We start from the raw sequence: 72,089 nt of genomic DNA, 5'->3' as shown, positions 1-72,089 counted from the left end.
ATTGATTAATGCATTTGAGTTTGGTTTTTCATGATAATGCTAATGGGTGTTGTAGGAATATGGATTTGGTGAATTGTTTTCCTTATATAGGGAATTGATACAAGGAGCTTGGAAGCAAAGATATCAAAGAACCTATCTAGCTAGGAACACCATACACCTACATCTTGATAGAAGGTGCACTATAATTCTTCTCCTCACTTATTCTTTCTTTACATGTGCATGAAAGTGGGATAAATAGATTGGGAAACCTATTGTCTATGATATGCCATAGACATGAATATGGGTGTAGAGTATCTTATTAATATAGGAGAAATCTTTGTTAACAGGAACTAGATGGTTTCTTGGAGAATTCTACTTGGGTTTTTGTAACATTCTCAAGGACGATTTACTCAAACTCATCAATGAATCAAGGGAAAAAAGGAAATTCTTGGGATCTATAAATTCCATTTTCATTTGTCTAATTCCAAAGGCTGGACGTGATACTTCCTTTGTGTACTATGATTCAATATCTTATTGTAACGTCATTTACAAGCCTCATTTCTAAATTTATTTCCAAAATACTTAAGCATTTATTAGGATCCCTTATATTAGAGGACAAATTTAAGTTTCTCCAAAATGGAAACATCCATGATGCAGTCATTGTCACTCAAGAGGTTATGGATCAAATAAAAACGACAAATTCAAGCACACTCATTCTCAAGTTGGACCTCTCTAAATATTTTAACCACCCAGGCTAGAATTTTATCAGACTCATCTTGATCCAAATGTGTATGGCTCTTCCAGAAACTGGATCATGGGATACCTCCAATATGTATCCTTTCTAGCCCTCATCGACAATGCTCCTTCAATAATTTTCAGTATTTCTAGATGGCTCTAACAAGGCTATCCACTTTCTCCTTTACTCTTCGTCATTATCATTGAAGCAATTTGCAAGATTATCAAAGTGCATAAATCTTCGGGAACATTTAAAGACATTTCAAACGTAATGTGTCTTTACCATCTCCCTTTCATGGATGATGTAATGTGTTGTATTCAGGGCTCTAGTAGAAATATAAATTATTTGAAAAGTTTCATAGATTCCTTTTGCAAGGCCACGAGAATGGTAATGAATTCTCAAAAATCATGTTTAATAAGTTATGAAAATTCAAATTCTGTGTGTAATTTTGCATGGGACATATTTATTTTCCCTTCGAAACTATTGGAGGATGGGCTTAAGTATTTTGGATTTTATTTAAAACTAAATAAGTGTCAATCAACGAACTCGCTATGACTAGTAAAAAGGTGGAAGTAAGAATATTTGTATGGAATCTTTGATTCTTATCTAGAGGTGCTCACCTTATATTATTGAAGTCAATTCTTGAAAGCATTCCTTTACACTTGAATCCAATCACCCTAGTTCCTAAAGGAAATTTTATCTACATTAGCACAATTAGCTATCATTTTCTATGGACATGAGTCAAAAACTAGCCTAGGATTGCCTTAGTAAAATGGTCAAATTTAGCATCCCAGTGGGAGTTTGGTGGTTGAGGACTAAAAGATATAGACATATTTACAAAGGTGTTAGCTGGTAGGAACTTATGGATATTGCTACAAGGTGGCTCCCTTTGGAGTAAAGCCATTTACGTAAAATATTTTCTAGAACTCTATTTTTTCAATGGATTTGGCTACCCCAAAAATAGACAAAAGATTCAAATTTGTGGAAGGCCTTGGCGGAATGTTTCCCACTAATAGGTAAATGGTTTTCATGGAAGGTTGGGGATGATACCCAAATTCATATAGGAAAAGATCCATGGCATGGTGCATGCAATAAATATCTTCTTCCCCCCACCCCCACACCCCACTTCTTTAGAAACTTGAACAGGATAATTTGAGATTTTTGGATAATGCAAAGGCACAATTGCCTCAAGCCAAGGGCATGTCAGGATGGAAATTAGCCTCTACACTAGATCTGTTGGACGGTTTAGCTGAAGAATGGGAACAATATGTTAGCCTTATTATTCAAACTTTTATTCTCCTTAAATATGACTCCACGGACACTCTTTGCTGGTAAAGAAATCCCAGGAATGGAAAATTCACTGCCAAAATGGGACACAAAGGTTGATCTGAAGACAATTATGAGGGCCCCAAATTTTGGTGGTGGAAGGCCCTTTGGAAGGTTAGGCTCCCCTCAAAGCAAAAATTACTTCTTGGTTGGCTCTCAGTAACAAATTATTGACTTGGGAAGTTCTCTATAAGGGAGGATGGTTTACGCTTAGTATATGTCCCCTATGGAAAACAAGGGAAGAAGAAACCTACCATTTATTTGTCTATTATAGCTTTATGTCTTAGGTTACTTCACTTATTTGGTTCAGTCGCATCCAAAAGCTTCATGGGTATCATCAAATCTTGCAAGAAGTTTGAGTGAAGCTTCATCGATATGAATTTAGCAAAGGATAACCAAGGGAATACAAAGAGGCATAATGGATTTTATCTTATATGTACATCTCTAACTTACAACTATTGGGTTAGTCATAAAGTAGATGAACGATTATGATGGTTGGTGTTCTTCTACATGTGATTGTTCACCTTCCTAGTTGTGCATGAAATTGAGTATGTTCCTACACACGTTTATGGATCACATAGATATTTTCTTAGCGCAAATTCTATACATGTCTTCATAGAGCTATTCAGTAGTCCAAATAATCACATAGATTCCACCATTATGCACAAAAGGCATTAAGGTTGAACTGTCTAAAAATCCATCACTTAGTCAAACTTTGGATGAAATCTTGATCAAACATTTGCATTACATATTTGTTGATTCCCAACAACTATCCTACCAATTAAGGAAACTTGACATGAATATACTTTAATGTGTATTACTTATCCTTGAATCTACTAAATTTCAAAACTTTCTTTTCTAGTGACCCATATCTTCACTCAAGGATTGCATCATTCCAAAGCTTTGTGATAAATTCTATAAATAATTATTTAGGGGGAACCATAATGAAATTTTCATCATCATTATTATTGGTTTAGGTGTTTCTTAGAGTTTCAGGGGGTCTACATTGAAGAGTAAATGAATACTCATGTAGGTAGGTAATTCTCACTAAGGAAGTCACTCCCATCTACTCAATAATAGTGTATGCCTTGTATCTAATTGGATTGATCTTTATGTAGTTACTTTTAAATTATCCCTATAAAGGTAAAACCACACTTATTATTTCATGTAACACAATGGTTTGTGTGGTTTTGATCATGCCAAGCCCTATGCTTATGCTAACTCCTACACAATTTGTCTTGAAAAATTTCATGGATCTTTGTAATGTGCTCTAAAAAAATTATAGTATACCCATGTGAAATGGCCTTCTTCACCATATTTTACTCTGATATAGTACACATAATATCTAATTAATTATTTAGAAAACAATGTAAGACACTTCAAAAAGTTAAGTGCCAATGACATTGTGTAGTGCACAATAACAACTATGCTAATTATATTTGATATTGGAATCCAAAGGCTTCCAATGTTTGTCATGGAAAATTTGCTATAACTGAATTATTGCAACATCTACTACCTTTGCTTGACCATATGTTATGAATCCAACACTCAAAAATAGGATATAGAAACCAAATTATACACAATGAACACCAAGTATTAGTGTGGAGAAAAACTCTCAGGAAGATAATAATGATGAGTTACAAAAATTAAGGGTGGAATGTAGTACTCTTATTTAACTTAGTATCCATCATTTCGTATAGCTCTTAGAAATAGTATGTCAAAAATATATTTTCATGGTAAAACAAAATCATAGGTGATACCCAAAATGCACCCATAATTTCCTAAAGAATGATTTCCATTGTTATTACATGATAACTCTATTCTTGTATGATGTAGTAATGGAGATCTCACTGAAGTGACCAAAATCATTCCAAAAGTACCATAATATATCAATTGTCCTTATTGATTGTTAGGAACTTGAATAACAAAGTAGTTGAATTATTGGATGTAGGTCTCTATCATTTTATTAGACTTCTATCATAGGTATTTCCATTGTCATTGTTGTTCCTACTAGTGGTTAGTGGGATAAATTGTCTTTCATTGAGACCTTGAATTCATCCCAAGTTAAACTTTGTTAGGTCCCTATACTACTAGTGTAACCCCTTATTGTTATTAGTGAAACCCCCTTATTATATTGTTGTGCCCATGTAGTCCCCATATTGTTATTATTGTGCCCCATAGAAGCCCACTATTGTTATTGTTGTGCCCTTACATTATTATTGTTATGTCGGCTTTGATTACATTATGACCCCTTAGACTCCTATATATAGAAATGAGGTCTTGTCATTTGTATCATCCAATAATTGTTCATTTGTGTAATGTAAAGGAGGTTTCCCCCTAGAAGAGGCTTAATTCTAAGGTGTTGAACTATATTTTATATCTTTTTGTGAGCTAGTTTCATAATATATGGTAATAGAGCTTTGGATTCTAGGGTTTCGTTTCTCCAAACAGGACTTCGTGGAATTTTTGCTATAATTTTTTTTCTATGACGTTTCAGAAGATAAAAAAAAAACCATTTGAGTCGAAATATTTCTGCACCTCGGGTCCAAATTTAAGATCTTGTCTTGCTATCTTTTCAAAGATATGATCTGAGGATGTTAGGGTTTCTGCAAGCTCCAAAATTCCATCTCAAAAAAGTCATCATGGAATTTTCGCTATAATTTATTTTCTATGAAGTTTTAGATTCTGAAATTAAAAACCATTTGAGCCAAAGTCTTAGTGAAGCTCAGGCCCAAATTTCAGAGTTTTCTTTGCTATACTTTCGGAGATATGGTCCAAGACATTTAGGGTTTCTGTAGGCCCCCGAATTACATCCCAAATAGGTGACCTTGGGAAAATCGTCATAAATCTCTCTAGGAGCATCTGATTCAAATTTTGTAAAAAGTGACAGAAAGAAGACGAGTGTAGTTTGTTGATTATCAGTTTTAGAACCTAAGGCCGAAACAGTGACACGTGGTATGTCATACAAGTTTGCTCTACCGAACCAGTCTATAATTAGATCATTGCGGGAGATTGGGCATGACTCTTTCTTCGGGAATCCAGTTGCGATCACACTTGTAGGGTTGGAAAGAGGACTCAGAGGGATATCACAGGCCAATATTTCAAAACATAAACATCCAAAATTATAGAGTTACAATCGTTTCAAGATCAAGCTCCTAAAATCAAGAAAAAAGTGATATGAGGAAGTTTGATGGCAAAGATCCAATAAATTGGATACTACAGATGGAGCAATATTTTGATCTACATGAGGTGCAACTGTTACAAAAGGTATGTATTGCATCTTTACATTTAGAACAGAATCATTTTTTATGGTATAAAGGGCTTTGTTCTCGTAAACCACTTGTCACATCATCAATTTTCACGGAGGAAATAAAAGCACATTATGAGGATACAAATAAAAACACCTTCTTTAGCGAATTGATAAATCTCAAACAAAAGCGTTCAATGGCAGAGCACATTAAGGACTTTCAAAAATTGAATATAAGGGTAAATGATATTCCAGAGAAGCAAAGGATTGATGTCTTCATACGGACTTTAAAAGATAACATCCAACATGAGGTTAGCCTTTGGGAACCTGATTCATTGGATAAGGCATACAGGTTGGCAAGAAAAGAGGAAAGAAAAATTATGGCAACAAGGAAGTCTACCCCTCACAATTATAAATATGGAAGTGTTGTTTCTCCTAGCCTTTGACAACCTACAAGGTTGACACCACAAAAATTGGAAGAAAAAAGAGAAAAAGGGCTTTGTTAAAATTGTGATAGAAAATACATTAAAGGTCATAAGTGTGCTGAGAAGAAATGATTTTACATAGATTGTGAAGAGGAGGAAGAAAAGGATCAAGAAATTCAAAAGAAGAGGATATACACCGGGAACCAACCCTAGAGAAAGAACAAATGAATCCTACCATATCTTGTACTGCATTGGCAGGAATTACCACTCCTCAAAATCTTAAGATAGAAGGATATATCAAGCAGAAGAAGGTTCAAGCAGTGAAATATTAGGAAGAAAAGGATCAAGAAATGTCAAAAGAAAAGGATACTTACCAGGAACCAACTCCAGAGAAAGAAGAAATGAATCCGACCATATCTTGTAATGCAATGGCCGGAATTACACTCGTCAAACTATAAAGATAAAAGGACATATCAAGAAGAAAAAGGTAATAGTGTTGATTGATTCAGGTAGTACTCATAATTTTATTCATTGTAAGATAGCCAAGGAATTGAATTTCTTCCTATATCCAACACCAGAGTTTCAAGTGACGGTTGAAAGTGGAGGAACCATAAATTGATCTAGAAAGTGCCATAATATTAAGATATCCATGGCAGAATATGTTTTGAATAGTTCAATGCTTTCCATTCCAATGGGTGGTGCTGATGTTGTAATAGGTGTCTAATGGCTACAATCTTTGGGGAAATCGGGAAATATAATCAATTCTAACGACATGAAAAAGCTTCTAAAGGAAGAACAATGTGGCCTAATTGCACAATTATGTTCGCTAGAGGTTCCCATGTCTAAAACATCTATTTCTCCATTTCTCCAAAAATTCTTGGACAATCATTCCAAGGTATTTGAGACTCCCAAAGGCCTCCCACCTATTTATGATCATGATCATGCTATTCATTTTCCAGGAAGTGTTCCTCCAAACATCAAACCTTACAGATATCCCTTTGCACAAAAGAGTGAAGTTGAACATATGGTTACATAAATGCTAGAGGTTGGTATAATTCAACCTAGTCAAAGTTCTTTCTCTGCTCTAGTAGTATGGGTGCACAAGAAGAATGGATCATGGTGCATGTGTTTGGATTATAGAGAGCTCAACAAGCTCACTATTAAAGATAAATTTCCCATTCCTCTCATTGATGAATTATTGAATGAATTGCATGGAGAAATTTACTTCAACAAGTTGGACCTTCATGTAAGATATCATCAAATTAGAATGAAGAACGAAGACATTTTGAAAACAACATTTAGAACTCATGAGGGTCATTTTGAATTTTTGGTCATGCATTTTGGCCTTACCAATGCACCTTCTACATTCAAAGGTTTGATGAATTCCATTTTCAAACCCTTAGAAAATTTGTGTTAGTATTTTTTGATGATATACTAATCTACAACAAGTCTTGGAAGGATCATGTTCAACATGTTGATAGAGTTCTCAACCTATTGAATGAGAAACAATTATATGCCAAAACCTACAAATGTTTCTTTGGAGTACAAGAGGTGGAATACGTGGGTCATATTGTATCTCATGAAGGTGTTAAGGTAGACCCTCAACAACAACAAGTTCTCCAACTCTTAAAGGATAACCTCACTTTGGCATAGAATCAACTGAAACAACATGCAGATCAACATCACAGCGAAATAAGTTTTGATATAGATGACTGGGCATTTTTACTACTACAACCATACAAACAAATGTCCCTCAAGCAAGATAAGAAGGATAATAAATTATCACCAAAGTACTATGGTCCTTACAAGGCGATGTAAAATATTGGTACTATGGCATACAAATTGGAGCTTCTTGCATCTTCCCGGGTGCCCCCAGCTTTCCATGTTTCATGCTTAAAGAAGTTTATAAGTGACAAGCTCCCAATTCAAACAATATTTTAGGAACTTGACGGGGAAGGGAAAATCATATTGGAACCTGAAGCAATCACGGAAACAAGAAACTTACAGCTACGAAATCAATCAATTTCAGATTATCTCATCAAGTGGAAGAACTTACCCGCTGAAGATTCGACATGGGAGGATGAGAATTTTATACTGAAGCATCCAAAACTATTCAAGTGTTGAGGACAACACTTTTTGAAGGAGAGGGGCATGTTAGGTCCCTATACTACTAGTGTAACCCTTTATTGTTATTAGTGAAACCCCCTTATTATATTGTTGTGCCCATGTAGTCCCCATATTGTTATTATTGTGCCCCATAGAAGCCCACTATTGTTATTGTTGTACCCTTACATTATTATTGTTATGTCAACTCTGATTACATTATGACCTCTTAGACTCCTATATATAGAAAGGAGGTCTTGTCATTTGTATCATCCAGGAATTGTTCATTTGTGTAATGTAAAGGAGGTTGCCCCCTCGAAGAGGCTTATTTCTAAGGCATTGAACTATCTTTTCTATCTTTTTGTGAGCTGGTTTCATAACAAGCTTAGTGTGGTACCGTGATTCAATGTGAACTCACATACATTATTCCACTAAAGAAAAGCTTCTTCATGCATCCATAACTATGTGAAGGTAACATGGTCTTCATCTATGAAAAATTGTACTTCATACAAAGAGTCTAACCAGAAAGCATCCATTTTCCCATTATAGAATGAAATTTCAACTTTGGTTTCTACCTTCAAGGAAGAACACAAATTACACAACAACCTCCTTTTAAAATACTCAATCCCTAAATTAAACCACTTTATATTAGTTGAGTCTAAATAGAACTTATAAAAATCATCAAGTTCAATGATAGAGAGGTGATGCTTATTAAGTGACAATTGATAAAATCAACCCTTAAGCTCAAATTAGCAACTTCAACTTCAAGAAAACCTATTTGACTTTGCATGTCATCCTCCATCTCTCAGTGTGCTTGAAAGCAAGTCCTAACCATAAATTTTGCAACGAATCAACAAGTTATGAATGGATGTCCTAATATCATTTTGATCATAATTAAGGTAAGACTACATGTACAATTAAAATAGGTGCAACCATACCAACAAACCACAAAATAATTTGGATCATATATAGCAAATAAATTATGATAAGGCAAAAAAAATATATAAAAATGTAGAAATGTATCATATATAACACACCTTGTGATGGGCACAATGTTTAGACATAAATTTTAAACTTTAAAATTTCATTGGCAAAATTGCATGGACAACAAAGATATAAACAACTTGATATGAAAAATATGAAAACATGATCAACTAATGTGATGAAAACAAGAATCCATTCCATTTTCATATAAAGAAACATATTAATTATATTATAATGTAAAGCAACACAAAAAAGTCACACAATCAATCAATCATATATAGTGTACATATCTCTAACTAATTTATGAGAATTGAATACATAAACCACAAAGTTGATATACCCTTGTAACAATTGATATTCTTCTCTACATCACTATTCACCTTTTAATTATGCATCAAATTAGATTCACCCATCCGTATATCATGCATATAACTTTAAAACCTACATAAATATTTTCTTTACATCCTCACACATCCACTTACTACCCCTACCATTACATAAATATCAACATTATATGCCATTATAAGGGCTTAACTACTTACTATTCCTACCATCACATAAATACCAGCATTATACCATCATTATACATAAATGCCAACATTATAAGCCATTATAAGGGCTTGAACTACTTACTATTCCTACCATCACATAATACCGACATTATAAGTATTTTAATTCTAAAGCAAGTCTAAAAGTAAAAGACATTTTGGCACAAACCTAAATCACTTAGTACATTCTTAGTACATTTATGACTTCATTGCAGATTAAAACAATAATGAGATGGTCAATTTCTCCTCATTTCCATTCAAATAAATCAAGTATATAGCTTAAAACAGTAATGAGATTGCCCATTTTTCCTTGGTTCCATTCAAATATTTTTTAAATTATAAAAAAAATAAAAAAATATTACAATAAAAGAATAATAGAATAATATGTAATAAAATTAATTTTTTTAACTAAACAATAAGTTTATGGTCTAAAACTCAGAGGTAATTTTAAGAAATGAAAGTTTACCCATCATCTTAGAAGTGTGGTTTTCTTTAAATAATAAAAATAAATCAATACTGATAACAACCAAAAACAATGGAGTACTGTATAAAAAAATACCATTATATGAACTTTGATCTTCATACTCTAAACTCTTTATGGAATAAACCTAGTACCCTTCCTGCAGTGCAAATCTGTTACATATCTTCTAATAGTGTGACAACTAATGTGACAACTCAACTCAATTATGATAGATTTTGTAAATCTGTTACATATTATCTTGTAATAATGTGACAACTCAACTCAACTATGATAGATTTTCACACTATGTAAAAAAAAATACGAACTTTGAACTTTGATCCTCAGGTGTGACAACTAATGTGACAACTCAACTCAATTATGATAGATTTTCATGCTATGTAAAAAAATACTATTATATGAATTTTGATCTTCCTATTATAAACCCCTTATGGAATTAGCCGGGTACCCTTCGTACTGTGTGAATCTGTCACATATCTTGGCATTTCAGTGAAGCCTGAGAACAGGTCAGATATCGGATTTCCTCGTGAGTTCTCAGATTTGTTAAAGCAACAACTTATTGAGCAAAGTTAGCAAACTACAATGGAAGTCTCGGTTCATTCTGGGTGCTATCCAAGGCTGCGTGGAGAACCTGTGCAAAGAAATAGTTGAAGACCGCAGTGCTGGTGCGTCTGACATGGTGAGTGCAATCGATTCAGCAGCCTGAGAACATCCAACAGGCAGAAAACCGTGATGGCGAGGAAGGTAGCTACCAGACGCTGGTGGTAACGCGCCGCCCATACATCAGATCAGTGATTAGATAGATTTGGAATTCATGGCTGCAAGCAAAAACCCCTGGAATTCAAACTATAAACTGTTCTTGTGTTAAATGAATCATAACTGGTCGTTTTATTAACAGGTACAGAAAGGAACTTACATATATAAAAACAAAAATATTTCCAAGATTCATCCAAAGTTTGATATTCATTGGCAACTACCGGTTGGACGAATCACAAGATTGTATTTAAAAGTTGGAATTTTTTGAAAAAAATCATGGGAAACGTTGAAAGTGAGGATATTTCGAATCTGATGAAGCTCGAGATATAACATGAAAACCAATCAAATGTTTCATCATGTTCCAATAATTCGTGCATAAAGACAAATCAATTTAGAATTAGTTGTAACCTGACAGGACAATATAATAATTGTACACCATTGTTTCAGCAGTTGGTTAAAAAGACCAATCAAACCAAACTATGTAATTTCAATTATAACCTTAGATCTTATTTGTTGACAGCTTATTGATGATGTGGGAGGGAAGAAAAACATATTTCCTGATGATTCGGGAGACCAGAAATAGATACTTGGACACTTTATAAAAATAATTATATACTTTCTTTTCTTGTATTAAGACTTATTTATTTATTACACTTTTAATTTAAAAATATATATTATTTTTATGTAAAATGAGTTAAATAATTAAATTTACTAAAGATAATTATTTTTGTTTCAAATAAAATTAAATATTTTGAAATTATATGGTTGAAAATGTCTATATTTATATTCTTTTGGGTATAAATATTTAGAAATCTTATATTTTTAAGTATATGATAAATAAATATTTTATTTTTTATATCAAAATTATATCACCATTATAGGTTTTTATAAAAATTAATAACTAAAAATTTAAATAAATTGAATATATGAACCTAACATGAACAAAATGCATCTTTGCAAGATGCATTTAGCATTCAATATTATAGATTCTTATATAAATCAGTAAGGAAAATCTTAATTAAATTGAATATATTAATTAAATTAATTATATATATAATTTTTTAAAATTAAATTTTTTTTAATCTTTTAAAATTATATATATTATGATGATGATGGTGGTTAATGTCAACTGAAACTAAACTTTGGTCTATCGGACCTAAAGAAACGAATTATTTAGTTTGATTTAAGATTTTATTCCTATGCTCAAAAAGCTTGGAGAGAAGCCTCCCCAGCTCACTATAATTTTGACAACGTAAAAGGCTAGGAAGGTAAGTATTGCAACAAAGATTTTGAAACTGAGATTTAATGTGGTTGTACACGAGGCACTCTAAGAGGAAGTGATTTTCATCCTCGATGTTCGTATTCTCACAAATATGGCAAAACCTTTCCATCCATGATGTTTTAGGAACTGCCAAACGATCCGTTTCACTATGGATCTCATGAGAATTCGTTCTAATCTTGGCTATATTATTTTTCTTCTTTGAGCTAGTTAAAACAGAGAGATACTTTTGATCTTCTAGGGTGGGGTTGATGGCCTCCTTATAATATCTTAATTTTCTTTTAGGCGCTAAATCTTTCTCACACCACATTTTTTCTTTGAACTTAGAAGTAACAATATTTTTAATGTTATTAATGTTTTGCAATGCAACATTCTCATCGATCTCCCAATGGTTTAACGAGGCCCTGGTGTCTTTATACCAACCTCGTTTGCGCCTTCGGTGGTTTTGGCTGGAATTTAAAGCTAGCTTAGGAAGTCTATGGTCTCCTATGTTATTGAGTTTGTGCTTGTACAACAGAAGCCTAGTCATAGCTAGGCTCTTGATAGGGGAAAGACCCACTTCTATAAGGAGAATAGGATAGGGTGTGTTGCTTTTAAGTTTTAGGTTATACGTTACAAAACGCTTCTGGATTTGTTCAATCTTTCTCTAGGATTCTCTAGAGATGCTACAACCCCAAACCTCACATCCATATAAGATAACTGGAGTGACCAATGTTTCAAAGAGGAACTTATTTCTATCCCACATTACGAGGTTTTTCGTTTTACAATTATTTTCAAGACCAAAATAAGCTTTCCATCCCCCATTGATCCTTTTCTCAATGCTATAGTTCCAGTTGAGCTTGTGATGAATATCAATTCCTAGGTACTTGTAAGAAGAAACTTCCTCCAAGTTACTATTGTCATACATAAAATTAGTGTAAGTGTCCTTCTTGGATTTGATAATCATAACGTTTTTTTTGTCAATGTTAACAATCATACCCATGGTAGAGAAGAAATCCTTAAGAAGTATAAGTTGCTTATCAAGATTAGATGAGCACCTTGCAAGAAGAACAATATCATCAGCGTAGAGAAGAAGGATGATGACTATCCTAGCTAAGATCGTGTCAGCACATCCTGCTTCCTCTAAACAACCTTCTAGCTTGTCGATGTAAATGCCAAATAGGGTAGGGGAGAGGGGACAACCTTCTTTAACTCCGATATTACACTTAATATCTTTCAACCACCCCTCATTGCTCTTTAGCATGGTAATTACATTCTCGTATAACCTTATAGCGGTAGCTCTCAACTCAAAAGGAACCTTTAGCTCTTCTAATCTATTCCAAAGGTTGTTTCTAGGAACCGTATCGAAAGCCTTTCTAAAGTCCACAAAGCAACAAAAGAGATTGGATTTATCATTGCGGAATTCCTCCACAATGATCCTAAGCATAACGAGGTGGTTTGTTGTTGAGTGCTACTTTCTAAAACCCACTTGGCCTTTAGCCCATTTACCTTCACTTTCAAGCCATATGCTCAACTTCCTTTCCAAAATAATACCATATAACTTGGCTAGGAGAGGGTTGATCATAATTGTCTGATAATTAGAGGGGATATTTGTATCCCAACTTTTAAAAATAGGGATAATGAGGATTTGAGTCCATGGTTTAGGGAACCCTTGCATGACCGCTTGATTGAAAAGCCTGTGAATATGGGGGATGAGGACAGGACCTCCAATTTTTAAGATTTCTGCCTGGTAACCTTCAATGTCTTTAGCTTTCCCATTAGCCAAGCGATTAACCCCAAAATCAATGTCTTCTAATGAGAAAACTTCTATCGTTGTGAGCAGGGTTTCAAAGTTATCCATGACATTTGGAGATTCATAAAGCTTTTTAAGATAGGAATTCCAGTCGTGTAAAGCAATTTTATTATGATCTTTAGTTTTCCTAGTTAGAATCTACCTCCAAAATTTCTTAGGAGCTACCTTAGAGAGGTGTAAGAGATTCTCTTGTCTTTTACGAGTATATTGCCTTCTTTTCGTTTTAGTTAGGGCTTTGTATATTTTTATCTTGCCAATTTTAAGAGATTCATCAGCAACTTCCTTAATTTCTCTCCTCACACTTTTACAATCTTTATCATACCATGGGTTGGTTTTGCTATTTCTTTTATTACTTGAAACTTCAATTGAGAACTTGTTAATAAAATATGAGAGGGTTGTAGTAAAATCATGATAAAGATCTTCTATGTTGTCTATACTAGATAAAGGAAGCAAATTAATATATAATTCATTTAGAAAGAGATCTTTTTTATTTCTATCAAAGATTAACTTCTTTTGGCTATAAGGATTATCTTCTATGAGATCTCTATGCATGGAAAAATTGAGAGTTATAAGTAAAGGCCTATGATCAGAGTCAGGCTTGTGGTCGTTTAAGATGTCAAATTTTTTTATTTTGTTGTATAGAGGGAGATCAGAGATAACATAGTCTACCACACTGCTACCAAGCCCATGGGTGCAGGTCATCTGGCTAGAATTGGGCCACTTCTTCAGACCATTGCAAATTATGAGATCCTAAGCACTACAGAGCTTGACTAGCTCCGACCCAAACAAATTCTCCCCAAGGTCTTCAGAGCTCCTATTGTACCGGCTAGCCATAGGAAGGTCTTTGTCTAACCAAAGAGGATTAGGGTTGGAATGATTGCTTAGAAGAATAGCTTGGTTTCTTGAAGTTCGAGCATTAAAGTCACCCATTAAAAGGATATTTCCTTCATTCCTTAGGCTAGAAATATCATTCTCTAAACCATTGCAAGGATTAGTTTTATCTAGATTCTTTTTCTTATAGAAGTTAGAATTGATGGGGGGGGGGAATAACAGATTGCTATGTAGGTCTTTTTATCATAAATGTCAGTAATTTCTATCCAACTTTATTGGTTGTAAGGGTCATTTTTATAAATCCTAGCATGGAGAGAGATGCTTTTCTTAATGTAACAAGCTATACCCCCAATGCCTCTAAGGGAGGATCACTTATTCCAGGTAGACCATAATGTAAAGCCATCTGTGTTAGGGACCTTAGATTCTTTGTGCTCCCAAGTTTAAACAAGCAAAATAATATCAACATCATTCAAGATCCAACTTAGCTTGGGGCCTTTGTTCCATGGAAAGCCCCGACAGTTCCAAGAAAGAATCTGGAGCTTGCTATTTATTATTATATTTTTGGTTTCTATCTCGAATAATGGCTTTTCTATTTCTGATTATTGCCCATTTTCCTTCCTTCCTAGCTTCCTTTACCTTTTGAACCTCCTTTCTCAATTCTGCTTGATCTTTTGGAATGAGATCTTCATTTATAAATATTCCCATTCCTTTTAGACTCGAGGTTTTACTAAGTATGTCATACTTATGGTCAATAGAGCTCACCTTTATTCAGATGAGCCTTCCTTTATTCTCAGTTAGTTTCCCCAACCATGTTGCTTATGTGAGACATGTTGTTTCAATTTGTAATCTCTTATGTAATTCTGTCTGGGCTATGGCTAAAGTATCATCATCTACCTCCTCTTTCAAATCAAAGATTATAATGTTCAAGGTCCTTTTGTTATGCTCATGGTAAATAAATTTCAAATTAAAACGGATATGATTATTGATTATAAATCTTTGGAGTTAGAATATGAAAAAAGTAAGTTGGATTATTAATCACAATATTTATATTTATTTTTAGGAATTAAGTTTTGAGACATCAATAAAACCCATTATCAAGATATAAAAATAAATATTGTGGTTACTAATATGGTTTTATTTTCTTTTATAGATCTAACTATTATTATAATTAATTTACATCTATTTTAAATTTGGATTTACCAAGCATCTATACCTAAGTTAAGATGAATCTAACTTGGTACTTTTGAATTTTATAATGAACTTTTTCATAGGCTTCATCATGAAAAATACCATAGACATGATTGGAAACTTTTTTAGGAATAATCACATATCAATTATTTTGTGTCAAAGTTTCGAACGGACTAATGGGATTCATCATCAAGACAAATATGATGAACCCCATAATTAATTCCAAATATTAACACCAAATAATTAATATGTGATTATTCAGAAAGGAATTTTCAATCATTATGAATCACATAAGTTTAATTTCACAAAAACAAATGGAAAAAATATATAATAATTAATTTATTTTTAAAACTTTTATATTTAATAAATTTGAAATTAAAGAGAAATATCTTAAATATTAAGAGATTTTTTATTTTATCTCTTAAAACTATTTCATATTAATGAAATATTTAAAATTTAAATAATATTATAATAAAAATAAAAATTATACAAACTTTAATTTAATTTAACTTTTTATATTTAATAAATTTAAATGTAAAATATATTATATTAAAACTACTTAATAAATAATTAATTTAATTTTAAATTTTAAATTAAAATTTTAAAATTAAATATATAAATAATTTAATTTTAAAATATGAATTAAAATTAATATATATATATATATATACAAGTAAAACGTAATAAAATTTACATCACGAAGAAAAAGAAAAGGAAAAATCTAATTGTTAATTTTTTTTTTTTTTTTTATATATTTTTACTAAACATAATATATATTTTATTATTATACAAAGTTGTAATGTTGTTTATTGCACTATGAGGGGGAACTTATTGAAGAAGATTGTTTATATGTTTATTTTTGGAAGATTATTATTCTTTAGATTTTATCTATATACAAAGTTGTAATGTTGTTTACCGAACTATGAGGGGGAACTTTTTGAAGAAGATTGTTTATATGTTTAATTTTGGAATATTAGTATTTTTTAGATTTTATCTATATTTGTAAGTAAATTTTTAAAATTAAAGTGTAGTTAATAAAGGATATGGAAATAAAATGTATATATAAATATATGTGTTCTTTATTATTTTTTATATTTGGATTTGAAGGTGAGAATCTTATTTGGATTTTAAATTGGTGAGAATCTTTGGGGTGTTGTTATGGGGAGAAATCATTAGTTTTATACTGGGAACACATTTTACAAGTAGGAAATAATGAAATCAATATCACATAAAGAAAAAGCCAAGGTAGAGAGGAAATTCATAGAGGATAAGGAAATTGAAAAAAATGTGAGTCAATGGTCCCTAACATTTTTATTAGGGGATATTGCTTTTACAAGTATCTCTAAATTTTTATTGACAAGTAAAGAAAACTATGGGAAAGGTGTTGGTGGGGAGGAGTGGAGATTAGTAGAAAAATTTATCTATATCTATGTTGTTAAATTGTAAGGAAAAAATAGGAAAAATTTCTACACTTCTTTAACTTAAAAATAAATAGCAAAAGAATATCGAAAGAATTGAGTCACCCTCATATTGAAAAGCTATGAACTTAAGAATATCAAAAGAATTGAGTCATCTTCATATTGAAAAGCTATGAACCTATGAAACTGGTCTAGTTTTCTAATAACAAAAAATGAACAAGAATATTTTTTTGTTTAATAAAAATATTATGGATACAAAATTTAATAAAAATAAATAAACAAAATAAAAATAAAATGTATATACAAAATTAAAGTATAAGTGTAAATTAATTGAATAATATTAAAAAAATGTTGTACTCCAAAATGGTTTTTATAAAATTATGTGCAAATAACTTATAATTGTGTTTGGATGATTAATATTATAAAAAAATATTCCATAATTTTTTATAATTTTATTATTATTTTTGTTAAGCTTAGCAGGACCATTCCATTTTCTATTAAACAAAGGAAAATTTACACCACATAGATTGACTAGGTGGCCTCAACTTGCCCCGAAGGGAAACCAAGTTTGTTAGCCACCTGTCTGCATTGTAAGCCATCCAAAAACAATAGAATCTTAATCTCTCTAGCCAAGCTAGATATGTCTTTGTTTCATGTCCATACACTACATATCTATCTAAACTGATATTTGTATAATAGAAATTAAAAGTTATCCGCATGAAACAAAAATATGCATAGGTAAGAGTCTATCCCTTCTGCTCCTCCGAGCTAGATTCAACAGGAGCCAGATCCTTGGCTGATGCCCCGAGCATCTCATTCAGTTCCAGTATGAAAGGAATGTGGCAGTCAATTCTATCTAGCCTGATGTCTTGTTTATGAGCTGGAATAAGATTTTCTGCAAATGCTACTTCTAACTTGCCATACCTTGGAGTTTCATTGCCATTCCCACATAAATTTGTTCCATTGCTTTGCCTAATAAACTCTTCATTAACCAATAGAGGCAAAGAGTTTGTTTGAACTGTGTAATTCTTCCTCGGCTGTTGCCCAGATCTGGGACTAAATTCCTCTAGTTTTCCATGTCTTCCTCTGTCTCACTGCCTTATTTTATTTCCTCCTCCCACTCTTCTAATAGTTTCTAGATTCCTTCATCCATCCCCTCACGACAAGCCTCCACTGCTCCAGTGATAATGTGTTCTACCAACTTCTTGCCCCTTCGAGGTTCCGACATGCTTGGCTCTTTATCTTTCCTAGGTGTCAGGCCTCTCCTTCTAGGACCGCCTCCCCTCGCAGTTCGAGCCATGTCCGGATTTCCTGAACCCTGGTGACAACAGTAGTTTGTTAAACCAAAACAAAGCATTGTAGTTTGGGACCTTTTCTGAATTACTTTGCCAACACTATGCGCCACCCCTTGCTTCTCCTCTCCTCTTGCTCTCTCGGCCTCAAAGCTGGGGTGGTCCATAGATCGAGCCCGGTAATGGGCTGGTCCATAGACCAAACCCATTGTTGCTCCCCTTTTCCAAGCCCCATAACATTCATTCACATGCAGGTTAGCCTTCCCTTGCCTAAGCCATTCGCGCAATCTCCTCCTCCTCCTTACAGTTTGCCAGGAAGAAATTGGGTCCCTTTCCCCCTCTACCCAGGGAGTAATAGCACTGCCTCTCAGTTTCGCCCATTTAGCTTTCTAATCGGGGTCTCTAGCCTTGCCATCGTCCCGAGAGGAATTTCGGTTAATCCAACAATTGCTTTGCATGCAGCTATAATGTCTCCTTTCCATGAAACTTATCGACTGCTACCCCCTTCCCCCTTCTTCCATCTCATTGCCCTCCCCCATTTTCTTGCAATAGTCAGCCTCGCGGCGAGCACAGTTTAAGGAGCCTGATATTTCCAAACTGGGCAACATGAGATTATCCCCCTAGCAACCATAGGAACTACCCAATTGGAAAAGGATATAGACACAGAAGGAGGCAGTTGCCAACAATTTCCTTCCCCATTTCCATGAGCAGTTCTCTAGCCCCCAAGACTTCTTCCTATTTACCCTCCTCTCTCCCAAGCAAAACCCCAACCATAACATAATTACAGTGGAGGAGCGAGGCCAAATAACATACCGTGTTCAATTGGCATTCGTCATCGAGCTTTGAGTTGCAAGTTTCGTCTCCCTCCCGAGCCACTGCAACACCACCTTCCACCACAAGCATACACTCTAACAATGCTCACCTGCCTACCTTGCCTTCCTTTATTCCTCACCTCACCTCCTGGCGTGCCACCTTTCCCACCACCCAAGCATGCATTCGTGCCACGGGTTGCCGCACCCATTGGCTTGAGCATGTGGGGGGCGACGGTACCATTTTCAGAGGTATTGATCGTTAATAAGACCAGACTGTCCCAACTATCAGGCCACATCCCAACCGAGGTTTTATAATTTTATTATTATATATAGTTTAGAAATAATAAAAATAAAAGATTTGGAAAATTTATCTTCAACTAAATACAACAAAACAAACTTTAACATTTAGTTCTTAAATTTCTATTTTTATTATAACTTTATATAGAAATATATAGTTATATTATTGAAAAGAGGAGTAAAAAATTATATATAATTGTTGGAAAGTAATTATGTCAAATAAAAACACTTGATTATGAAAGTTTGTTTTAAATAATAAAACATATTATAATTTAATTGCAAATTGATAATGAAGAGAGTTATTACTAGTTAATATTTTATAAATGAAAATGAACTAACCATTATTATTTAAGGAATTTTAAATAATTTATTGATTTATAAAAGATATATTTGTTTTGGCCTAATAAAGTATTTTTTTTACCTTTAAGAATAAGAAGTTCTTTGCCATAAATATGCTTTTGTATTTAACCAGCTTTAAATTATCTTTGAAATTTCATTTAATATATAAAATAATAAATTAAATTAAATTTTTATATTTTTACTTATTTAGATATATTTTCCTCTCAATTATAAAATTTAGGAAAATTATATTTATATAAATTCATTTTACATTACAATGATAAATACAAGAAAAATTAACTTAAATATTTTTTATAATATATTTAAAATTATGAAATTTTAATGAATTATGGTCTTAACATTAAATTGTATGAAAAGGAAATGATTCAAGGTCCAACTTTTACACCAGTCTTGAACACAGGTGCATATGGGTTTACCTAAAAGATTAGTGAAGTTTTATGAAAAGGAAATGATTCGATGTCCAAATTTCACACCAAACTTGAGTAAAGGTGAATATGGGTTTACCTAAAAGATACACTGGTTCGTTTGAATGGGTTTACCTAAAGGTATAGTAGTTCACTTAAAATGAATTTACCTAAAAAGTTATAATGGTTCACCTAGATAGGTACATAAAAGGTATAGTAGTTTAGTCAAAAGATTATAGCGATAGCATTCAAAATCAATCTATGAGTTGATAAGCCTCAGCATCATGGGTTTATTAATCTTTGGATTTATTTTATCTCTTGATTTGACAGTTTAATGTGCAAAATTCGTTACGTTTTTAACACACAAGTGAATATCATCATTGTCCTCGTCACAAGTTGCGTTATTGACTTGTTATTATATGTGAAAGAAGCATGTTGTGTCCCTTTTCTAGTAAGACAATCAAGTGTGAAGATGCTGCGGCATGCAAGTGTTTGTCGCCAGCTCTCAAGGCCCAATCATCTCTGTATCTTGTGCCCTACAACAAAGTTGAACGTACCTTGACGCAAGCACAAGACAATCTACTTCATCCAACGATCACGACATTCGGCCTAAGTCACGAAAATCGGGACCTCCCCCATCTAAGGCAAATCATTGACGCCCACTGCTACCTTACGATGTCGAATGAGACTGAATGACACTTCTCAACATTATCGCACTTCCCCAACTCTCGCCATCCCTACCCACCTAATTTCACTCGACATTTATCCCATCATATTCCCTTCCCTTCCCTTCCCTTCCATTATTATTATTATTCATTCATTCATTACACGGTTGTTGTTATGATTTGAGAAGCCGAGGCAACAATTCTAACGTTTGCCTTCAGATGGGAGAGTGTGATCATGGCCAGCAACAGCAGCAGCACCGTGGAATTAATCGCATAATACCGTTGGAGTTCTTGCCAGGCTCTGTCAATGCGTTATCTCAGCTTCCATTCAACAGATCACAGTACGATCAATTAAACGAACGATGCAGACCTTCAAGCCGTGATAATTATGGCGAGACAATCCGGCGGGAGAGACCCATAATTAGGATCTTCGGCATAGAAATCAATGGAAAAACCAAGGACCCAGATTCGTGCGCCGATGTTGTACCGGAAAATTCCAAACAAATAATCAACCATGGAGTCATGTTGCCGGAGATGGGCTCAGTGGACAGCGGGCGCGAAGGCACGAAAGCAATTTTGTCCGATGATTGTGTGAAATTCGAATGCCGATATTGTTGTAGGGTTTTCCCGACGTCTCAGGCTCTCGGCGGCCACCAGAACGCCCATAAACGAGAACGGCGCCGGGCAATGACGAGGTTTCAGAGATCGCCCTCTGGCAATTCAAACTATTCAGGAAAACAGAATGGTATTGATCTGTTTAGCCGTGAGAGAGTTCCCGGGTCTTCTCTCCTTTCACCACACGGTACGAGGGATCATGTTGTTTACAGTGACTTCATACCCGAGTCCTGCAGCAGCAATTCAGAAGGCTGTGATGTTTGGAGCTTAAATTCAAATGGTCACATGACAGGCAGACAAAGATGCAGGAACCATTTTCCGTGGATAAAACGAGATGAGCACGTTAAATCTCCTGGATCGACATCTAACAGACCATTGTTTACCGATCTACAGCAACTTTCTTCTTCGACAGAGGTGTGCCTGGATCTTCAGCTCAGCAGCTGCAACCGATTCAGCACTGGTAAGTCCAAGGTTTTTTCCAATTCCGAATGATAAGTAAGGCAGGCTCAAGCTTGCCTGCTTAGAGTATTTATATCTTTTGAATTTCGTTCAAACAATTGATAGTCAGATTCTGAAATATTCTCTAAATTTGTGATTGGTATAATGATACTCCTCCCAATCCGTTGTTCAACCTCCACACTGATAAATACAAAAAGGAAATTGGATAGGTGAGCAAAGTAGTAGATCGGAATTGTAATCCCATAAGATCATGCCTGCCCTGTGCTATTTTTCAAGTAACTATGTTCATGAATTTCGCAAGAATTTCCTAACCATGTGCATGTATTCTTGGTCCCTTCATTGTTTCATGATGCACCCATAATTGGTCGATGGGGGAGGCATTATGCCCATGCATGTGCACTAATTGGATGGTCTCTTTATGTGACTAATCAATGGATTTCCTGTGCATTATCTGAGAACGGAACGCTCTCGTTCTTTAGTATTCTGCTTCAATCGAAATTGGCGAGACAATCAATTTTACTTGGTTTTACAGAATGTTATATTTACTGAAACTTTCATCTTAAATTTTTCATCAAATAGATTTCTTTTAGTAAAAATGTCCGAATACATCAATTAAAATAGTATTTACATGAAACAAATTTTGAAGGAAATTTTGTAAAATATTATTAGTGTTGAACTTTTGTCAATTTGCTAGAAGCTGATTTTAGAATGATAATTTGCGAAGGAAAATTTGTAAAATATCATCAGTATTGAATTTTTGTCAATTTGTTAGAAGCTGAAGTTAGAATGATAATTTGTGAAATATCATTTGTATTGCATTTTTTTGGCAATTTATTGGGCTTTTAGAATGATAATTTGTGAAATATCATTTGTATTGATTTTTTTTTGGTCAATTTATTGGCTAGCAGAAGTTAGCTAGAATAAAAAATATTATAATCATTAAAATAGTATTTACTATAAAACAAATTTAGAAAGATAAATAGTATTTGTATTGAATTTCAAGGAATTTGATGGGTGTGTACAAGTTAGTTATATTTAAAGGGATATAAAATATTATTCATATTGATGTTTTTATTAACTGAAAATTTTATGTTAATGGTATTAGTATTAAAATAAATTTAGAAAAATAATTCTTACAATATTAATTATTATTATTATTATTATTATTATTATTATTATTATTATTATTTTTTAATTTGATAAAATTTGAATTTAGAAATATTAGTTATATATTTCAAAAGATATACAAAATTGATTGTATTAAAATGTTTATCAATTTAAAAATTAGATTTGAAAAAACTTTTATGTTAATCTAAAAATATTATGGTGCATCCAAACTTTTAACAATTTAAGAATTACATTTTAAGATGTTTTATATTAATAAGAAAATATCATATTTCATTTAAATCTTTCAATCTTTTATTAAATGTATTTTTATTAAAACTATACATAATCATAAGATAAATGTTTTAAGATGTTTAGTATATATATATATATATTCTAATTTGATATTTGTTATTTTAATGTATTTGATCAAGAGAAATTTTATAATGCATTATATATTGTAAATAATCCAGTAAACATTATATAATTGGTTTGTTATTTTATTGTGTTTAATAACGAAAAAGTTTATAACTTATTTTATATGGTAAATAATCTATCATGTATGTAATAATAATATATAAAATAAAAATGATTTATAGAACACCAAAATTTATAATGGTTATTTCAATAGATATTATCATTATAATATAACTTTTTTTTATCTCTTTTTTAAAATATCAATTTAAATTAAAACTTTAAAATTCAAAAACGTTAATTTTATTTTTTAAATAATATTTATAGTTTTGGATTTAATTTTAAGCGATGTATATATTTTATTTTATCTAGAATAAAAAGTAAATAATAATATGTAATGACTTATTATTTTATTCAAAGCATCTAGAATAAAAAGTAAATAATAATATGTAATGAATTATTATTTTATTTAAAGTTTTATTTCTATGTGTAATTTTCCAATGTTATATTTCTATGTGTAATTTTCCAATGTTATATTACATATTTCTCTGGTTGGAAATCACACAATGTAGATAGTGTTAAACATTTCATCATGTCCCTTATTTAAAATGAAAAAATCCTCAAATATTTTTGAGAAAAAGAAAAATGCACATCAAAACTTATAAGAAAAGAAGAAACCCATCATATAGAGCTCGAGATATCAAGTATTCTACACATATTTGGATTTAGAAAGAAATGATAGTTATGGAATGATGGTGGATGCAAAGACTCACCAAGCACATTTAAAAATCTATCTTCCAAAATTCATACATGAATTCTTCATCAACATCTTAATTCAAATGAATCTGTATAGGAGAGGAAACATATCTAGCATCTACTTAATGCGAAATATGAGAAGAATATGAACATTTATGAAAGTACAAAAGAGAGGAGACATACTGTAATCCCAAAACGAAGGAATCATCATTGATAGGCATTAACATTATGAGTAATACATGCATCGAAATAACCAGAACGTTGCCCAAAACAATACAGAGTTTCTTTCCAAAATCATGAACCTTTGTTTATTTATCAAAAGTTGCATATATAGGCCTCTTTGGACAGAGATAGGACATTAGAGAGATATTCCTTCTTGATTTGGTTCATTATGCCAAAGCAATACTCAAAATTCCAGCATGTGCGAATGCATAGTTGTTTTAACCATAATGTGTTGATATAACAAAAAAAATAAAAAACCATAAGTAAAAATAACACTAAAGAAAATGAAATGCCAAGGCTGGCATAATTTGGATGATCTTCAAGAAAGATGAGATGATGAAGCCTGATGAGGAACATGCAGACCATGAGGATGGACCGTTTGTATGAGTGGCGGGTTTACAAACTGTTCGCACCATTTCCACAAGGCTGGAGGGGGTTCAGGATCAGAACTGAACCATTTGTAGTTAATATTTAGATCAATCACCTCAGAGTAGTCCAACCTGCGGAGAAAAAGACTTCTAACAATCTCGAGTAGCTATAATTCCTTCTTTAGTAAATTTACCACAATTGTACCCTTAAGAGTGGTTATTTTATAATGAGTTGATCCTCCCCGGATCTTAGCCTCTGCATTTTTTGATTGTACTACTCCTAAGATAACAGTTCCCCATGAGGCCCCTAGAGGTTAGGTAACCCAGCCTGTATGATCCTATCAAACTCTTCATTGAAGGAAGCCATGTCCTTTTGTACTCTGACTAGGCTCTACTCTGCTCTAGCTCAGGCTTCTTCTTTTGAAACCACCTTAGAGATATCCTCCACTACACTGAATCTATCTGCTATGTCTATTGGTCTCAGCTCCTTAATTGGCCTTCATTAAAGAAATGAATGAATTTTATAGAAAACTGGGAGTTCCTTATACTTATCTCTTTAGTATTTGTTGTTTGTGATCCACACTCTGCACTAATGACCTTATGATCATGTATCAAAGTCACATGTTCCCAGTTGCGATTCATTTCCTCAATGATCTCGTCCCATACCAACTGCCTGGCTTTGAGGAGAGACATGTCCCCCTTTAGTTTAGCCTTCAGTCCAGTAATCTCCTTTGTGGAAGCCTGGAGGTTTTTAGTGACATGTTCAACATTAATAATTGAGTTTTGCAGTTGTTTCTCCTGCTAGGCTAGCTTGGCTTTGGAAGTGTCTAAGTCCCTTTGTTTCTTTTTTAGTTCAACTTCAGAAAGTTGAAGCTCTCTTAGAGCCTGAGTGAGGTGATCAATGGGGTTCTATGGATCTTTAGGCACTAATACTATACACACATGAGAATCATTCTTCCTTTGCAAATTAGTCATAGTTTTCTCCAAAGCCAATAGTTTAACTTTACTGTCTGACAACCCCTTCATTAGATTTTCTTTCTCCATCTCGACCTGTGCCAACTCCTTTGTCTGAATATGTTCACCACCAGACATCTTTAGCCTATGTCGTAGCTCCTGATATTCCTTTTGATTTGACTGTAGAATGGTTTCTACTGTTGATCTGTCATTTGGGTTTATACCTAGTTTAATTATCAACTCCTTATATTATTATTTTTGGAGATATAGAGTTCTAGAGTTAGCCTTCTCTATTTTCATTTTATTGGATACTTTTCCTAAATATGTCTTAGCTCTATTGATAGTCATGAGGTTTTTACCCATATCATTATATAACATTTCCCCAACCTGCTTATGTAGGTTGACCTTATCTAACAAAGGGACACTTCCTAGATTCAGGGAGACATCCAAGATCTTGAATAGAGGTCCTGTAGGCAAGACCTACACTAATGGGTGTTGTAGTGAAATTCTCATTTCATCCTTCTCGAGGTCCATAATAGCTAGTAGTCGGGTGTGCCAAGGGGTTGATTGGGTAGCCATTTCTCTATGAATTCTCTCTTTTACTTTTTTGTTGCTTTCATTAATAGCTCTTCCTATAGGCCAACTGGATCCTGTAGTAGTAGCAATGTCTTGAGGATCTGGAATAACTACTTCAATTGTGGTTGAAGTTGTGACTACTCGTGGATTTTCTATGTTAATCTTGAAGCCTGAATGATTTAGAACTGGTTTATATAGTTGTATCCCCACTTCCTCCTCCACTTGTTCTTCCTTTTCTCGACTCTAACTTCTAGCTTTTTTATTTATATGGCCCTCCTCTATGTCAGTATCCCCTGCTAAGTCAGTAGTCCTCTTTGATGCTTTTCCTGTGTTAACTGGGGACTCGGTCTCCATTTCTGTATTAAGAGGCCATGAATAAAAGTTAGCTTTCCATCCAATTTCAGGCTTAGAGTCATGTACATAAGTTGATGCTTTAATCTTTTCTCTCCTTTGGGAAATGATGCCTTGGGGATTGTAATGCCTAGTGTCTCCCTATTCAAGCTCCATAGATTCTAGTAGGGTCTCAACTATTTTAAAAGCCTACCTTGTGTTTATCACAAAAGGACCTACTAGCTATTCGATTTTGAATATGTAGCCCTTTTTTGCTGGTACAAAATGAGGTAGGCCTACACTAAGGATCTGTTGGATGAACTCAAGGGTGAAGATCCGCATAGGCATGAATACTGGCAAACAATATGGACAAAATTCACAACCCTAAAACCAACTTTCTATGCAATCCTCATAGAGGTACCAGTCTCCTATCATAGCATCCTTGCTGAGTTGGAGGAACTCCTTTTGCTGTGGGAAGATTCTAGGTGGTGGGGTTTCATGAATAATACGGTAAACAATAGCCATGAAGGTCGAGATGAATTGGGAATACCCACCCAAGCCAAGCCTTTTTCTCACTGAGAGATTCCAATCAAAGATAGAATTTTGTTGCTTGTTTGGAGAAAAAACTTGAAGATCCATACATTGGAATTCCTCAACATGGGTATATAGGAACAAGTAAAATAGAAGGGAATAGCGGTGAAAATAAGAAGGAGGGAATAAAAAAAACTGAAGGAATACAGTAGCAGATAGGTAGAGTGGGATGTTAAGTAAGCAATCTTGTTTCTTCATCTTGTGCAGAAATCCCATGGTGGCTTTATTTATTGTTTGTGAGTCATCTTCACCAATTAAGTAGGCAATTGTAGTCAGGATGGGTCAAATGGGTTTCTGGAAGAGGGTTATTGGGAACCACTCTTCTCAAGGAATGGATTTTATTCCAGGGACAAGGATTTCATCCAGGAAGAATTTGTTGCTCATCATGGGGGAGTGTAATGAAGTGTTGAACTAGGGTAGCATCAATGAAAGGTTTCATTGTGGAAGAAATAGGAAAAATTAAAGTCCTTTGGATCAGGTAGGAGTTATTTCCAGGATTTTGCTCCCAGAGGCACAAACAAAGAAATTCTTATCCTCTTGGTATGTTGTGGCCAACCAGGATATGAATATAGGGAAATGATGAACAAAAGGCGCAATTTGAAAATAGAGATGTTATGAAACCAAATCACAAAAAGATAGATCAATGCCATAGAATTCAGCCTCTTCGAGGGGGAAACCTCCTTTACATTACATAAATGAACAATTCTTGGATTCTTAAAATGACAAGACCTCCTTTCTATATATAGGAGTCTAAGGGGTCATTATATAATCATAGCTGACTTATAAGGGCACAATAATAACAATAGTGGGCTTCTATGGGGCACAATAGTAACAATATGGGGACTACATGGGTACAACAATATAATAAGGTGGTTGTACTAATAACAATAAGGGGTTACACTAGTAGTATAGAGGCCTAACATGCCCCTCTCCTTCAAAAAGTGTTGTCCTCAATGCTTGAGTAGTTTTTGATGTTTCTGTATAAAATTTTTGTCCTCCCATGTGAAATCTTCAATGGGTAAGTTCTTCCACTTGATGAGATACTCTAAAATTTATCGATTTCCTAGTTGTCAGGTTCTTGTTTCTATGACTGCTCCAGGTTCCAATATGATTTTTCCTTCCTCTTCAAGCTCTGGCAATATTGTTTGAATTGGGATATTCTGCAACTTTTGAATGAGTGGCCACACTTCTTTGTCCTTCTTCCATCATACCTTTCTTCATTTATCCAATTTGGTTGGATAATAGAAATAGCACAGAACAATTCTTCCACATCGTCATCCTTTCTTGAGAGTGCATCTGCAACAAAATTTTTCTTCCCTTTTCTGTAGATGATGTCAAAGTCATAACCCAACGTATTTGTGACCCATTTTTTTTGTTCTTCTAAAGATAATATTTGTTCTAAAGAGTATTTAAGACTATCATGATCCATTTTTACCTTGAAGTGTCTTCCCATTGGGTAAGGTCGCCATTTCTTAAGTTCATGTAGTATTGCCAACATTTCCTTCTCATAAATAGCTTGCTTGAGATGTAGCCGTAAAAATACCCAATCACCTACATCAAAACTTTTTTCACTGTGATGTTGATCTACCTATTGTTTCATTTGATTTTGCACCAAAGTGGCATCATCCTTTAAAAGTTGGAGAACTTGTTGTTGATGCTCGATGTGATCTTTCACTGCTTGAACATTTTTCTTCTTGATATGTCCTTCTATCTTAAGAGCTTGAGGAGTGATAATTTCTTCCAATGCTTTACAAGATATGGTCGGATTCATTTATTGATGCTTGATGTGATCTTTCACTTCTTGAACATTTTTCTTCTGGATATGTCCTTCTATATTGATAGTTTGAGGAGTGGTAATTCCAGCCAATGCATTACAAGATATGGTTGGATTCATTTTTGCTTTCTCGATATGATCTTTCACTTCTTGAACCTTTTTCTTCTTGATATGTCCTTCTATCTTGAGAGTTTGAGGATTGGTAATTCTTGTCAATGCTTTACAAGATATGGTCGAATTCATTTCTTCTTTCTCTGGGGTTTGTTCATGGCGTATATCCTCTTCTTTTGATGTTTCTTGATCCTTTTCTTCCTCCTCTTCATACTCTATGTAAAATAATTTCTTCTCAGCACACTTATGACCTTTAGTGCATTTTCTATCACAATTGTAACAAAGCCCCTTTTCTCTTTTTTCTTCCAATTGTTGTAGTGTAAGCCTTGTAGGTTGTGTAAGGCTAGGAGAAGAAACACTTCCATAGTTATAGTCATGAGTGGTGGGATTCCTTGTTTTCATAGTTTCACTTTCAATTTTTCTTGCCAACACGAATGCCTCCTCCAATCAATCAGGTTCCCAAAAATGAACCTCATGTTGAACGTTATCCTTTAAAGTCCCTATGAAGACATCAATCCTTTGCTTCTCTGGAATATAATTTACCCTTCTATTCAATTTTTGAAAGTCTTCAATGTGCTCTTCCATTGAACCCTTTTGTTTGAGATTTATCAATTGGCTAAAGAAGGAGTTTCTATTTGTATCCTCATAATGTGTTATCATTTCCTCTATGAAAATTGACCATGTGACAAGTGGTTTATGAGAAAAAATCCCTTTATAGCATAAAAATTGTTTCAGTTCTAAATAATTAGATGCAATATATACCTTTTGTAACGGTGGTACATCATGTAGATGAAAATATTTCTCCATCTGTAGTATCCAATTTACCGGATCCTTGCCATCAAACTTCCGCATCTCCCTTTTTCTTGATTTTAAGAGTTCGATCTTGAAACAACTATAACTCTGTAATTTCAGCTCTTCTAGCTCTGAAATTTCGACCTATAGTAGCCCTCTGTGTCCTCTTACCAATTCCACCAGTCTGATCAAAATTGGATTCTCTAAGAAAGAGTTATGTACAATCTCCCAAGATGGCCTGATTATATACATTTTCAAAAGAGCTAACTTGTATGAAATGCCACGTGTCACTGTTTTGACCTTCTAATCTGAAAAATATACATAGGAAACTACAGTCCGTCCTCTTTCTGCAACTTCTTACGAAATTTCAATCTGATGCTCAAAACAAAATTTATGACGATTTTCCCCAGGTCACCTGTTTTGAATGTAATTCGGGAGTCTACAAAAAGGCCAACTTCCTCATATCATTTCTCCACAAATGTAGCGTGAAAAGCTCTGAAATTCAGACCCAAGGTTCAGAACGATTTTAATCCAAATGGTTTTTTTTTGTAGCATCTGAAACATAGCAAAAAAGAAGTTATAGCGCAAATGCCACAATGACCTGTTTGGAGCAGCGAAACCCTAGAATCCAAAGCTCCGATACCAAATGTTATGAAACCAGCTCACAAAAAGATAGAAAAGATAGATCAATGCCATAGAATTCAGCCCCTTCGAGGGGGAAACCTCCTTTACATTACATAAATGAACAATTCTTGGATTCTTCAAATGACAAGACCTCCTTTCTATATATAGGAGTCTAAGGGGTCATAATATAATCAGAGCTGACATATAAGGGCACAATAATAACAATAGTGGGCTTCTATGGGGCACAATAGTAACAATATGGGGACTACATGGGTACAACAATATAATAAGGGGGTTTTACTAATAACAATAAGGGGTTACACTAGTAGCATAGGGGCCTATCAAGAGACTAGATTTGACAACCCTAAAAGGGTCTTCTTTCCTGACATGGTAAGAAAACAGTTCACAACGGAGGTCAAAAAGAGAATAAGGACAAGCATGGTCTGAAATTTGACACTTTGCATCCACTGAGGGTTCGACACCAGTGGATTTAACCTCACAGGTTTTGGGGGTTGCGGGTGCAGTTTGATTCATTTTATTGAGCGAATAAAAGAAAAATACAAGTGGTCAGGGTGTCGGGTTACTTGCAACCTGTAGGAATGACTGAAAGTGATGTCGGGGAGTGGTCCTTATATGTTTCAGGGATTGAGAGCAATAGATCTTACACAAGTGACTAGGTGGGGGATATTTTCCTCGAGATTGTATAATAGATATTGGGAGGAAGAAATTTAGGCGACATGCTCTTATATAATAAAAGGGGCATGAATGTCCAAGTGGAAGGTTTAGGGATAAAAGCGAAGGATGTGTGGCGGTGGGGGGTTGGTCAGAAGATTGGGAAGTAGAGATCAAAGACAGGAGCGTGCTGATGCATTTTTACTTTACCTTCAGGTCGTTTGACCTTAGATCAAGAGGAGCCAATGGGAGGAGCCCATTTGGCTATTAACCCCACTGCACTATGGCAGGGAGTTCCCTGGATGGAATGAGCTCTTCGCTAGCTCCCGAAACCAATCAGGACCCTCGATTCATCCTTTGACCTTTCAAAGTTGGCACTATTCACCCGGTTAATCTTCGTGCAATTTAACCTACTGGAGTTGGTTTTAAGAGTGTCGGGGGTGTTGACGGATAATGATTTGGGTGAAAGGAATGCACAATTTACTTTGTTCTTAAAAGACATTTATTGGGCCTCTTGTTTACCTTGCGATTTAGTTGAACTCAAACCTTCGATTCATTGTGCAATGGATCAGCGCCAAGAGAGGTTTGTCTTCAAAATCATTCTGAATGCGCTTATTTCCTTTTATTTTTGATGGTCACCACACTCTATGTAATCTTTGGAAAAGCTTATAAGGTCCAGAGATAACAGTCCCCATTTCAGGATTGGGGTACTCTGAAAGAGAATTCTCGAAGGAAATAGAAGAAAGGGGTTCTTCAAGAAAAGAATCCAAGCCATTTCCCAAATCATCAAGGAAAGAGAATGATGGGAACACATCACAATCATCCCATGAGAGTGCACATTGCAGAGAAAGAGCTAAGGAAAGATCTCATCGCCAAGCATGTACCATAGACAACCAAGTGAGGTATAATAATTCTTAGTATGCCAATGTTTATTTTGATTACAAGAAGATTAATGATGACCAGAACTTGTAGCATAGAAAACCATGTAGTTTTTTTGGTTTTTATAGCTAGGGTTTTGGCAAGAGTTGGAAGAGAATGGAAGCAAGGAAGAGGAAAAGACATGTAGGCCCTTCTCCATGTTAAGGAAGGAAGAAGGTTAACTAGGTCTAGAGGAACAAGAATTTTTGTAGTCATTGCAAGAGAGGTGTACATCAGAGAGCCACACATTGGGAGATCCATCTAGAGTAGTGAATCAAAAAGGAAAATGCACCTGTGCGGGAATCGACTGATAAAGTTGTTCAACAAGAGAATAAACTATAGGGATATGATCCATTCGCTTTGTTGAGTGAGAGATGGTTTTATTAGATATACTAGCTTTTCATGGCAACATTTTGTAAATCAGATGCTGTGAAATGGTTGAAAAAATGATGAAGTGTTTGCCATCACTTATGAATTCAACATGATGATATTTTTTGACTTGTGTTGATAGCTGGGGTATTGGTTTCTATTATTATTTTGATGAAAATATTGTGTTATAAATTCTTGGTAAGTATGGGGTTTTCTTGGGTCATGTTTAGTCCTATAAGGGGACATGTATTTTGAAACTATTGTACCACAAGTTTGCCATCGATGTAGGTTTCAGTTAATCACTTATGGCTTTAAATAAAAAAGGTAAAGGAGAAGGAAGTGTGGCCTGTAAGGGCACTTATTGTGCATACAAGGGAGTACAATAGATTACAGATTGTGTTCATGCTTTTAGAGGACCAAAATCTCCTCAGTGGGGAGGAATAATTCAGGAGGCTCCAAAAACATTCATAAATCAAAGAGGGCTCAGGAAAGGCTCAAAACCCAAAGTTTTTGGATTGCAGTGAAACAAAGAACAAATTGTAGTGGTTTTTGCCACGATTCCAGTGGCATAGACAACACTCAAATCTGAGTCTGTATGATCAACTTATTGCAGTTTAAAGTTTGACAAGATAGGGAAAAAGAGAGGCCCACGGTGTGCCACATGGCATCCCAGTCAACAGGTGGCACCCAAATCGTACATGACAACCCATAAAGCATTGACACTTAGCACTCCATCATTGGCTCATTGCCCTATAGAAAAGACAAAAGTAAATAATATTAAAACATAACCACATAAGGACAAAACCATATGACACAAAAGAATATGGTTTCATATATATTCATATATATATATATATATATATATATATATATATATATATTAAACCATATATAACAAAACCAACAAAATAGTCAAATAAATTTGTTTCAGGATTGGTGGTTAAACATATATGGTAACCATATGTTAAAACTAAAACCCATATATAAAAAAAGCATGGTCCATTGGTTCTTTTTATAAAAAACAAACAAAATATGGTTCATACCATATATAATAAAGGGTTGTAACTACCATGTTATAACCAATGGTTTTTAATTATATGCATGATAGATAGTTTAATTATTATAACTAAAAATTTGGATTTAAAAACATAAATGGTGGTTTGGTCCACATGTTGAACCCGCAACCACCAAGTTGCTAACCTTGTGCCTTAAATTAACCATGCAAAACCATTGGGCCAATGACCCTTACCTTGTTATATCCACCTATACATAGGTATTTAAACCATTACATTGCATGTGGTGGGACATGAGTGGATCCATCAAAGGTCGAAGGGAATAGTGAGCATATGGGCTGAGAGGGTGGAGCCCTAACATAGTGACCAAGGCATAACCATGATGGCACGATTTTTGAGACAGGGAGAATCTTGCAGGAATATTCCTTTTGCAGAATGTTGAGGAATCTTTAGATTCCCTTGGAGGCTGATTTTTGAACGAGGTAGAATGATGTCGATTTCATACTCATTTTTCTCAGAATTTCACAAGGAGAGAGACAGTGAGATTAGATTTGTCATCTAAGAAGTAGATTTTCAGTCAACTTGTAAAGAGGAATCTTCATGGAATCTTTAGGAATCTTTAAGATTTCCTAGAGGCCCAAAAACCACTGTTTCAAAACTAGGCCAATGTTATACTCATTTTACTAATTTTTTCGTAAGGAGTGTAGTGGTGAAGTCATATTTGTCATTCAAGTTGAAGATTTTTCACCCATATCCATAAAGGAATATTGTGGAATCTTTGAGATTCCTAGGTTCCCAGAATTGATGATATGAGAAAGGGGTCAATTTTAAAGTCATTTGATAAGATTTCATGCCATGAATTCAATAGTGCAATCCATTTCTTCAACAGAGTTGTGCATTTTCAGGCCATCCCCGGAAGTGGAGGTATATGATGCAATGATGCCATGTATTTCTTTTGATTTGTTGAGATGATGATATTGATGTTGAGATCCTTCTTTACCATTATGTTGGAGGATACTTGTATGCCATTTCATGTGAGAATTTTATATATTTTCATGCTAAAGGAGGGCCCATATGGGTGAGATTTCCTATAGGAGAACGTCTCGTTGAGAGACATGCCACTCTAGTTGAGGAATTTTGTCCTTGTAATGACAAAGAATACACCATGCACTCATCACCATCTTGTAACATTTAATGAAGCAACCTCCCCACTCTTAGCACCGAGCCTGGAGGCATAACCCACACTGGATGAAATCCATTATCAACTTGTGTGTGTTCTTTGATTTAATGGATATCATTATGTTTCATCTTCTTTAAAGTATGCACATTTGGTTCTTCATATGCTTTCACATGTAATTCTGCTAACATCATAGAAGTAAAAGATCTTGGTAAATTCTGGTAGCAGAGACAACCCGGATCACTGGGACATTTTTAAAATATTACAAAACATAAGTTTAATTCAATACAAGGGAATGAATAACTCGAAATACATCTGAAGTCAAAACACGCCAAAGGAAGTGTAACATTGAATAATTTTATAATACTTATTCATTAAATCATTTTTCAGTCAAAGGGTAAGGAAAGACATGTAATCTCTCTTCAATAAACATGTGTTCTTTATCACCAACTTTATACCATTTTTTTCTATAATATTTACTGCAAAGCCATGCCGCCGATTGTCTAATATGTCATGCTTCTTCTCTCAAATGCAAGGACTTATCAATAAAAGCAACATTTTTGCAAGATAATTTAAAAGGGAACCATTATAAATTACCTCTAAAGGTGATTAAGAATCCAATTGTCAAAATCATGAAATTCACACAAGTGTCAAAGTTAGATGGTCATCATATGCATGAATGGTTTTTCTTCATAATAAATGCTAATCATGTTTAGTTTTGGTTAGAAAATCATTTAATAATATCATTAAAGGTCTCTAACCAGGAAAATTGCAAAATTTCCATTAAGATAGAACTGGTCCTTCCAACCTTCATTCCTTATCTAATGTTTTACAATTTGATTTGAAACTATAAGGAACTAGTATAAATTTAAAAAAAAATAGCATAAATTAAAAATAGAAAGATAAGGGGGAAACGTTCAAAAAAATCCAGAACACTCCACTAACTTCATAACAAAATTATTGTAGGTTTTAACCCTGTACAGAAGTTACCTGCATACAAATTCTAAAACATAGAAAATAAACAATAGCGAGAGCATAACACATAAAACACATATACACAGAAATTTTCCCCTGGATCCCAAAACCGGGACTAGCAACTTGATTTTTCATTATGTTCCTTTCAATGTTACAATACATATACATACATGTCGAAGCATCAAATACAATGGGTCGAAACCATCGTGCCCAAAACCATGTATGAAAGCCATGCACAAAACCATAGGTAGGTCCGCCCACCTAATATAGGGTCCAAAATAATTTTCTCTGGGGCACTGCCTTGGACCCTGTAGAGGGGGCCTACCTGCCCCCCTCAAACCCCCTGTAACCCCCCGGGCCCCCCCGCTACATAATCGGTGCAATGAAGGGGGGACTCCGCCCCGCCTCTAACCCCCTAGTTAACTAGGGAGGCTAGTTGGGTAATTAATATAACACAACCCAACATTCTCCCACTTGTTTTCTTTCCACGAGGGGTCATAGGAGAGATTAGTCATTTATCCGGCCCTACAATTCCCATTGTTTCTCTACACCAAGAGAACTTCTCGGAGCTCACAGATTTTGTCAATGCATCTGCAGTATTCTTCAAAGTGTCCACCTTTATCAACAACACCTTTTTGTCTTCTATCATATCCCTCACAAAGTGATACTGAACATCAATTTGCTTTGTCTTTAAATGGTAAGCAGGGTTCTTTGCCAAGAAAATTGTAGTTTGGTTGTCACAGTCTATCTTTATATCTCCATGTACTAACCCCATACTTGAACACAATCTCTACAACCAAACTACTTCCTTGCTTACATTAGTGGCTGCCATGTGTTCTGCCTCTGTAGTTGATAATGCCACTATAGATTGTTTCTTACTCATCCAACTGACTACACCTCCAAATAGGTTAAGCACATACCCACTTGTAGATATTCTCTGATCTAGATCTCTAGCTCAGTCTACATCAACAAAGCCACGAATATCCAAAACTTTGTCCAATCCCAGTCTTCCTTGGTAGCACAAACCATAATCACTAGTGCCACACAAATACCTGAAAACCTGCTTCATTTTTGTCCAATGCTCCTTCCCTAGTTTTGACATAATCTGCTCAATACTCCCACTACATGTGCAATGTTTGGTCTAGTAAAAACATTTCATAAATCAGGCTACCGACTACACTTGCATATGGAACATGGGACATGTCCTCTTCCTCTTCTTGTGTCTTGGGACACTATTCAACATATAAATTTACACCTACAGGAATAGGAACCTTCACCGGTTTACTATCCTGCATATTAAATCTCTGCAATATTGTCTCGACATACTTCCTCTACATGGAAAATTTCAGGGGCGAATGTTCACCCTTTGGCGAAATTAAGGAGTTTTAAATTTTTGGTGGGCGAATATTTTGTATCATAGTACATTTTTACAAATCACCTCAAATAGCCCACCTTATTTTAAGGGAGAGGGTATAAAAGGTAAATTTAGCCCTTGAAATTAGGAGTTACAACCTTCCATTAGCCCTAACTTTCAAGAATAGGTTTTATTTAAGTGAATCCTTTGGGCCAAATACCATATTTATAGAAGAGGTATGGTAAATTAATAAAAATATAAATAAATGAGAAGTATGGTAAAGAAATAAAACATTTTTTATATTTACTCCATAAGTCACCTTATATACATGCAAGGGTGTAAACAAATAAAAATATAAGTAAAGTGGAGGTATGATAAATACATAAAACGTCTTTTTATACTTACTCAAAAGGTATGGTAAATAAATATAAATATAAATAGACTAGACGTATGGTAAATAAATAAAACCTCTTTTTATATTTAGTCCATAACCCTCGTTCTATTTATGAAGGCTCAAAAAATAGGTTTTATTTAAGTGAATCCTATGGGCCAAATACCATATTTGTAAAAGAGGTATGGTAAATTAATAAAAATATAAATAAATGAGAGGTATGGTAAAAAACTAAAACATTTTTTTATATTTACTCCATAAGTCACCTTATATTTACGAACACTCCAAAAATGCGTTATATTTAGGTGAAACCTATGGGAAAAATACTATGGGACAAATACCATGGGTTAGATTATTATTAATACCATGCAAAAAAACATTATTAACCCTAATATTAGTATTAATAAAAATAAAAATGGGGGAATTATTCACCTGGAATGTAGCCTATTTAAATGGGGGAATTAAACCAGCATAGATCCATCTTTACTCTGGATTTACTAACCCCCGAGAGGTATCAAATATCGTGATATGCAAACTAGCATAGAGTGAAAAATATTTGATCCCTCTCGGCGCTTCGTGGATCAAGAGTAAAAATGGATGTTGTAATTTAATGTATGTTAAACATTTTAGCTTGGTTAAAATAAAAAATAAAATAAAAATAAAATATTAATTTTATTAATTTTTATAAATTAGTAATAGTAATTTTTTAGCTCCAGGTTTATGATAACGCATGGCATTGACCCATGGTAATACCATGGTATTCATGTGAGCATAGGCTATTTAAAGGGGAAATTCTATCATCTTAGATCCATCTTAATTCTGGGTCTACCAAGTGCTCAGAGGGATAAATAGATTTCATCCCCCTAAGAGTGGTAGATGTGGAGTTAAGATGGATATAGGTTGGTTTTAATGATAATGAAGATATTAAATAGACTTAGGAAATTATATTGTAAAACAGCTTGCTCAGAGGGATAAATAGATTTCACCCCCTAAGAATGGTAGATGTGGAGTTAAGATGGATATAGGTTGGTTTTTATGATAAGGAAGATATTAAATAGACTTAGGAAATTATATTGTAAAAACATCTTAAGGTGAATGGTTAAGGCATAGACATTGGACAAGTATATTTGTATACTTCTGTTTTAAACTGAAACAAATCCAGGGCTAAAAGGAACGGATTGATTGCACTAGTCATCCTTCTATAACTTTCCAACATAGGCTGGAGTAAACAGATTGTAATTTGGGTAATTTTTCTAACTGCAAATAGGAACATACTTGTGTATTGGCATGGTGGTTACTAGGTCCCTAGAAGTGATGAATTTGAATTTTTCTTGGTTTTATATATAGTATTCGGTTTTTTCTCATGCTTTCTGTGAATGACACGGTGAATTTTATCCTACACCCACTAGGTTATCGATATGTAATTTCGGTAATTTTGATTTCAAAAGATATTTTAAATAAATGCAATGATTTCATTTGTGTATTCAATAAACACAATATTCTAATAGAATTCTGCATTTGTGGTTTACCTATACAGATTCCATGGAGAAGTATTAGTGGTGTGACATCAATTGTCCTCAAGCAGAGGCTTTAGTTTTACTATTTTCTGGAAGCAAATAATTTCTTCCAACATTTTTGAGTTCCATGAAAAATTTGAAAGTCCTAATAGTTTTCAATTATGGGTTCAAGAGAGACATAGTATTCAATTATGGGTTAAAGAGATCCACACTGAATGATCTATCGACCTTATCTTCACTTAGTTTAAGACTATTCACTTGGAGAGGCTGCATGTGTCCCCACTTCAAGAGCATAGTAAAGTCATGTAGAACTTAGAGAAGCTATCTTTAAGCTTTTAGTGAAGATTGGAAAAATGTTTGGGTTCAATAACACCCAGTCGAGCATTGAGCTTCCAATAATGATAGATTTTAACCTAGAGCACTTTTGTGATTTGGAGTAGATGCCCCCTCGTATTTGTGACACATCTTCAGTTGTGAATTGGACTATTACTAACTGTCATTTCCATCGAAAGTTACCTGATGACTTGGGGAACCTCACCTCTTTAAGAATGTTAAGGAAGGAAAGAAAGTACATTAAGCTAAGTTCTCTTATGCTTTTCAAGTTTTTCTTGGATATCTACAACGTTTTAGGTAGGAAAGTACATTTTGTTAATGAAAATTTGTCTTGATAGAAAGGCCCAATTTCAAATTCTAATGCTTTCAAAAAACATTGTATAACTGTAATGTTTCTAAAAGGAAAGCATATTTTTTCAATTTAAGTATCATGTTCCCATATTCCAACTTATTTTTCAGTAACCCATTAGGCTGTAGGTTTGAATAAATACATGTCTTTTGATAAGATCCTCTTCCAAATTAGAACACAATTTCCTTTTGGCAATAACCACATACAATGTCTTGATTTTTTTATTGAGAAAATAGAGGTTGTGAAACAAGCCTGTGCCATACAAGGACTTGATTCATTGATTATGTATCAATTATGGCTCTTGATGTAACAATGTCTTGATTTTCTTGAAAATAGAGCTTATGCTTTACTATTTCACAGAATTTCTTACAATCTTTCCATAAGTATTGATTTGTAATCTCAGTCACTAAGGGATGACAGTAATGACAAAGGTAATATTCCATGGTTAGAAGTTCCCCTCTTACTAAATATTTAAATATATCACCACAATTTAACTGTTAGTTAAAGGAATTGTATTTGATTTGTAAACAATTCATTGCTTGATTTATAGATTTTGATTTTTTCCCTTTTTACTTTCTCAAATTTGGTATGAGATATCTTCCAAGATTTGGGTTCCCTAGTTTCCCCACCATAGCTATGAGGTTCATATGCTATCATTAAATATTCTCAGAAAGTTACAACTTTTCCAGTAAGTGTGTTTTGAAACATTGTTGTTTCTTTTCCATGGTGTTAATGCAAATAAGCATTGCAACTAGTGCCATTATTTAGGTTAAGTGTTGAAATCTAGGTGGTATTGTAATGATGGAGTGATTGTTTTCTAGCTACTAAGACCATAAGCATTTTTATCTCTCATGTTGTCCTGAGATATTCAAATTTAGAATAAGAATTGAGGTCTTGTTTCCACTGTAGATTGCAATTAGTTTCTTGAACATAATATATAGTAGATTATCTTTTACTAATCAACTGTGGTGTGATCCCTCGTAGGAAAGGAAATTCGAAGTGACTTTGATTTCACATTGATTTGTCAAAACATCCACACAGGAAAGGAGATTCAAAGTGACACTGATTTCACACTAATTTGTCAAAATGGAGGCAAGAGAAAAGGAAACTTTGTATTCAACAATGCTCTTAATTTCATATGTACATGCACAGGCATATTAGTAGAAAAATATTGAAGGGTTGCCTAAGTAATATTTTCCATTCCACTAGATTCTTTACATCTTGTAAATAAATAACTTGGAACAATTCATTACACTACTTGTTATTCTTTATTAATCAGTGGGTAAGATTTTGATATTGATCTGGCTAAGATTTTTCTTCCTTCTGTGAAATTGTGGGTTCTATAATGCTTCTTTTCCATTCACTATGTATAGCATATAAAGTGTGTCTAATGGAGTAGGAATATTGGAAAGTATTGTGATCCTTGAACTATGTTACAAGGCAGAAACCCAACGAGGCACGGTAGGTGCATCCCCATAAAGGGGTCACAAATACCAAAGTTGGTATTTGGCTAGTGCCTTGAGCTAGAAAATTTCCTTTACCCTTGTATTAACAGTGAATCTGGAGAGGATTCTAATATTATATTTATAAGATTTATATCAGTTAATATTGATGAATAAAATTCATGAGACATGAGCTAGGATGTCCTTGCAAGGTGGTTTTTTATTATTGGAAGCTATGATGGCCATTATGTCAGGCCAGGTGGTCGCACACTGTTGTTGGGAAAAGTATCCATTCGGAATGCCCCTATCCCACTCTAAGGTGTGATAGTGCCTTAGCAACAAACAAGGAAACTTATTTGAGTATTTCTTCTTTATGAAATGTAAATGAGGAGAAAGGATGTAACTAACCTGTGTCTTCCACTAGTTTGTTGATCCAATCACTCCTCTCTTCAGTGGCTCTCAGCTCCTTGCTCCTTCACCGGCCCAGCTTCACCGAATTCCTGCAAGATCACAAGAGAGAGAAACTACACGAAGATATAGATATACATTCATAAAAAGCTCAAGATCAGATTAAGCTAAACATGTAAGCATAACACAACATCATTGGTACACAGCATGTAGGAGAAACTCAAATAGTTTATTGATAGAATAAGAAAGTCCAAGAGGAGATACAACCAAGTGAGTTCCGATCCAGCATCTACCTCCCAGCAAAGGAATCCCTTCCTCTCCTCCAACAAAGCATAAATCACCCAATGTACTAATCTCAATCTCAAACCAACAGCAATTCTCTGCAAAGTACAAAATTCCAGCCTCTTGAACCTCTAGATGAGAGATCCATATATAGATGTAAGCAGAGAGGATGAGTCAGCTTATGTTTTGACTTGTCGCTTCTCTCTGTCAGTTCTTGCTTCCACTTGGAGGTTGAGAGCCTCTTACTCATCACTAGTCGAATTCATTGAGGCAAGTGTCATTGGAGAAGATTCTGGAAGCTTCCAGGGTCTTTCCACCTCGTTGAATGAGCTTGCCATTTGTCATTTCCTGCTCAGCGCACCCTGGTAGTGCTTCCACCTGCGTTGCAACGCACCTAGCCAGTGTAGCCTCTGCATTTCAACGCAGGTAGCTAGTGGAGCCTCTAAATTGATCCTGATTTGACTAGTTTTGGGCAGTTTCTGGTGGAGAACTTCTGGGAGAAGCTGTCATTTGTTGACCTTGTTCCTTTAGGGGTAGGAACAACTCTTTTAGGGACTTTGGATCCCTTGGATTATGGTCATTTCATGCTCAATGCTGTAAGGCACAAAAATGTCTATAACAGTTGCCCCCTAAAGTATGAGGCCGTTTATCGGGTGAAATGCTTTATTAGGAGGATCCGAAGTTCATTCAATGCTGGGAGGAGACCTGTAATAAGATACAATACAATACATTATTTTTCATACTGTTTTCATGATCTAGCTGAGGCGGGCATTCCCATGCTCAGCTTTATAAATTCATTTTTCTGTACATAGGAGATATTAGTGTCAGTCTTCCCAGCCTTCCTCCAGTGATCAAATATTCTCTTACAAAGTGGTCTCAGAGTTTCCAAGTCAAATTTTGTCATTTCAAAGAGTTTTCAAGCAAAATTTGGTCACTAGGCATTAGGTCTAGGGTTTGCCTTAACTCCTTCTAAAGTTGTCAAAATGTTGGTCCATGTCACCATTCAGCTGAGTCTATCATCATTCATAGGGTTTTCATTGTCATGTTAGTGTCTAATGAGTCATTTTACATCTTGTTCATGCTTCAGTTGTGCCTTGGCAAGGTCATTTCCCTCTCCTAGGGTTTTGAAAGCCAATTTCTCTTGGACGGTCAAATCATCGGCAAAACTTGTTTCCTGATGTTCATACACCTTCCCCTATCCTTAAAGTACCTTATCAAACACTTCCCATCCCTTAGATCTGCCAAATTCCTCATTTTTGCACAAACCCTAGTTTCTAGCTACAACCTGGCAATTTTCTAGGTTGGGCCTGTGTTTTGCCCTTTTGGACCCCTTCCCCTCACTCAATCTCTAAGATTCCACTTTCCGCTGCTTCCTAACATCCCTCCCTACTTCCAAAAAGTTCCCCAAGAATTTAGAAGCCCCCTATCCCCTTCATTTCGCTCCATTTCGACAAAATTCCTTGTTTCACACATCGGGACAAGTCGCACTCAAATGATGTTCTAGAGCAATAAAAGATGAATTTTGGAAACCTGAGAGAGGTTTTTGTCCAAAACATGCCAAAGAAGAAAAACCTCCTTCACTGTTTGCACGGGTGTCATGGTTTTAGAGAAATGTCAAAATTACAATCGCTGGATCCAAGGCGGTTGGCCAAGGCACAAAAAAGGAAAAAGAAAACCAATCCACTCCGTATCTTGGCTGAGGCTTCACTCAAAGATCATGGCACTAAATAGCCTAGCCACAGCTCAAATCCAAAATTTTTTTGAGAATTTTGGGTAATTTTGGCATTTTTTGGTAATTTACAGGTTTTGGCTCTTTAACGGGTCTCACCCCCGGTCAAACCCTTTGTCATGGCAGATCCTTTTTGCAAAAACTCAGCCTTTCTAGATTTTTCATGAAAATTTACATATTCTTATGGATGGACTTGAGTTTTTATGGAGTTTTGGGCCTCCAGAAGGTGAAAATACATGAAAATTTTGACTTTCTGCCACTTTTTTGAACTGCAGAAAGCTGTCTTGGGAGATTTGACTTTTGATAGGTCAAATAAACTCCAAATTGAAAAATTCCAGTTGGATTGAAAAGTAGACTCAAAGACCTTTCCAACGAGCTATCCTGCACCCAATTCTGACACCTACAAGTGCCCCAAACAGAGCTCCAAAGTTCGCGACCCGTTGAGAAAAGGGGCGCGACCCGTTGAGCAGATTTTGCCAGATTTGACCAGTTCAGCCTAGAAAATGCAGATTTGACTCTTTTCGACTTTTTGAGGTTAATGATGGTCCTCTTGGATGTAATTGTGACATTTTTTGGATACTTTCACTCTTGTTTAACACTTCTAGAAGATTTTTTCATGTAAAGGGTAAAAATTGAATGTATGAATTGGTTTCCTAGCTTATAGAGGCAAGTTGTTTTGACTGCCTAGATTTTAGTGCTCAGTTTAGAATTAGTTGAAACAGCTCCTAGAAGGATGAGCTCGACCCCTAGAGGCAAGGGAAGAGGTTGGATTGCCTATATTATGTATTTTCTTAATCATTTTCAGGGATTGGAAGGTTGGACTCTTGAGGGAGAAGCTATCATTGTATATTTTCACTGTATCTCTGCAATTTTTGGCTAAGGAAGACCAGGGTTTTGCAGTCCTCTTTGGGATTCTTGTGGACTCATATGTTGATGGTGTGTTTCTCAATGTTCTTGTAAGATTGTTATGTGATTCATTTCCTTTCTTTTACTTCTGCACATTAAACAAATGAAGTGTTAAAGTAAGAATTCATGCTTGCCATGCTCTGCTTTTAAGTTTGTTTAATTTCAATGTTTTCTACTGTTTAAGGAGAATTCAAAGTATTATTTACTCTCCTTAGCTCCTCACCGGTATTTTCCATCCACTCACCTCAGTCATAGGCATCAATACGGTCTCCTACCTCGCCCCAAAGAACCCCCTGCAGAAACTGTGTCAAATCCCCGCACCCAAAATTGCAATTCCTCAATTTGCCACCAAAAAACCCAAAAAACCCCAAATCAACCCTTTTGATCAGTTTAATAGCCTAATATCAGTGTTACCTTGTTGGTCATCTCATCCCATTGAAGATCTGCCGAGATTGACCGGAGAGAGCCTTCTCCTGCCCCGTAGGGCTAACTACGAGGCTAAATGGTTTGATGTAGCCTTGAGGTTTACCTTTCTCAGCCTGAGGTAAAATTTCAAGCGCTAACAGGACAGACAATCGTCTGATGGTAGACTGATGATTTTGATGAAATCATCATCCTTTTAGTAGGATGATTATCTGTGCTGCAATGCTGTACATGTCAATGTCTTTATTTTTCCTGAATATATATCGCAGCCCGGATGGATGAAACTAGATTCCGGGGTCTTCAATCTCGTCCGATCTTCACTCTATGTACAAGTCGATCCATGTGAGAAATGTTCTGAAGTCGAACATGGAAAGACATCGCTTGATTACCAGTCAATGATGTAAACCGTTAACAAGCACGAGAGGAATCACCGATAATGATAATGACCCTCAAGGTACTGCAGTACAATTCACGTGGTGTGAATAAAGGACTTGGCGTCGAACACCAAGCAAAATATTTCGGTCGAAGGTCATTGATGTATACCTGTCGCCGGAAGTGAGAAACTTGCCATTGAGGCATGCAAGCTTCAAAGTACTGAAGGGGGTGTTCCTAGATCAACTTCTTGGATAATGAGCTGATGTCGACAAGAAGCGATTCGTCAAAGGAGGGCCTTAATGTATCCCACATCAGTGACACAGAACGGAGAAAATGATTTTGATGGAGGTGAAAACGATCTGATGATATATGGTTCAGGGTGGCGGTCATGAAAGAATGAAGGATAATGTATGGTAGTGGATAGACACGGTTGACTTCTCTGGATGACTTCTCTTGAACATATCGGCGACACTTATGTGATGGATTGGTATCATTTACCCCAAAGGTGGATGGTATGGCGAGACCATGGTGATGTGACCGGTGAATGAAACAACCCAACCCGACTCAGGCACGGAGCGGAAGTGTCATGTTCAAGAGCGACTTGCTACCAATAAAGTTCTTTGAGTTTCTTCCCAATTTTCCCCAGTCATTGCTGACCAGTACCTCTTTATTTTTGTCAAGCTTGAGGAGGATAACATATGCTTGTTCTATAATTTTCCCTTCGGGCAAACCCATCGCTATGTTTTAACGAGCCTAACGATAGTGAAACTCGTTCTCGTCTAAAGACAAGTTTGTCGCTATTAATGTTTTTTTAACGAGTCTAACGACAAAAATAACTCGGTCCTTTTCATTTTTAGAGAGTCTGAAAAGGTACATAAAGTTAACTCCAAAAGTTCCTTTTTCGTCATCTAATCCCTTAAGTCCGAAAAAGTATAAAACAATACAGAAGGGATGAGTTTTCGATAGTTTTAATGAGCCGAACAAAACAAGCGCTCGATCTTTTTGTGCAATAATCCCTCAGGTCCAAAAAGATTAAAATCTAGAGGAGGGATAGCACTTCCGGTCACTTTAACGAGCTGGAGGCCAAAACTCGGCAATCTTTTCATATTTTACGAGTCAGATGAAAAGAGCTTAAAGAAGACTCGTCTTTTGAGGAACGAGTGATAAAACGGGTTAGCAGCTGATTCCAGGTAAGGGTTGGAATTTTCCAATCACGGCAGTGTCACAAGGATGGCTAGTGAAATCACTCTTCGCAGCTGTTCCTCAAAATGGGTAAACAATCAAATGGAGGTGAATGATCAGCCAATGGAAAAGTGGAGGTGACGGTGCAAACATGACCAACGCTTTAATGGCTGATAATGTTACATTCACGGTGGTTATTTACCAGAGGATAGTTCATTTTTTAACGAGATTAAACGTGGGTTGAAACACTTGCTCGATCTTATGTTTATTTTTTAACGAGCATGAACTATGTGCTAAAATTGCTCGATCTTATGTTTATTTTTTAACGAGCATGAACTATGTGCTAAAACTGCTTGATTATCCAGTCATATGATAAGAATGTCTCATGTAAGATTCCATTTTTTATGGAGCTTGCGCCTTACAAAGCTTTGCCCCGCATCCTTTCGTTATGCAAGTTAGGAAACAACTAATCCTACGAGTTTAAAGGGTTAGACCTACAGGTTTAAAGGGAGGACCTAAAAATTTAAAAAAAATAAATAGCCGCCCCTTGCTTGCACTCCAAAAGGTTTGCATGCCCCCAGGTATAAAGTACGATTTCAAGGTTACCTCTACTTCAATTCCGCCAAAACAATTGTTTTACCGAGAGAGGCCTACCTCTTTCAGGTTACCCAAATATTGTCCTGTTAATCTTTCAAACAAAACACTTCTTCGGCGATGTCTACCGAGATAGACAAAGGTGAGTGACAACGAGTGCCAAACACATAACTTTGACAAAAGAATCTTATTCTAGAACAACCCCTCTTCCAATCACGGACGGGGTACGGACTAGTCATATTCTCCCGCGGAAACCTACCCTATACCCAAAGTTTTCCTGCCGAAGCAGACCAGGATGCATGCCCCCTGGGTTCCAGCCATATCCCTCCGAATTACTCACGCTCATCGGGAGGACGGACCGTGGGTTGAGACATTTCTTGCGTGAAGAGACCATTTAGGGATGGTATATGACTATTTGCGATGCGTGATCCGGAAAATGAAAGCTGGTCCACGAGCTTGACCACTCTTCCTTCGTGCGGAAAACACATTACTCTAAAGAGTGAGGAGACGATGGCTCCCATGCAATATATATAGTCTCGTCCAAGGAGTAGGTTATAATCCAAGGGTCCTTGAACAACCATCACGTTCATTTGAACGGTCTTCCCTTTCAATGTTATGGGCACATTGGAGAGGATCCCTAAAGGTCGACTGGTTCCTTTATCAAAGCCTGTCAGATTTCTCATTTCAGGCAAAAGCGCTGGCGAACCAAGTGCTTTCCAAGCAATAGAGGAAAGGATACTCACAGATGCCCCCTCATCAATGATGGTGCCAGCCATGACCATTCTGTATATTTGGATGATTATTCTGAATGGTATGCTTGCTGGCAAACGGGGTCTTCCTAGTTGGTTCCAGTCGAAGGAGACAACTAGGTTGCTTGGTGGTGGGACCGAGTAGACGGCCGGGTATCGCTCTAACGAACTTCCTTCCTGCGATAAAGGAATGGGGGGATTGCCCCTGTGCTCGTCGGAGTCTGTGTTGATGAAGAGAATTTGGATGGTGTCATCTTTATCCTCTTTAGTGACTGTATCATTCGAAGATAAATCCTCTGAAGGCAAGATCGGGTCAACTGCTGCCTCGACCTTTTGACTTTCGTCGGGTATGGATTTAGCTGGTTCATCTTCAATGACCGGCGCTTCAGCTGACCACTTGAGCGGGCCAGCTGGATTCTCAACTAACGAAGGACTCGGCAAGAGTTTTTTATATCCAGGAGGAAGTCGTAACGGTGAAACCGGACGATCATCCAAAACTCTTTTCACTTCATCTAAGAAGGGACAACGGTGGATGGCGTGGTTGCCTCCGCACAGTCTACAGGGAGATCTAGCTCTCCCTTTTTGTCCAAAGACTTCACTTTCGCTAGTTAATGGTGTGCATTCAACATGGCTATCAGAGGTTGATGCCACCGGATTGTGCAAACAGGGAGACCAGTCCCTTAGTATCCGAGGGATGCAGGGACAATCTCTGTGGAAGTGGTCTCCCTTGCATATGACACATGGTGATTTAGGCCTAGTCAGTGCTGTGTGTGGATTTTTGTCAGACGACACTTGTTTGCCCCCAGTCGCTTTTGGCTCCTTCTTCTTCTTTTCCTTCTTCTCCTTAGGAACTTGGTTTTTTGTTTTACCAGTTCTGTCAAGCGAAGAGGAAGGAGGAGAGGAAGAATTAGAGGAAGTAGAAGGCTGGTGGGTAACTCTGGACTGGTCTAACTATTGATTTGACTGTTCAGGAATAGTGGTGTTCTGAACGACATTGGTTGAGAAGATCCAGACCGGCAAGCCAATTGTCAGTCCTGGAAGCGACAATGTGGCCATATGGGGCGCACCAACATCTCCCCAAGAGGAGAAGGGACTAGGATTTCCACCAAGGGGAATTCCTTGGTTGGTAGGCTCCATTTTCTCAACCTAAAGATCAACGCAGGAAAAAGGGTATGAATATTCCGTTTAAAATAAATTTTAACGATGCTTGGACACAACTTTCTTTTTCAATTTTAAAGAGTCGAGAAAAGCAAAAGATGACTCTAGCCTCCTTCGATGTTTTAACGAGCCCGAAGTGACAAATGCTCGGATGGACTTTTTCCGTTATAGAGTTTGAAAAAGGCCAAAAGGAACTGCTCTGGAGTTCTAGGTAGAGGGTGTGCCAAACTTTTCGCAAAACCGCAGAATACTTTTTAAGGTACGGGCGGTCAATCTTCCTGAATGCTGTGTTCAGTGCATTGCGATCAGTAGGGCGGCCGACACGGCTTCCTAAGGATAAAGGTTTTATGCCTATAGGGGTCTCCCAATATATACTCGATGGTACGTGGGAGCACAATCCGTACTGGCGCTTATCGTCTCTCAGGAGGAATCACCCAACCATCAGCGAGATCGACAGTCACCAGGTTTTACGACGCCGGAACACGTCTCTAGCCTAGACCTCTATGTTGTGCGTTAAGTTACAAAGCGTTGTTAAGTTCATTCAATTTATTTTAGGTTGATCTTTCTTAGAAGTTTGCCTTTTTGGATCACCACGAGATGTATGATACAATTCCTAAATGCAGTCTAAATATGATAAGCAAGCTTTTATATCTTTTCAACAATGAAAATCCTAGCTACAAGGGGAAAAGGAAGACACAACGTTTCTCAAAGAGCATAGAGCACACTGTAAATGCACTTTTCCTAAATCAACATACAAACTATCAATATGCAAATGCACATATGCATGTATTTGTTTTCACTTTCTTAATATTGATGCCTAAAAAGAAAGTTGTTGTACAAATTCGAATTCGATTTCAAGTGAAAAACATAAACAAGCTCCTTTTTCGAAATCAAAAAGACGATTACGACACTTTATGATTTACTTGTTTAGACACTAGAAATGCATAAATTCAAACCAAACGACAAAAGTAAAAGCTTAATCAACTGTGAACAGCAAACAAACTCACTCCTAAGATCAAAACGACACTTATGACAGGTCTAGATCTAAGGGCGACAGTATGACTAGTTTACTTTTGTAATGGGAAACTGTAAATGATGTAACAAATACACAAAGAACAAATACAGTTTCTTTATAAAACTGAGGTGGAATTGAGGCAAAGAAAAGGGGTTTCAGATAGGTACACTGACTGATAACAGGCTGCAAAAAACAGAGATAAAACTGAGCAAAAGGAAGCAGGGAACCACAGCTGCACAAGGCAAAGGCTGATCAGTGCACCCTTAGCACAAAGAAACTGAACTTCAGCGCAGGTATCCTTCACGGGACCTATGTTGAAATGCAGAACCTCTTCATAGAGTCTGCACTGAAGCAGAAACAAGAATTGTCTCTGGGTTCTGGGTCACGGTTTGCAGTTTAATCTACAGTTTTGGCCGGATAAAAGCTATCAATTAGGTACAATTAGGAGGATGATTTAAAGGAAGACTAAGATCTATCACAAAGGGCTGTTAGAGCACTTGTGGATCAGCTGTTCAGATCATAAAAACAGGCCCAGTGAGAGGACTAGAGTGGCAGATCTCTACTTTGCATTTGAAAATGGCAAATGCATTTCGATTCGACACTCCTGAGTTTATGAGAAGAACAACAGTAGAAACACAAATAGACTAACAAGATACGTTCCCTAGCGGAGTTGCCAATTTGTTGTTGGGAAAAGTATCCATTTGGAATGCCCCTATCCCACTCTAAGGTGTGATAGTGCCTTAGCAACAAACAAGGAAACTTATTTGAGTATTTCTTCTTTATGAAATGTAAATGAGGAGAAAGGATGTAACTAACCTGTGTCTTCCACTAGTTTGTTGATCCAATCACTCCTCTCTTCAATGGCTCTCAGCTCCTTGCTTCTTCACCGGCCCAGCTTCACCGAATTCCTGCAAGATCACAAGAGAGAGAAACTACACGAAGATATAGATATACATTCATAAAAAGCTCAAGATCAGATTAAGCTAAACATGTAAGCATAACACAACATCATTGGTACACAGCATGTAGGAGAAACTCAAATAGTTTATTGATAGAATAAGAAAGTCCAAGAGGAGATACAACCAAGTGAGTTCCGATCAAGCATCTACATCCCAGCAAAGGAATCCCTTCCTCTCCTCCAACAAAGCATAAATCACCCAATGTACTAATCTCAATCTCAAACCAACAGCAATTCTCTACAAAGTACAAAATTCCAGCCTCCTGAACCTCTGGGTGAGAGATCCATATATAGATGTAAGCAGAGAGGATGAGTCAGCTTATATTTTGACTTGTGGCTTCTCTCTGTCAGTTCTTGCTTCCACTTGGAGGTTGAGAGCCTCTTACTCATCACTAGTCAAATTCATTGAGGCAAGTGTCATTGGAGAAGATTCTGGAAGCTTCCAGGGTCTTTCCACCTCGTTGAATGAGCTTGCCATTTGTCATTTCCCACTCAGCGCACCCTGGTAGTGCTTCCACCTGTGTTGCAATGCACCTAGCCAGTGTAGCCTCTGCATTTCAACGCAGGCAGCTAGTGGAGCCTCTGAATTGATCCTGATTTGACTAGTTTTGGGCAGTTTCTGGTGGAGAACTTCTGGGAGAAGCTGTCATTTGTTGACCTTGTTCCTTTAGGGGTAGGAACAACTCTTTTAGGGGCTTTGGATCCCTTGAATTATGGACATTTCATGCTTATAGCTGTAAGGCACAAAAATGTCTATAACACACACCATTGATCGTGAAGATGATTGTGATCAAGATGGAAGACTTCATAGTCTAGATTGATTGTTTAGCAGTGATAGTTAGTGGTCTCATTCACAAAAGCTTCTATTTCACTAATCCTTTTTATAGAGTTGTCAGATTCAATTTCCAAAGGTTTTAATTACACTATAGATTTGAGTTTTGAGAGAGTTGTGATTCACAGTGTTAAGTATAGCAACTATGAAACTTGAATGAAGATAAGCATAGTAGAGGTATCAGACTCTGTTATAAGCTTACCTGCATATTATAAGGGACTTGGTTGGATTTTTTATAATTTTATAAACAAGTTCCATGTCGTGGAAATGTGAAAAAAAACTGTGATATTGCCACCATGTGGCTCTTGTCATATATGGTTTTATACTTTTTCAAAAAATTCTCTAAGAGTTCACAATGCTAAGATTCACTAGGACTTTACAAAGTTTTATTATTTACTAAAAGACTCACCAAGATCTTACAATATTTTATAATTGAGTAAAATATTCACCATGCATGGTGAGAGATTCACCAAAAAATTATATATACATATTATATTATTGATAAAATCACCTTCCATTTTTCTTATATACCATGGAGATTCACCCATTTATTATACATATAAATTTGGGGGGGGTTCTTAAAATTTTCCCTATTCCTCTAGTTTAACCAGAGCTTCCTCTTTACCTGAGCTCTTTTAATTTCCATGCCCAAAATATAGTTTGCAGCACCAATATCTTTCATGTCGAATTTGGAGGACAATTCGGTCTTCAAATCCTAGATAATTTCTTTGTAATTTCCGACCAACAACATATCATCCACATACAAGACCAGATAAATAACACGGTCACCAATTAATTTAAAACACACTGTGATTTTCTTTGCTTCTAGTGAAGCCAAGTCCCCGTATAAATGTATCAAATTTTTGATACCACATCCTTGGTGATTGTTTTAACCCATACAAAGACATTTTTAACTTGTATACCAATTCTTTCTTACCCCTTCACCAGAAAACCTTCAAGTTGCTTCATGTAGATCTCTTCTTCTAGATCCCCATGAAGAAATTTTTTCTTCACATCCATATGTTCTACCTCAAAATCAAAAGTAGCAACAACATATAACAATAATCTAATAGAACCTACTTGGCAACAGGAGAAAAAATATCACCAAAATGAATTCCCGGTACTTGGGAATAACCTTTTGGTACCAACCAAACTTTGTATTTCTCCAGATTTCCTTGCGCATTTGTCTTCTTCTTGAACACCCATTTGATGCCAATGGGTTTCATTCCAGTCGATAACTCCACTAGATCCCAAACCTCATTTTTGTTCAAAGATGCCATTTCATCAACCATGGCCTCTTTCTAGAGTTTGCCATCCTCTGAATCTAGTGCTTCCTTCATAGTTTTGGGATCATCATCAGTAATAGATAAAGAAAAATTTGAATATAAATTAGATGGACTATACCTTTCCGGCTGCCTTCTTTCTCGAACTGATCTTCTCACACCCGAAGTTTGTGGCTCTTCATCTTCTGCTGTAGAGTCTGATTCTTCCTCTTTAAGCTCAAGCTCTATATTCTCAGGTTCCTTTCATTGGAATTCATGTTTAATAACATGTTGCACCTCTCTGAACACCACATCTCGGCATACACAACCTTCCTTGTTACTGGGTTCCAAATCTTATAACCCTTTAACCCATCCTTATACCCATTAAAGATGCACTTTTTATATTTACTATCCAACTTGGTTCTTTTCTCCTTTGGAACATGTACATATGCATCACATCCAAATACCCTCAGATGTGAAAGAGAGGTTTTCTTACCAGTCCATACCTCTTGTGGAGTCTTATCCTCCAACACTGATGAAGGTGATTTGTTGACTAGGTAACATGCGGTCTCCACCACCTCTGCCCATAATTCCTGTCCTAACCTGGCACCATTGAGTGTGCTTCTTGCCCTTTCCATCAATGTCTGGTTCATTCTTTTTTCAACTCCATTTTTCTCAGTTCTGTATGGAGTAGCCTTCTATCATGCTATACCAAACTTCTTACAAAATTCTTCAAATTCCTTCTTGCAAAATTCTCCACCATTATCTGTTCTCAAAACCTTTATCTTCTTCTCTGTCTGGTTTTCAACCAGAGCCTTAAATTCTTTGAACCTGTCAAATACTTCAGATTTCTTCTTGAAGAAATATATCCATGTATTCCTTGAGAATTCATCTATAAATGATGCATAGTACACAGACTTACCCAGTGATTAAACCTTCACAAGTCCAAACCATCACTGTGCATAAGCTCTAATATCTATTTCGCCCTCTTAGTACTAGAGGGGAAACTCAGCCGATTATGCTTCCCATATACACAATTTTCACAGAAACCAAAATCCATAGAGCTATTATTCATACCTTCTACCATACGTTTACCATGAAGTATTCGAAGGCCCTTCTATCCATTATGTCGAAGCCTTTGATGCCATATCATGGTCTTTTCTCCAAAGACCACTAGATTTTCTGCTCCACTTTCAGGAACCACAAAATTGTTGCACCCATCAATAACAGTGCTACCTTGCATCTTGTACAGAGTTCCAATCCGAACTCCCCACATCAATACCAGTGCTCCCTGAACCATTTTGCAGGTATCCTTCTCGAACACAGTTTTTACACCTGCATCATCCAGCTTGCTTACAGAAGTCAGATTTCTATCCCTTCCACCTTGCAACTTCAACTTTACTTTTCCACGACCAATGATTCTAGCCTTTCGGTCATCCCCAAAGAAGACATCACCACCATCATATTTCTCATACTCACAGAACCACTCTCTATGGGGAGTGAAGTGAAAGGACGCACCTGAGTCAATCAAACATGCCTCATGATCTACGTGTGTACTTGAAGAAGCCAAGTACACATCCCCACCTTCATCTGAGGTGGTTTTCACCTTTGCAGAAGGAGCATCATCAGATCCCTTTCCTTTGTCAAGAGCTTTATATTTACAGTCCCTTTTGTAGTGCCCTTCCTTTCAGCATTTCTAGCACACCACCTTTACAGGTTTTCCTGGAGATTTAGATCTCCCTCTAGATTTATATCTCCCACTCCATGACTTATTTTTGTTTCTATTCTAGGACCGTCCTCGTATAGACAAGGCATCACCATTTTTTCTCTCCATATTTTTCCGTCTCAACTCCTCTGTCAGTAAGGATGAGACTATTTCATCAAAATGCAAGGCAATTGCATTGCTACCTATTGCAATAACCAGACTATCCCACGAATCTGGTAGAGAACACAACAAACTGATGCACTTATCTTCATCTGAAATTTTAATATCAACATATAATAACTGACTTACCACAGTATTAAATGCGTTTAGATGATCTGTCACCAATTCTCCATCTTTCATCGTTAGGTTATACAACTTTTTCCATAGGAACAGTTTATTCACCAAAGACTTAGATTGGTACAAAGTCCCTAACCTGACCCACAAAGCCTTATCCATAGCTTCCCTTGATACATTACGCAATACTGAATCTGAGATACACAATTGTATTGTGCTCTTTGCCTTCTAATCCAACTTCTTCCATTCTTCAACAGACACTCCCGTTGGTTTAGTACCTAGATCCACCATGATCCACTGATCTTTCTACCAACAGATCCTCCTTCTTGAGTTTCCATAACTCATAACTCTGACTATTAAATTTCTCGATCTCTATCTTTACACTAGTCGCCATATTCTTTCACCACTAGAATCGATCTCACAGATCTCCCACTGAACAGGGTCTACCATAGGCCCGAGTGAAACCCCTTAGCAACAAAGGCGTCCCCTTGAAGCCAAAATAACTCTAATATCAAATGTAGGATTTAACCCCGTACAGAAATTACCTGCATATGAATTCTTAAACACAGAAAATAAACAATAGTGAGAGCATAACACATAAAAAACATATACACCGAGATTTTCCCCAAGATCCCAAAACTGGGACTACTGGCTTGATTTTTCATTATGTTCCCTTAAATTTTGCAATACATATATATACATGCTGAACCATCCAATACCATGGACCGAAAACCATCGTGCCCAAAACCATGTGCGAAAGCCATGCACAAAACCATAGGTAGGTCTGCCCACCTAATATAGGGTATAAAATTTTTTTCCTCGAGGTGTTGCCCCTGACCTTGTAGAGAGGGCCTACCTGCCCCCCTCAAACCCCTGGGATAGGGGGGGCTTCTGGTCCCGCTGTCACCCCCCAGCTGTGCAATCAGCATAATGAAGGGGGCCCTCTGCCCCCCCCTCTAACCCATTGGTTAACTAGGGGGGCTAGTCGTGGAAAGAATATTACAAAACCCAACAATTATGAGTTTAAATATGGACCTAAGTTGCAAGAATGAAGATATGGATAGATTAAAGATTTAGAAACATTTGGATACAAAGTGTTTGGGACTAAAACCACAAAATATAAAAAAAAGAAAATCAAAATAGCGTTCATGAAGTTGGAAATATAACTGAAATAAAAGAATTGTTGGTTCGAAATGCGTCGGCCAAAAAATTCTCTCATATGATTTCTACCGAAAGACTTTCTTTAATAGAAAATGTTATGCAACCAACTCACAAATAGATGGATCAATGACTTAAAAATTATCCTCTTTGAAGGGGAAAACTCCTTTACATTACGTAAATGAACAATTCTTGGATGATATAAATGACAAGACCTCCTTTGTATATATAGGAGTTTAAAGGGTTACAATATAATTAAAGCCTACATAACAATAATAATGTACGGGCACAACAATAACAATAGTGGGCTTCTATAAGGCACAAAAATAGCAATATGGGGGCTACATGGGAACAAAAATAACAATAAGGGGGTTACACTAACAATAACAATAAGAGGGCTACACTAGTATTATAGGGACCTAACATGCCCCTCTCCTTCAAAAAATTGTTGTCCTCAATGCATGAGTAGTTCTGGATGCTTATGTATAAAATTCTTATCCTCCCATTTGGAATCTTCAGCGGTAAGTTCTTCCACTTAATGAGATACTCTGAAATTGATTGATTCTGTAGCTTTAGGGTTCTTTTTTTCGTGATTGCTTCAGGCTCAAATGTGATTTTTCCTTCTTTGCCAAGTTCTAGTAACACTATTTGAACTGGAAGCTTGTCACCGATAACCTTCTTTAAGCATGAAACATGGAAAATTGGGTGTACACGGAAAGATGCAGGCAACTCCAATTTGTATGCCATACCCTGTAAGGATAGTAGTACTCAGGTGATAATTTATTATCCTTCTTAGCTCACTTGATGGATATTTGTTTGTATGGTTGTAGTAGTAAAAACACCTAGTCGCCTACATAAACATTTATTTTTCTATGATGTTGATCTTCATGTTTTTTCATTTAACACACATTTCATTAAATATGGAAGTATTCAGTGGATCTAGAATTTAGAACTTTAACTAAATTAAGTTTTTTCAAAATGAGGAATTAGAAAGTCACTTAATCCACTAATTTTAATGTAGATATTCACCATTTTTGTGTAAAAATTATCATGATAAACTTTATAAAACAAATTTATATAAACTTGCTAAAAAAAATATTTCACATTTTAATCTTGGATTCCTTACATTATCTATTTTAATATTTTTTATGGTTTATAGTAAAAAATAAGTTTGTTAAGGTTATTTTATGAAAATAATGATGCATATGTTACTATTGTTAATCCATTTAATTATAATCTGATATAGTAAATATCATGTATGTGAAAAGTCATGACTATTACTAAGGCAGTGTTGGCACAATTTAAAAGTCTATCACCTTTGCAACACTAGTTATATTATGGTTGAAGATTAAAAAACCCTCAAAGCATCGAGTTTATACTCGTATTAGAATTAAATTTCAATATATTTGTGACGGTACCAACCTTTTTGATTGTTTAACTAAACAAAATTATGATGATATTGAAACACTTCTTTTAATGCTTTTTCAGCATAACAATAAAATTCGAAATAACTTTTAATAATATCTTTTTATCTCCTTATTTACCATAGTTGGTCTTAGTGGATGATAATCATCATTATCACCATCATAATTACATACTATTGTAGAAAGTTTGCACCATTTTAGAGTTGAGGAGAAAAATAAATTTATGATCAAATTAAATGTTGAATGTGAGTAGTAGCATAATTTATTTTTATTTATTAGTTGTACACTTATGTTAATAAAGAAGTTGATTGAGGCTCGCTTTATGAATAATAGATTAATATGCAAGATATATATTAAGTATAAAGTTATTTAATGACAAATGAAATTTTTGGTAATGTGTCCAATATATACCATTATTTAGAACTTTAACTAGATTATATCTTTTCGAAATGAGGAATTAGAAAGCCACTTAGTTCACTAATTTTTATATAGATATTCACCATTTTTTGTGTAAAAATTATCATGATAAACTTTATAAAACAAATTTATATAAACTTGAAAAAGAAAATATTTCACATATTAATATTGGATTCCTTACATTATCTATTTTAATATTTTTATGGTTTATATTAAAAAGATAAGTTTGTTAAGGTTATTTTATGAAAATAATGATGTGTGTGTAACTATTATTAACCGATAATCCGATATAGTAAATATCATGTATATGTTGATTTACGATTATTACTAAAACAATGTTGGCACAATTTAAAATTCAAAATAACTTTTAGTAATATCTTTTTACCTTCTTATATACCATATTTGGTCTTAGTGGATGATAATCATTATTATCACCTTCATCATTACATACTATTGTAAGAAGTTTGCACCATTTTAGAGTTAAGGAGAAAATATTTTTTTAGGATCAAATTAAATGTTGAATATAATTTATTTTTATTTATTATTTGTACTTTTATGTAAGAAACGAAGTTGGTTGAGGCTTACTTAATGAATAATATATTAATATGCAAGCTATATATTAAGTATAAAGTTATTCAATGACAAATGATCATAGTAATGTGTCCAATATATACCATCATAGATCCATTTTAAGTGCAGATGTAGGGATCAAATTTCAAGTGCAAACACATTTAGAGTGAAAGATACAATGTGTTATTTTTAATTGTTGAAACTGTATTTTTGAATGCTAAATAGAGTATATATACGAACAAATAATAATTTTAACCATAAGAATTTTTTTATATATATATATAGATATATATGAAGTTGATATTGACATAAATTAGTTAACATAAATCTTCAATAGTTACTTTTGAAAATTATAAGATTTAAACCTCTCATTCACACATTTTTTTTTTACTTCTAATTACTTTACAAAATATTCTTTTTTTATATTTTTCTATTTAGAACATAATTTTTATTTTAAATGGGCACAGAAGGATAGACAAACTTACACATCCCCCCATATTGGGCATCCCCCCATATTGGGCTGTAAAATGAGCCTCTCGTCTCAATTACTAATCATTTTAATGATCAAAATCAATCATGAATTAGAATAGTAACAAAGTAGTACAATTTGATTATTTTCAAATACAACAAGAAAGAGAGAAAAATGATTAAGATATTTATTACACATGTTTAGTTTTTATCCCTGTAATGTTTAAGGATACTATATTGAAAAGAACATATTAACATTCATCTAAAACTTAAATTCCTTACATTATTTCTATTACCATTAACATTTATATTTATGTATTAAATATGACCATGAATACTAGATTGTGTAAAAAAAATCTTACCTATAAAGTTATTTAACAATATATTAATATTGTTTTTCTTACTATTATTGACCATTTTAAATTGACACTAACTACTTTTCCTATGTTGAGTACAAATTAATTATACTAGTATAATGTTGGCACCACTTCAAAATCTATAAGTAGAAATATTTTATAATTCTAGTTGTGTTGTTCAATGATCAAAATATTTTTTTTATAAATTAACATGCAACAAAATAGGGAATTTGATTATATCAATTATAATAAGGAAAATTAAGGAAAACTCACCTCAAACATTATATCAAGGATCTAGCATTTATTCATTAAGTGTTTAAATGGTTTATATTAAATATAATACTAATTAGGTACCCCACTGTTGTTTTAATATAACAAGTTTAGAAGATGTTTTTAGGTGCATTATTGAATTTTATTACGCATATTTGATATGGTGAGAAGTCATGTTGGTCAAATAAAGCTTTGAAAACTTAAATATTTTATGGCATTGTCATGTAATTTGTATAACACATGATTACATTGAACTATTAAATAATATAAAACTCCTTCAAAAAAAATATGAAGAGAATATTTATACAACAAATATGGGAAAATGTGTCTGAATGTATATTAATAGATCCTCCAAAAAAAAATTACATTTATGTATCATATAAACCTACTCTTAAGATAATCGCTCAAGTAGATCAAGAATGGCTTCTACACCATATTTATTTATCTTGGTCTTCTTGCAATGTTCTTTCTTTGGCATCCATGCCCACACTATGGTATTAATTGGAATAGAGCCAAGTTCTTTGTCATCAGGATTTGGTACCCAATATTGCTCTAAAAATTTTCCATTGTATTTCCCTGACATAGGCTTCCACCAGTCAACCTTTACATGAAAATTCTCACTTTCATTAACCCTAAAGATATTTGAGATGGATTTTGCCATCCAAATCATCTCACCTGCATCCTCATTTCCTGATCTAACTAGCAACATCTTTCCTTTCTCAACATCAATCATCGGATTGAATGTTGGCTTTGGCTTGTTGCATTTGGGTCCAACATATATTGGTTCATCTATCGCATTATCAAAATCTCCATCCATAATACTTGAGATTACTTGGAGTGCATTACGATCAACATCAACAATGTCCCTTGTCTTGGGCAAGAAATCCTCAGAAGATGAATCATTTCCATCTATTATTCTATGATCATTATAGATTCCATCTAATGTATCAAGAACTTTTTCCCAATACACCACTTTATTTTTCCATTCCTCTGTAACAATTGGTGAATCCTCATTCCCAATAGTGTCTTTCCACATTTTTATGTATGATGTTATCCCTTCCTTTAGTTCTTTTAAATAGACATCATTCTGTTTGGAAGCTAAGAAATATGGCTTCCCTATGGGAATTATAGGTCGACCTTCATCATCTATATTCCATAACTCAACTGGTTCTGACCACTCAGAGTCTCTAATTGATTCTTTATACCTTAGTACTGGAACATCATTGAGTATAAGAAATTGGAAGTATTGAACATTAAGATGTCCAACTAGTGCATTTTTTCCCTCCTTAATGTATCCACTAAGGAAACTTTTGAAGTCATAGACCTTGTCAATAAGTGTAGGTGGAAACACTCTATTTTCTTCAATTATGTGATATGTATCCATCATTTCAGGTAAAGAATAAATATCTTTACTTTTTAGGTTGGAAGACATTCTTCCATAGGTTCCATCTATGTCTTCATGGGTGTGCCCCACAGGCAAGAACCCAACCTCAATAGTGATGAAGACACCAAGTGCAGTTAAAAGTGATAGAAACATGAAAAGATAGCGATTCTTATTATCACTTGCTGCATTGTCCAACTGTAACAACAAATGTGGAGGAAGAGGTTTAAAATCAACATTTTGACTTTTTGAACTTCCATGAGATATAAAATCATCCTTGTACCCTTGACATTTTGGGTAAATAGAGGTGTCAAGTAATGCATTTGTAAGTGGGTTTCTTGAAATTCCACTTTCATAAAGTAGATCACCATACATATCCATTTGTGGGTCTTCAAGGTCCCTTAAGCACTTTGCAAGGGATGTAATAGTAAATTGTGATCCCATATGGACAAATGGTAAGGAGAAATGACCAAAACCTCCCACCTTATGCCCATGTGTAAGCATACCTGTCAATGACAAACCCAAATTTGTTCCTACAACAGATTTTGATTTGACACTTAGCCTTGGGATTGATGTCTTTGTTTTGTCCATTTTATCATGGATAATGCTCAAATACTCCTTTGGAAACGGCTCTGACATAATTCTATGGGCATAGTAGCAATATCTTCCACACATAACAATCTTGTTATGTTTCGTCAACCTACCTCGTGCCTTTTCTTCCAACTCTTTTGTAGTTGCTGACTTCATTTGTGCTTTCAACACAATACATTCACTGCATTTACTGAAGTTGGTGTTCTTTGAAAATGCCACATCTCGAAACTTAGTATTCCAGATCTTGCTCATTGTTGGTTGTGATATTGATGGGTAATTGAGCTTTTGAAGAGCCTCATTGATCTCTTTTAACAAAGAATTTTGTGTGTAAGTCGAAGGAAGCAGTCTTAAAGGAGCAGATGTTCCATCTTCTTCAACTTGACGTGTTTGATTTGGTGAAAAATCTGAATTATCCATTACAATTTTGTGCAATATTTATATAGCTGCCACTGTGTGAGCTCGTGCTTTGCATGTGTTGGTGTTACCATGAATAGCTTTGATCTGTCCATGTTGGAAATAATGCTGGTAGTTATAGAATGTGCTTTGAGGAATTTTATGTATCTTATACCATGCTTTCTTACAAATAATATTCCCATTAAATCTCATGTCCTTTACATTTCTAGCAATAGGTGGTAGGCCATGGCCATGGCCATGGCCGCTTGACATCACTGTGTTTGACATGAGTGAATTCAAGACAAATTCTCTAATACCATTTGTATTTATTTGTCTCATACCCCTTCTAGCACCTGCAATGGCCTTCCTATCGACATGTTGAAGACAATCTTTTCTACAACATACATCTGCTGCCAAAAGTCGAATTTCTTTCTCTTCATCTATTTTTGTTTGACATTTTGCAGTTTTTTTGTAGCCATAACTCGTTTAATCCTTTTATATGGCCTTGTTACATTCATATCAATTGAGTTTCTATCTTTTTCATTACAAAGGTACCCATCCCATTTGTTTAAGGGATTTGTGTCCTCCATAACATCTCATATCACCATTTCTTTGGTTGGTTCCTTGAACTTTTCCTTGACCCTTAATATCACACCTTTGTTTTCCACCAACTTATTTATTGGCCATCTAACCAAACAATGTATAGACTTATCTCCAATTTTGCATATCTCACAATTTCCATCTATCTCTTCTAGAAAAACACCAAAATCCATTTCACCTAGTGTTTCACCCTCAACAATGTCATCCTCGCGGACATGAACTAGCATTCCTTTGGCAATGCACATGCTTGTTCCCATGCATTCATGTGTAAGAGAAACCTTTGCACATATGAATTTAACCCTATCTTGGGCAATATTTATGGCATGATCATGACAGTGAGGCTCCAAATCTGATTCTGGCCAAATTTCATAAGATTCTAATGCACCCCCAAGTGTATGCTCAAACCCTGTTGGATGTGGTAGAGGAACATTATGTTTTAACACCTTTTCAATTTTAACCATTATGCATCCTTTCTTTACCATCTTTCCATGCACTTTATGCCCAAGCTCTGTATTGAATATGGAGCCCTCGCCCACCTTCACTCCATGTTGTAGAAGATTTACCTTGTCTCCACTAGAAAATGTAGAAGAAACATTTGTACCTATAAACAAATGTAAATAATGTTAGTATTTACTCAAAAAAAGAACATTTATTATAGTATCAAAAATATATAACACATGCTTCAATATTTTGATTTACCTATGTGGTGTCTCAAATCCATAATCTTCCATGGATGTATGTCTCCTTCATTAAGATCATCATCAATCAAATGTGGTTGAATGAGATCAATTATCAAAATTGCAACATAACCAACATTAACCTTTTTTCCAACATAATAAGTTCTAGACTCTGCAGATTCAACCCTTGCTAGCCCAATGACTTGATCATTAATAAGGAGATCAACATAGTCCCCTTTTGCCAAAATTATATTTTCCATTGTAGCTTGCATCAATTCTGTAACAATAATTACATCGTAACTTGTAATTAAAAGAATGAACCGTGTAAAGTGTGACTTTATATTTCCCCAAAAACACACAACTTCGGAAAAAGTAATATAAATGCAAAAATAAAAATATTATGGTTGTCATGTTGTATGTAATGAAACATTGTTTCCTCAAATGAAAGCTAACAATCAATATCATTCCTTCTACTACAAACATAAGCATAATGCTAGAAGCAACATTACATGGTCAAATAAATCTAGCACATGCAAGATTTCCTTCTAGCACAAACACAAACACATTGACAATAACAATATTCTAAGGCGAAGGAAATCCACCACATGCTAAATTTTCTTCTAACCTAAATAGAAGCATATTACTCACAAAAACATTTCAAAGTAAAAGAAATCTTACACATTCTAGAGTTTATTGTAGCACAAACACAATCACATTGCCAAAAATAACATTGCAGTGTAGAAGATATCTAGCATACGATTGATTTACTTCTAGTACAAACAAAAGCACATTGGCAACAATAACATTGTTATAGACATTTTTGTGCCTTACAGCATGAAGCATGAAATGTCCATAATCTAAGGGATCCAAAGTCCCTAAACATGTTGTTCCTACCCCTAGAGGAACAAGGTCAGCAAACCACAGCACTAAATATCAGTTCTCCACCTGAAAACACTCAAAAACAAGGCAATTCTGGATCATGTCAACTGCTCCACTGAGCATCTGCGCTGAATGTCAAGAGCTCCACTGTCTACCTGCGCTGAATGTCAACTGCAAAGAAGGCTACCTGCGCTGGGCGAGTTGGGACATGTGGCACAGTCATTCCTCAAGGTGTCAATGCCCAGGAAGCTTCCAAAATGACACTTGGATTAGAGAATTCGACTGGTGATGAGTAAGAGGGTCTAGATCTCCAAGTGGAAGCAAGAACCTCCAAGTGGACTCAAGAACTGAAGAATAACTGAAGTGAGAGAGGACACTAGTCAGCTTCATGCCAGCCTCAAGCTGACTCATCCTTTCTCCAAAACTCCTATATATAGAGCTCTCTCATGAGGTCTAGGGAGGCTGGAATCTTGTGAATGTAAGGAAGTGCTATTGGTTTGAGTATAGAACTATTGGGTGATTTGCTTTGAAGGAGGTGAAGAGGAGATTTCTTTCTGCTGGGAGGTGATGCTGGATTGGGCCTTTTATGGTTGTATCACTTCCTGAACTTTACTTCTTCCATTAATAAAGCATTTGAGGTTCTTCTATATACATGTGTCTCAATGATGTGTTGCTATACTTGTGTATTTGATTTATTCTAATCCTTGAATCAATTATGAATGTATGCTTCTTGTAGTTTCCCTCTCTTGCCATTTTGCAGGATCTTGGTGTAGCTGGGCCAGTGAAAGAGCAAGGAGCTGGGAGCAAGCAGCAAAGAGAGAAGATTGGATCAATCATTAGCGAAAGACATCGGTTAGTGGATCTCTTTCTCCCCTCTTTTACATCTCATAAAGAAGTAATCTGAAATAGCTTTGCTTTGATTGTTGCTGAGGTACTATCACCCTTAGAGTGGGATAGGGTCATTCCGTATTGGATACTTTTCCCAACAACAAATTGGCGACTCCACTGGGGATCGTATCTTGTTGGTTGTTTGTGTTTTTGCTATTCATTTCCTAAACACAGGGAGTACCGAATCGAACTGCATTTGGATCTTTCAAATGCAAAGTAGAGGGCAGCTACTCTAGCTTAGTTTCTGGGCATGTTTATGATTTGAAGAGCTGATCCACAAGGACTCTGAACAGCTCTTAGTGATAACTTTTCATCCTCCTTTTCATCCTTTAGTGTGTACTTGATTAATAGCTTTTGATTTGGCCAAAAAATGTGAATTTTTGAGCAATCTGTAACCCGGAAACTGAGAAAAACGAAAGTTTATCTCTTCATTGCAGGCACTGTGAAGGCAGTCTGCATTTCATCGCAGGTCCCGAAGGGGCTACCTGCGCTGAATGTCAAACTGACAGTGTACTACCTGCGCTGAACCAGTTTTGCCTTGTGCAACTGGGGTTCCTTGCTGTTTATTGCCCTGTTTTCATCCTTGTTTTTGCAGCCTGTTATCAGTCAATGTGCCTATCTAAAACCAACTTTCCTTGCCACTATTCTGCCTCGGTTGTATAAAGAAACGGTATTTTTTCTTTGTGTATTTCTTATGCCATTTGCAGTTTCCCATAACGAAAAGTGAACTAGTCTTGCTGTGGCCTCTTAGATCTAGACCTGTGATAAGTGTCGCTTTGATCTTAAGAGTTAGTTTGTTTGCTGTTCATAGCTGATTGAGCTTTTGCTTTCGTCATATGGTTTGAATTTGTGCATTTCTAGTGTTGAAACAAGTAAATCTTAAGGTGTCTTTTGATTTTGGACAAAGCTTGTTTGCTTTCACTTGAAATTGAATTCAAAGTTATACAACAGCTTTCTTTTTGTATTACATCAACATTAAGAAAGAGAAAAGAAATACCTGCATTGTGCATTTTGCATTTGATAATTTTGCATGTTGATTTAGGAAAAAGTTCATTAGTGTGTGCTCTATGATCTGTGTGAAAAGATGATGTCTTTCTTTTCCCTCAGTAGTTAAGATTTTCATAAGTCGAAAAGATTGAAAAAAGCTTGCTTCTCGTCTTAGACTGCATTTAGGAATTTGTATCACACATCTCGTGGTGAACCTTGAAAGGAAAACATTAAAAAGATCAACTTAAAATATATTGAATGAACCTAACAACGCTTTGAAACATAACGCAAACACATAGAGGTCTAAGCTAGAGACGTGTTCCGGCGTCGTTAAACGTAGTGACTATCGATCTCGAAGAAGGTGGGTGATTCCTCCTGAGAGTCGGTGGCACTAATACGGACTTGTGCTCCCACGTACCGTCGCGTATATATTGGGAGACCCCTATAGGCATATAACTTTTATCCATAGGAAGCCGCGTCGGCCGCCCTACTGATCGCAATGCAGTGAACACAGCATTCACGAAGATCGACCACCCGTACCGTAAAACGTATTCTGTGGTTTTGCGAAAGGTTTGGCACACCCTCTGCCTAGATCTCCATAGTAGTTTCTTTTGGCCTTTTTCAAACTCTATAACTGAAAAAGTCCATCCGAGCATTTGTCACTTCGGGCTCGTTAAAACATCGAAGGAGACTAGAGTCATCTTTAGCTTTTTCTCGACTCTTAAAAAGTGAAAAAGCAAGTTGTGTCTAAAAGCGTCTAATAAAATTCATTCAATTCGGAAACACAAATTTCCCCTTTTAATATTTTGGTTGATCGAGTAATCCGCAATCGTGGAAGAAATTCAATTGAAACCCCGTCATTCGCGGAGGCTTACGAGTCAACCGTCTTTGTCTCCGGAATCGAAAACAGAATGGACAAAGCGGACTCGTTTAACCGGTTCAAAATCTCCTATAAAAGTTAGAACAAGTGTTCCAACTACATCTGAGGTTCCGGTTACTCCAAACATTTCTGGAAACCCTGCCTCTATAGAGGAAGTTCAACAGCCACAGAAGGACAGTAATACTGATCCTAGTCTGGGGGCAAATACTTGTATAACTGAACCAGTTCCATCTGTAACCGGTCCAGAGAGTTTTGTTCCTAAAACAACTGTCGTTGTCGAAACAACCACTTCTTCGGCACCAGAAATATTTTATGGACGTGACGGTCTTCCTCTTCCACCGGGTTTGATTGCGATAGAGGAAATTGCAGAGGATCCGCAAGCAAGTACTCCAACTCATTTTGGAGTCGGGGTCACTCTATTTCCTTCATCAGAAGTTAATCCACCACATGTGGAGGTTCCTGTAGAATCGCTAGGCAATCTATTGGATAGACTTAAAATGTCTGAACAACCGTCATCATCTAGGACTGTGTCAAACGACACAGCGACAACAGAAGCCCCTGCCGTTACTCCAACAATGTTTGCCGGCATACCATCTGTCCCGACTAGCTCGCAACAGCTAGAAGGAGTCCACCAAGGGACTATTTCGACAGTATGGTCTGTTCCAGTTTGTTCATCCGGAGTAATATCCGGCAACTCTTATGTTGAAACTCGCCAAATTGATCCATTTGGAGGTCAATTTGGGCAATCCAGTCCCCAAGGACAATCAATCCCCTTGAGTTCCGGATTGCTACCGTATGGGGGGCAGTATGCCCTTTCATTACCCCCTCCGGGAGGGAACCCATACGTGAGTTCACAACAGTATTCAGGTTATACTGGAATTGCATCAAGTAGTTGGGTACCTATGCTAACTCAACAACCAAGGGTTGTATATTCTATGCAACAATGTGTACCTATGACGAACATCCCAACCACACCGACTATTGTAACAGTGTCACAAGTTCAAGAGATGCCTGTTGCATGTCAACCTCAGATTTCTCAGGTTGTAATGCAACAGCCACTTGACCATGGGTCACAACCACAATCGCCAACTGGTGGGGTGACACAGGTCCAAATGGGTACAATTACCCCACACCTCGGTCCAACGGTTAGCATAGCACAACAGAACATGGTTTCGCAACCGTGGCTAGTGCAATACCAACAACCACAATTCCAGCAGGTGTACCAAGGTTCTGAGCAGCAGATCTTTGCGAACAGTGGACAACCGTATATCCAAAACGGTCAAAACCAACCAATCTACAGTGGTCAAGTCCACCAACCGTATCAATCATACCAACATCAATTACATTATGCTGGTATGCAAAGGCCCACTGCTCAAGCGATTCCATCGTACCCTGGTTACGCTTCGCCTAACCTGAATCAACAGTTACCATTCGTGGCGACTTTAGAGTTACCAGATTTACACCGGTTAACCAACGATCCGATTGCTTATGCCCCTTGGTGGCCAGCGATTCCTCATAAACTTCCATCTGACATTCCTAAATTCAATGGAAATCCAGGTGAAGACCCATCGAATCACGTGATGACTTTTCATCTGTGGTGTTCGTCGAACACCCTAAACGATGATTCGATAAGGCTTCACCTTTTTTAGAGGACATTGAAAGGTCCAGCAACTAAATGGTATATTGAATTACCTAGAGCCTCTTTCGACAATTTTAGTTCCCTAGCCACGACTTTCTTAACCCATTTTCAATTACCGATAAGGTATGAAACGGGAACAGAAATATTAACCAACTTCAAGCAGACAACTGCCACCCATATATCTGATCATATACATGAGTGGCGTCGTCGTCGTAGGATGGTGAAAACATACGTTCCCGATCAGCTGTTAGCTGAATGGTTTATAAAGTCGTTACTTCCTGCTATAACGGAAGATGTGGCCAAGGGGGGAGTCGTAACAGAGGAGCAAGTTATCGCTCGTGCACAGTATTTGGACTTAGTTTATACTCAGTCCGGCACGCTCTACGACAAGATACTTGACGCCCCTAGACCGGAATTTTCAACTCCTCCCCCTCCTAAATCCAATAGTGACTCTCATGCCGGTGATGGCGTGATTGGCACGGCAAACGCGAAATCGATAAAGGCTTCGTCAAAGAAAGCCCGTAAGAATTCGGATCAAAATGCAAAAGAAGAGATTCTTGCTTCGGAAGTAAATGTCGTATCAACAGATAAAGGCAAAGAAACCAATCAACCAGGAAGCAAGAAGAAACAAAGCAAAGGGAAGAAGAAAGAACAAGGAGAATCATCTCCTAAAAGATCTTCTTCAAACCCTCCTAGGAAAGGAAAACCAAAAAGTCCATGTTTTATATGTGACGAGGATCATTGGACAGCAGACTGTCCATACAAAGTTGAACTAAAAAGATTCTTAAAGAATTCACAAACCCCGACTGTGTTAACTGATCCGTTTCCGAGTCCAGGTCAAAATCTGGTTGATAGTGGAAATGCTTCCCCTTGCCAGGTGCTAATGTTGTCGACCTCCAAGCAACAGAATGATGCTTTGATTTCGACAAGGAACAAAGATCATAGGAATCCGCAGTTGTCGAACGGCAAGGGAAAAGATCAAGCAAGCAGTTCGACGACAACTTCGACAGAAGTTGCGACACCATTTATTACGGGAAGCATTCCAATGATCCATGGAAGCAATCATTCTCTCCAAAATATCGGAGTAATTTTCCTAAAAGACCCCAATTTAATGGGTACTTTTGCCCTACTGCCTACGAGTAATCTGGCGGAAATGGCCACAGTGGAATATGAAACCTTCTATTTCTAATGGATCTAAAGCTTCGAGGACAGTTCTTATCTCGTGTCAACCTCGCTAAAAAATGAAACAAGAAGTCATGAGGATAATTCTTTTACTATGTAAACCTCATTAAAAAATGAAACAAACCCCCTTTCCAAATCTTAAAGGTAAACCTTCATTCCAACCACCAAGTTGAATGCAATGAAGCTTGGGGGGCATGCACCTCGATTTGCGTTATAATGCTGGGGGCATGCAAACTTATCTTCGAGCAGTTTTAGCACATAGTTCATGCTCGTTAAAAAATAAACATAAGATTCGAGCAGTTTTACCGAGGAATTTATGCTCGTTAAAAAATAGAAAAGCGAGATCCGAGTAGTTTTAGCACAAAGTTCATGCTCGTTAAAAAATAAACGCAAGATCCGAGCAGTTTTAATGCGGTCTTCATGCTCGTTAAAAAATAAATAAAAGCAGTGAGCAATGTTTCCCCCAGAGTTTAAGCTCATTTTTAAATAAAAAATGAACCTATTCCGGTAAATAACCTTTGTGATCGTAAATTTATCAGCGATAAAAAGCCTTGATCGTGTTTGCACCTGCCACCTCCACCGTCATTTGGCCGATCGTTCACCTCCATATGATTGTTTACCCATTTTGAGGAACAGCTGCGAAGAGTGATTTCACCTAGCCATCCTTGTGACACTGCCGTGATTGGAAAATTCCAACATGTACCTGGAATCTGCTGCTATCCCTGTTTATCACTCGTTCCTCAAAAGATGAGTCTTCTTTGAGCTCTTTTCATCTGACTCGTAAAATATGAAAAGTTTGCCGAGTTTTGGCCTTCCAGCTCGTTGAAGTGACCGGAAGAGCTATCCCTCCTCTAGATTTTAATCTTTTTGGACCTGAGGGATTATTGCACAAAAAGGTCGAGCGCTAGTTTTATTCGGCTCGTTAAAGTTATCGAAAACTCATCCCTTCTGTATTGTTTTATACTTTTTCGGACTTAAGGGATTAGATGACGAAAAAGGAATTTTGGAGTTAAATTTCTGTACCTTTTCAGACTCTCTAAAAATGAAAAGGACCGAGTTTTCCTTGTCGTTAGACTCGTTAAAATGATTAAATAGCGACAAACTTGTCCTTAGACGAGAACGAGTTTCCCTATCGCTAGGCTCGTTAAAACATAGCGATGGGCTTGCCCGAAGGGCAGGTTATAGAACAAGCATATGTTATCCTCCTCAAGCTTGACAAAAATAAAGAGTTACTGGTCAGAAATGACTGGGGAAAAATTGGGAGAACCTCAAAGCTTTAATGGTAGCAAGTCGCTCTTGAACATGACACTTTTCCTCCGTATCACATCGGGTTGGGTTGTTTCATTCACCGGTCTCATCACCATGGTCTCGCCAAACCATCCACATTTTGGGTAATGCTACCGATCCATCGCATCAGTGTCGTTATATGTTCAAGAGATGTTGTTCAGAAAGAGTCAACCGTGTCCCATCCACTGCCATACATTATCCTTCATCCATCCATGATCGCCACCCTGAATCATATGTCACAGACTGTTTTCACCTCCATTAAAATCATTAGCTCCGTTCCGTTTCACTGATGTGGGATTCATTAAGGCCCTCCTTTGATGGATCGCTTCTTGTCGACTTCAGCTCATTATCCAAGAAGTTGATCTAGGAACACCCCCCCCAGTACTTTGAAGCTTGCATGCCTCAATGGCAAGTTTCTCACTTCCGGCGACAGGTATACATCAATGACCTTCGACCAGAAGATTTTGCGTGGTGTTCGACGCCAAGTCCTATATTCACACCACGTGAATTGTACTGCAGTACCTTGAGGGTCATTATCATTATCGGTGATTCCTCTCGCGCTTGTTAACGGTTTACATCATTGACCGGTAATCAAGCGATGTCTTTCCATGTTCGACTTCAGCGCAATTCTCACATGGATCGACTTGTACTTAGAGTGAAGATCGAACGAGTTTGAAGACCCCGGATCTAGTTTCATCCATCCGGGCTGCGATATATATTCAGGAAATATAAAGACATTTGACATGTACATCATTGCAGCAGATGCTCATCCTACTCAAAGGATGATGATTTCAGCAGAGAATTATCAGTCTACTATCAGACGATCGTCTGTTCTATGTACCAAAATGAATTTATAAAGCTGAGCATGGGAATGCCCGCCTCAGCTAGATCATGAAAGCAGAATGAAAAATAATGTGTTGTATTGTATTTTATTACAGGTCACCTCTCAGCGATTGAATGAACTTCGGATCCTCCTGATAAAGCATTTCACCCGATAAACGGCCTCATACTTTAGGGGGCAACTGTTATAGACATTTTTGTGCCTTACAG

At 36.0% G+C, this 72,089-nt stretch overlaps 1 protein-coding gene across 2 annotated transcripts; it reads left to right on the top strand.

Annotated features, from left to right (window-relative positions):
- The first annotated feature begins 21,006 nt into the window (after positions 1-21,006).
- On the top strand, positions 21,007-40,942 carry LOC149146320 (uncharacterized). 2 transcript variants are annotated; one of them, XM_089448246.1, is made up of 2 exons: positions 21,007-21,995; positions 40,663-40,942. In XM_089448246.1, the coding sequence occupies exons 1-2, from the start codon at positions 21,140-21,142 to the stop codon at positions 40,851-40,853; spliced, it is 1,047 nt and encodes a 348-aa protein (XP_089304372.1). In that variant the 5' UTR covers positions 21,007-21,139; the 3' UTR covers positions 40,854-40,942. The 2 variants fall into 2 exon arrangements, with proteins under 2 accessions (XP_089304372.1, XP_089304373.1); XM_089448247.1 differs by lacking the exon at positions 40,663-40,942 and adding an exon at positions 39,017-39,523 and having other exon boundaries at positions 21,019-21,995.
- The last annotated feature ends 31,147 nt before the right edge of the window (positions 40,943-72,089 follow it).

The sequence above is a fragment of the Pinus tabuliformis genome, chromosome X (assembly GCF_031772625.1).
Source record: "Pinus tabuliformis cultivar Carrire ecotype Pingquan chromosome X, CPIR1, whole genome shotgun sequence".
Classification (NCBI taxonomy): domain Eukaryota; kingdom Viridiplantae; phylum Streptophyta; class Pinopsida; order Pinales; family Pinaceae; genus Pinus; species Pinus tabuliformis.
The sequence above is the reverse complement of the archived record's forward strand: the minus strand, read 5'-3'. Positions and strand labels throughout refer to the sequence as shown.

Coding starts and splice junctions, on each gene's coding strand:
- LOC149146320 (XM_089448246.1), top strand. CDS start 21,140: ATGGGAGAGTGTGATCATGGCCAGCAACAGCAGCAGCACCGTGGAATT. Junction 21,996..40,662: donor CTGCAACCGATTCAGCACTG/GTAAGTCCAAGG, acceptor GATCCCTCGTAG/GAAAGGAAATTCGAAGTGAC.